Below are 60,948 nucleotides of genomic sequence, written 5' to 3'. Positions count from 1 at the left end.
AGTCAGTAGGTTAAACCACAATTTGCTGTAAAGCTCAGATCAAACTTAATGTACTCACTGTGTCTGAAGCCAGTGCTGCTCCGTGGCCCAGAGCGATGTTACTGAGCAGTTTGACAGCCAGTTGCGAACAGCTCTCACCCATCATGACCTTCGAGTTTTTTCTTTATTAAAGGTGCAATAATTTGGACCAAACAGCCATTGTTGCCAAGTACACTAAAATTGTTAATGCGAGAAGTAAAACTGTAAAGAACTAATTTAAAATAATCAGGACATTTAATTTGTTGTCAGATGTGTTTGTGTATTTGCATGTACAAAATATGTAAAATAAAAAAAATGGTAAAACATAAAATGTAATGCAGGGACTTCCATTAACATATATTAGTGATGGGGGCCTGGTTAGCTCAGTGAGTATTGAGGCTGACTACCAACCCTGGAGTTGTGAGTTTGAATCCAGGGCATGCTGAGTGACTCCAGCCAGGTCTCCTAAGCAACCAAATTGGCCCGGTTGCTAGGGAGGGTAGAGTCACATGGGGTAACCTCCTCGCAGTCGCAATTAGTGGTTCTTGCTCTCAGTGGGGCACGTGGTAAGTTGTGCATGGATCGCGGAGAGAAGCATGAGCCTCCACATGCTGTGAGTCTCTGCGGTGTCATGCACAGCAAGCCACGTGGTAAGATGTGCGGATTGATGGTCTCAGAAGTGGAGACAACTGAGACTTGTCCTCCTCCACCCAGATTGAGGTGAGTAACCGCACCACCATGAGGACCTACTAAGTAGTGGGAGTAGTTGGGCATTCCAAATTGGGAGAAAAGGGGATTAAAAAATATATATATTTTAAAAAATAACAACACAAAAAATTTGCTGAATCATTTTGAAGAGATACATTTAAACAAGCAAACAATACAATGTTTTGATAGAGCCACAGTGAATAAATTACACACTTTACCTTTAATTTTATATAGCCAACAAAACAACTGCAAATATATCATAAATATGCAGTATATCCAGCAGCAGTGGGTTGTGTAATGGGAATATTTAAGGGCACACCAATGAGAAACTGTCTCAAAGCTCAAGAAGGCTTAAAGATTCAGTTCTGCTGTGATGACTCACTCTAGTGTCAAACACAAGTGAACAAAAGATATGAAGGGGTGTGTGATGCAATGATGGAAAAAGACAGCTTCAGGACTGCACCAAAGAAATGTAACTCTGTGACTGTCTGTATATATATATATATATATAAATGCTAATTAATTATCTTGCACTTTGCACATCAGATGCAGTGTCAGAGAAGTTACTTTGAAACTAACTTTGAAACGTGGCAAGCTATAAGCTAGACATAAAGTAGTTAAACAATGGTCTTATTTTTTCGAAAAGATCAGAGCAGCATTTATCTGACACAGAAACTTAAAAATGCAACTAGGCTGACAACATCAAACAAACATAAATGTACACTTATGCATAGATGTAAATGTATTTTAAGACGACGTGGCGCTCCTGTGCAAGACACTGAAAAATTGTGAGATGTGGCACAACAATCAAAGAGGTCCAACCAGCATGCTTACATTGATAAATTATTAAAAACTTAAACATTTAATTAAAATTAAATAAAAAACAGTGCAGATGGATGGGTAGGAATGTCTCCTAATTTATATAACTGAATCAAAAATAGTGATAAACATGTATTTCGCTACAAAAAAAAAAAACAAAAAAAAAAAACTATGTAAAATTCAATGGAGAGACTTCAACAGGGAACACTACAGAGTGACCATTCAAATGAATCACTGAATTGTTTAAACAGTTTAATTGAAACCAACAGTCTATAAGAGTGCATTTGACATGGTGTATGCTCAACATAAAACTGCAAAACACATATGTAGCCCAAAAAAAAGATATACAAATAAATATGCCTAATATAAATCAATGTTGAAAAACTCTCCTTAACGTCTGTAACATGTCCTCTTTAGCTGTGAGCGTCATCAGCGAGCCGAACAGTGTCTCTAATGCCAGCTTGCTTGTGTTGTGAGTCATGTATACTGAGCTGTGACACCGCACCGGCTGCAGCCTCTTCTGTGAGGTTCTGTTTGATATACTGATCCACAGCAACTTCATAACTGGGATTGGACCGGTCTGGATCAGAGCTCCCAGGAGCCAGTACAGAGCTGGGCAGACTGAAAACCTGAAACACAAATGGAATATCATACTAACATACTACTCTTACTAAATATACAGTATGTATATGGTGCACAGTATGAAAGATTTCAGTATGCATAAATACCCAGATGTCCTACTTCTCCCAAAGTGTGCAGAATACTGTATCCCACAATGCACCTGACCTGCCATTTCCAGTGTGATGAATAATTAAAAATTAAGTGTATTCCATCAATAAATATATTAAAATTGCACATATATTATATATATATATATATATATATTTGTAACATGTTTATTGTTTACATGCATAATTTGTACTCTTTACAAATATTTCAATTGATATGTATATCTTTAAGATTACTGGCATCAGGCAGTGAGAGCATATTAATGAGGACGAAGATCAAACGAAGATGCATCAGAAAATCTATATTTTTACCCAGTCCTGCCACTCACAAAATTAAATAAGCAACATAATGAGGTGAAATGGATGGATACTGTGCAGTGTATACTGCCAACAATTGTTTTTAAGGAGTGTGTGAAACAGTATGCATTATGCACAAACATTTCAAAGAGTAATAGGATGCATTGTTGTCACATGACCATTGCATGTTTAATTCAGTGCGTGGCGTCCAGTTATCATCTTGGAAACATCAGATAATGTACAGTTACTATTGCAAAAAGTTACACATTCAAGCAAACATTTTACAAAATAATTTGTATTTGTATCCTGTGCACAGTATACAACAAAAATAGTATGAGTACCTTGCCATGCTGAACATCTCTATGTATTCAGGCCAGTTACTTAAAGAAAATGTGTATAGCAACAATGAACAAAACATCCCAGATGTGTATGACTTTCTTTATTCTGCTGAACACAAACAGAGATTTTTAGAAGAATATCTCATCTCTGTAGGTCCATACAATGCAAGTGAATGGTGACCAGAACTTTGAAGCTCAAAAAAAGCACAAAAAGGCAGCATAAAAGTAATCCATACAACTCCAGTGGTTAAATTCAAGTCTTCAGAACTGATATGATAGGTGTGGGTGAGAAACAGATCAATATTTAAGTCCTTTTCTACTATAAATTCTCCTCCCTGCCCAGTAGGTGGCGATATGCACAAATAATGTGAATCACCAATAACAAAAGAACTTGTAGGAGAGAAGAGGCTGTTTGAAAGTGGAGATTTATAGTAAAAAGGACTTAAATATTGATCTGTTTCTCACCCACTCCTATCATATCACTTCTGAAGACCTGGATTAAACCACTGGCGTCGTATCAATTACTTTTATGCTGCCTTTATGTGCTTTTTTGAGCTTTAACATTTTGGACCCTGTTGCTTTGCATTGTATGGACCTACAGAGCTGAAATATTCTTCTAAAAATCTTCATTTGTGTTCAGCAGAAGAAAGAAAGTCATACACATCTGTGATGGCATGAGGGTGAGTAAATGATGAGAGAATTTTCATTTTTGGGTGAAATGTCCCTTTAACTAAACCGAAGCAGAAAACTGGAGAAGGTGCTGGAAAATAGTTTACACCATTTTTAGATGGTGGCTGGTTTTACATGGTTTTTAACTCTTGATTTATTGGTCTGGATGATTGATCAGCTGGACTACCAGCTGGTGGACCTGGTTTCAACCTGGCAGACCATCTAGGCCAAGCTGGTTACAGCTAGAAAACAAACTTACACCAGCACCAAACAATCTAAAATGTTTTTAAAATTAGCTTGACCACTTTAAAGGTGCACTCAGTAATTTTAAATGTCAAATTCCTCATTTAAAAAGTTTTACTTCTAAAGAAATGAATTGTAATTTTGAAACATATATATAAAATCATGAGCAATCACATGAGATGAAGACTCCAGTCACATCAGTAACCTTATAAAAGCTGTTTTATTCTACATGGAGAGGGTCCGCACATGGGGGCTGCCATGTTAGAATCACATGACCAGCCGAATACTACTCGCTTAATCTCAGTATCCTGTTATTAGACACTTTCACCCATGGATCAAATTAATCCCGGCTGTCTGTGAATTTCTACAATGGCATCGACAACTGAAAACGACTGCGTTTGAATAATGCTGCATCCAAGCCGCTATGTGTCAGTGTAAGTCCAAGATGACATTTTCAAAAAAATTACTGAGTGCACCTTTAAGCTGGTATGAACTTGTTTTTCCAGCAGGTTAAAAAGCGTGATTCTCTATAATTGATAAGCGTATGAAAACAACAAATAGCCTCATTAAAACAATATCAGACATTTCTGCAGATAAAAATGTGGTGCTTGCCCGTGCAAAACATACTATAATGCCAGGGCACTAATAAAATGTAATATTTAGGGTTAAGGTTTTTTTCAAATTCCTATCCCATTCACTAGGTATAAGCAATAGCAATAGTGAAAGCAAGCAAGAAATAACATGTTGTATTCACCTCTTGGACTTGTGAGAGCATCAAGCAAGAATTTGCTCCACCAGAACCGGCAAGAAGAACCTGAGAAGAACATTACGACGTCAGTGTGCATGTTAATATAGAGAACACATTATCTTTATATGAATTTCTATTACCTTCTCCTGGGGAAAAATGACTCGATTCTTTCCTGGCATGGCCCGAAATTTGTGTATGAGGTATTCCTTGAAGCATGACCTAGTTAAGGATAAGATATGCTTAATCAGAACATTCTGTAAACAAAGACTGTATAACATAATACAGTATAAGTGACATATTGAGAACAGTGGCGTCTCAGGATCATTATTTAGTGTGGGGCAAAAACAATCACTTAATTATTTGACTGATCTCTGAAACATTGATGAATAATTCAAAATTCTGTCATTTTGACAGATAAAAAAGAAACAAGGAAAACATTTTAACCTAGTGCATTAGTTGTGACTTCACTCTTTGTCCCTCACATTCCCGCTGTGCATGTGCCCTGTTTATTCCCTGGTATTAATATGCGTATTAGATGCGTATTAACTGGCGCCATCATCATTTACACATGGTATTGTGTGTCTCTTTTGTGTTTGGATTTTTAATAAAGGCCATCTGATTTCATGACTGCATACATCAATCATTACTGCAGTGTGTTAATGCATGATAATAAGGTGCAAACTGCATAAATACAAAAAGAAAACAAAAAAGCAGCACATCATTTCAGCCAATTATGCATGCATTTAATAAGTGCAAACATCATGTTTAGAGCAGAATTGGTCGTTATTTTAGTGGAGTAACTGTGTTAACTGAGCTTCACAGATGTGTTTCTCATGTTACACTTTGTTTACATCAGGGACTATGAAGTTGTGAACTTTTGCATGTGTTTATGCGCTTTAACCGGCAAAGTTTAAAAACCTTGTTTTAGCGCAGCGCTTGACTGATGGGTTCAATGGACTCAAACAAGGGGAGTCAAAAAAATCTACCATAAAAGCCTATCTACTGAAAATATGTTATTTCTTAAAATAAATTCAAGATGATTCCATGAAATTTGCACAACAGCGCCACTGTGGGGGGGGGGGGGTGGTAACCTAACCCTTGCCCCTAATGTAGAGACGCGGCTGATTGAGAATGCTGATAAATTTGACATCACCACTGAGGGGGCTCAGCCCCATTTGCCCCAATGTAGAGACACGGCTGATTGAGAATGCTGATGAATTTGACATCACCACTGAGGGGGCTCAGCCCCATTTGCCCCAATGTAGAGATGCAGCTGATTGAGAATGCTGATAAATTTGACATCACCACTGGGGGAGCTCAGCCCCACTTGCCCCAATGTAGAGACACGGCTGATTGAGAATGCTGATGAATTTGACATCACCACTGGGGGGGCTCAGCCCCACTTGCCCCAATGTAGAGACACAGCTGATTGAGAATGCTGATGAATTTGACATCACCACTGGGGGGGCTCAGCCCCACTTGCCCCAATGTAGAGACACAGCTGATTGAGAATGCTGATGAATTTGACATCACCACTGGGGGGGTGAGCCCCACTTGCCCCAATGTAGAGACACAGCTGATTGAGAATGCTGATGAATTTGACATCACCACTGAGGGGGCTCAGCCCCACTTGCCCCAATGTAGAGACGCGGCTGATTGAGAATGCTGATGAATTTGACATCACCACTGGGGGAGCTCAGCCCCACTTGCCCCTAATGTAGAGACACGGCTGATTGAGAATGCTGATGAATTTGACATCACCACTGGGGGGGCTCAGCCCCACTTGCCCCTAATGTAGAGACGCGGCTGATTGAGAATGCTGATGAATTTGACATCACCACTGAGGGGGCTCAGCCCCACTTGCCCCAATGTAGAGACACGGCTGATTGAGAATGCTGATGAATTTGACATCACCACTGGGGGGGCTCAGCCCCACTTGCCCCAATGTAGAGACACGGCTGATTGAGAATGCTGATGAATTTGACATCACCACTGAGGGAGCTCAGCCCCACTTGCCCCTAATGTAGAGACACGGCTGATTGAGAATGCTGATGAATTTGACATCACCACTGGGGGGGCTCAGCCCCACTTGCCCCAATGTAGAGACGCGGCTGATTGAGAATGCTGATGAATTTGACATCACCACTGGGGGAGCTCAGCCCCACTTGCCCCAATGTAGAGACACAGCTGATTGAGAATGCTGATGAATTTGACATCACCACTGGGGGGGCTCAGCCCCACTTGCCCCAATGTAGAGACACGGCTGATTGAGAATGCTGATGAATTTGACATCACCACTGGGGGAGCTCAGCCCCACTTGCCCCTAATGTAGAGACACGGCTGATTGAGAATGCTGATGAATTTGACATCACCTACCGGCAAAATGAATCGATGGCACGGATAATGAGCGAAGCAGTTTCCTCACATTTCCTGTTAAGCCTGAAAATGTTACACATTAAAAAAAAAAATAATAATCATTCTATTAATGCTATTTTAATTTGTTTAGTGAATGGACACGTGTCTTTATATGAACCGATGTCTAATAATAAAAAATAAAAAAATACCATGGTACTCCCATGTTCTTTGGACACATACCACGTACAATCATGTATTTTAAAGAACGTATAATTTTTGTATCATGGTATTCTTTAAGTACGTTGGAGTATTATGTAAATTGCATGGTACAGAAAGTACTGTGACTTGAGATTGTAAAACAATGGTACTTTGATATACAGTACATACCATAGTACTGAATAATTAGCATAAATGATGTCCACTATTCAGGCCAACTTACGCCAGTAAATGTATCTTCTGGTTACACTCCAGCCTATTATAGTCCTTCATCAATTTGACACATGATTTCTTCAAATACACAAACTGCAGAGACAGAACACCTGACGATCCAGATCCAAATCCAACATCAAAACGCTGCTCTTCCGCATATTTAAAAGTGATCAAATCTCTGAATCATTATGAATCCATGTTCTACACCAAAGCGACAACAGAAATGTCCAACATATATTCCAGGGAACAGCTAAAAATGAAACTAATCGCCACAACTTCGTTTTCACGTGTGATTATGCAGTATTCTGACCCCTTTTGATGACGTATGCTATGACCACGCCCACACGCTTGCGTCGTCTGAAATTCAACGTATATTATGGAAAATTTTGAATCTAAAAGAAACTAAATATAGTTTGACAACTGTGTTGGAATGATATTATGATATATTTCAATGTTCATGACATGGAAAAAGGAAAAGCATATTTTATATAATTATTTACACTAAATACAATTAACATAATTAAAAACACCCTTAAAAAGCTGTTCAAAAATATTTATAATATTTTATATATAAATATTAATGGAGAAGTTCCACGTACATAAATTATCTATCTCCAATATATTATAATTATTATTTCATTTCATAAATGAGTTTAAAATATACTGCAGTGTTTGTGTAAATAATGACGCCTTGTAGAGCCTGTAATATTATTATTAAGCATAATATTAAGTGTTGCCTTTTCCTCTGTTTTTTTATCGTTATTATACTCTGGCAACCTTTTTCTGATTTATTGTTTGTACATAATTTTAAATCAGCTTGGTAACATGTTATTCATTGTATGAATATAGAACATTATTCTTGGTGTTATTCATGTTAATATATATATTAAAAGACAAGAAAAGTTTAATGGTGCATTCTTTGAGTTTTTGTTATCTATACTGACACGTAGCGGCTTGGATGCAGCATCATTTAAACACAATAGTTTTATTTATTTATTTTATTTATTTTTTTTTATTTTTATTTTTTTTACCATTACCATTGTAAAAATAGACTGTTTACAGCCAGCCATGATTAATTTAATACATGAGTGAAAGTGTCCAATAACAGGGCGGTTACTGAGATTAAGGCAGTAGTATTTGGCTGGTCATGTGACCCAAACATGGCAGCCCCCCTGAGGGGACCCTCTCCATGTAGAATAAAAAGGCTTTTATAAGGTTACTGATATGACTGGAGTCTTCGTCTCATGTGAGTGGTCATGATTTAATACATATGATACAAAATGACAATTAATTTCTTGAGGATTAAAACTTTTTAATTGAGGAAAAAAATTACTGAGTGCACCTTTAATGTTACTAATGTTAATACTTAATGTTTGCACCGCCTGACATTATTTTAATATCCTATCTAGATCTCGAAAACGGTTTGTTAACTGTTCTGTAAATCAATATTCAATGTTTTTCTGATTGTGTTAAAGCCTTCTATCCATGCTCCGTGGAGTTGTTATGAACGAAACCTGGTAAATGTAGTTCTATTGCACTCTTACTCCGCACACATGATCGGCAATAAAACTACAACTCCCATCATTTCGCTCACCTATTCGGATCGACAACGTTCCGTTAAAGCTCCCTTGTAATGTTTACTTCTTTGGAACAACGGCGTGTGCTGCTTCGTTAACAGTATTGAATCAGATGCGGTATCAGATGTCGGATACATCTTTTTCTCAGCCAACCATACGTTAAAAATACGTTATTGTTTTGGCTGCGAGCGCGATCGGGAGAATTAGCGGTTCATTCTGCGCCAGAGCTCTGTGTTCATGATGGCGATGTTCCGCAGTTTTGTGTCCGCCGCTCAGGTCAGGCAGCATCAGCAGCAAAACGGAGCCGCAGCAGCCGCACCTGGGGAGAGTCTGGAGAGCCAGTTCTCCTGTCCCATCTGTCTGGAGGTGTACCACAAACCTGTCAGCATCGCAAGCTGTGCTCATACGTGAGTTCGATGCATTTAAATGGCTTTTTAATGTACATTTATTACAGTGTGTGCATAAATTCAGAAGCAAAACGTGCATTTTGGAGTGGTAATATTGGCATTAGCATGCATACATGTATATTTCCTAAGTGTGATCATTGCAAAGATATTTTAAGCATTAATAGAAGGTTGCATCGACCTCTTCGTCTCATAGGGCCATTATAACAAGTAGATCAACACCTCAACAAAATTGGATTCTTCCTATATTAGTCTACTTATCATTTACTGTGTTGTTACTTCATTGTTATTGAAGAATAATTAAGGGATGTCACTCTTTAAAGATGATACACAGCTGTGATGAGTGTTGTTGTTGACATCCCTTTGTGCTTGCACGACTCCAAACCACATCTTTTGTCAGCCTTAGAACATGGTATCCGTATATCTGTTTATGCATTTTATGAGCTTATCATTTTATTTTATTTTATTTTATTATTTACATTATGTAGAAAGAACAGTCTTCGGGTTGTATGAGCTCAATGTTGGGTGTAATGCATTACAAAGTAATTAATTACTGTAATTAAATTACTTTTTCATTGTTAAAAAAGTAAAGTAAGGGATTACTCTTAATTTTTCAAATCAATTAATTACAGTTACTTCTGATGTAATTGTGTTAAATACTGTATAGACTATAGAATAATTCTATATAAAACAATAGTGAATTTAAAATCGAAATTTAAGGTCTAATATTAAAATATATGTTTTCTAATTTAACGCCGCCCCTTTAAATTCTTTGGCCAGTTCATGAATAATTTATGTGATTTTATATGATTATTTTGAAAGAATTAAAAGAACAATTTCATGTCTATCCTTGTATTTTTGTTCATCCGGTTGAGGTTGATAAGGGTTTAAGAAAGTAATTAGTAATAAGTAATGCAATTACTTTTCAGACAGAGTAATTAGTACAGTATAATTACAATTTAGAAGATGTAATTAGTAGTTAGTAATTAATTACATTTTAGAGTAACTTATAGAATTTTTTTATAGTGGTGTCGATTCGCAAATGAATCGTTCGTTTGAATCGGTTCGTTGATTTAAATCTTTATTATAAATGAACCCATTCAAAAGAATGATTGATTTATTAACACATAATAATTGCTATAGAAAGCCATATAGCCTGTGTTTCAAAACTTTACATATTTTGAAATAGTGTCAATGGTTTAATGAATTTTTGCAGTTCTTTACATTTTTAAAGTTATTTAGAACACGAACATGTGCACATTGTTGCTCTACAGTGTGGCCATGTACAGACATTTTTCTAGATTTAAAGGATAGCATGTAATTTACTTGTTTGCTTTCGATTTGTGCGAGTGAATAAGCCCTATTGAGTGTTATTGTTGGAAAATGTCACGGTACGTACAACAAAAAATTTAAAAAAGAAAGAAAAAACGTGAAAATAATTTTGCAAACATCTATGTATAGTAATGTGTTTCTATGAGACCAGCTTGCTTAATAATGAGATTAAGGGGTTTCAAATCAAAGAGCAGTAAATATCTACTAAAGGTGGACCGATATATCGGTTTTATCGATTAATCAAATGTAGATAGTTTTGATTATTATTAAGATGTTTTTTTTTTTCTCTGTGGCTGGCTTTGGAGTTGTCATATCGGCAAAATCCACTATTGGTTTGACCTCTAATGTCTACATCATTTCCTAATGCACTGCATGCTCCTTCTGCTGGCAGAATACAGATTAGATGGTGTTATAAATAGGTGAATAAAGCTGTCCTAATCCTTATTCTGCTATGCCAAATTCACCACGTGATTGTAGCCAATTGATTAAGTGAACTGTAAATAAGACTAAATCTGAATTGAGCCTACGAGTTAGACCTGTTGGTTGATCTTGGGTATGTTAAATGGGTGTGTGCTGTTTATAAGCTGAATATGACTAATGCACATTTAAAAATTGACTAGAAATATTTAGTTACTGTGGTTGCAAAAGAAGCATTCCCTCATTTGTGTGGGACACTTTGTGCAAAACTGTACTGTCAGTAACACTGGAATCCCAACCGAAGCGTTCACGTTTTTTAATGACCAGAAATGACCTTGAAGAATCATTATGTATGTGACAAAAATATTTAAACACAATAAGGCACTAAACAACACCATTTAATTACATATTCTAGCCTCTCGGCCAAACCCCCATTTTTGTGTGATGAAACAAATTGCTGAATTGTTTCATGAAATGCTCCGTTGAAATGAACCTTTCGAAAGTATTGAATCACTAAAATGAGTCTGACTTCTCAAAGGGTCTTTACACAAGAGACTTAAAGCCTTTGCACACCAAGCGCAAATTTTCGCCACAATCAACATTTTTTATTGAAACAATGGATTCCTACCGAGCCATTCACACCTGGAGCAAACATTCATGACATATTCAAAACAAATCCAGCGGTGACAAAGCGAAGTTTCTTTTTTTCTTCGCCCGACGAAGAACTACCCTGACCGATAATATATAAGCTTTAGATCACGTGACGGAAGACGTTCCAGTTACCAGAACCAGAGCAACTGGTGTCGCTAAAGCACAGAATGCTGTTTTGATCACCGTCAGTAAAAGCTGAAGTAACTCGAGGAAAAAAAATCCTGAACCAGCAGTGAGGATATGTAGTTAATTTGCATCAAATGCCTTAAAAACTGAAAAAAAAAAAATTCTCATATGGGTTCTCTTAACATTTAGATGATATTGCTGTATCACTGTCTTGCATCCCCTTTAAAAATTAGCTGATCGTATGTGGATTATCTTCATAATTTATTCCATATTGCTGCATTTAATAAACAACTTTAAGGAGATCTTAAGTTTTTTTTCATCGCCAAATATGAATAATATGAATACTATTGCTGTGACTGCAGTATATATGTTTTTACGAGGTGCTGTCTCCACAAAATTGCTGTGCTATTGTTAATAGTCATTAACAGCTGTGCTGTCGTTGGCAGCATTAAAGTATCTAATAATGGGTCAGTCTGAAGATGGGTTTTGTTGGGGGAGAGCTGTTTTATTGATTGCATTAGATGGACTCTTTGAGCGTTTAAATTTAATCATGTTTAATTTGTAACATACAGAGTTTTTAGCAAATGTATAACAGTCAGTATTGTTCCAAATGATAACATGTTTTATTCGTTAATGTTATTTTTAGGGCCAAAGCAGTGAAAGTGTTGAGGCCCTATTGTTCTTCTAAGGATTCTTCTTCTTCTTTTCAAGGTTTTGTGTGCTTTTGGGACTCTTAACATGCTTAAAAACTCGTGAAATTTTGCAAACATCAGAGTTGTCGGTCATTAGGCCTGGGCTAAAGGTCACACATGGTGTGTAAGGTGGGCTCTGTAGCGCCACCTTTTGACTAAAGTGGTGGGGCCAGTTTCACCTACAGTCACCAGACTTGGTACATACTGTATATTGTTCTCATCAAGCTGGACAACTTTCAAAATTACAGTCTTTAGCTCCGCTCAACAGGAAGTCGGACATTTTGGATTGAATTTGGATTTTTTGAAAATTGCAGGCCCTGAACATTTAAATACTCCTCCTAGGGGATTAAAGTGACTGTCACAAAATTTAGGCAACATTATGCCAAGACATTGAAGATGCTAAATTGCGAACAGATTTTTGATCTATTGAGCGGTGTTGCCATAGCAAGGCAATAAATTAATGTCATTATAAATCTCATTGCATTGCATGATTTAGATCACATATCAGCTGTATGTTTGGTCTTGGGGGCCGATCACATGGATGTGGCTATATTGGGTCATGGTCATAGCACCACCAACTGGCAGCAGGAAGTGTGGCTCGTACAACAGACTTTAAAATAGTCCTCTTATATTTACCTGGATTGCTTCAAAATTGTTTAGAATAATGCCAGGACACAGCTGATGTAAAATTGTGAAGGGATTCTTGATATCTTAAAAAGTGTTGCCATGGCAATGGATCAAATTACATCATGTTTTAGTGTATTCGGGTGTATTTGACATACTCAGCCATATGTTTAATCACGCTTATTACATGAATGTGGATATGGTGGGTCGCAGTCATAGGGCCTCCAGTAGGGTTGTGCCGATAGACGATGATCTCGGGGATCGACGATGGCCAGAGTGATCGCCAATAGCTGATGCCTTTGACGATGTCAAGACGATATTTGGCTCGTTTTCCCATTAATGTATTAAATTATTATTATTAGGCTATTATTATTATCAAATTAATATTACAAATAATTTGCCCATAGACACTCAGAAAAGCCATCTATGCGCATGTCTGACGCGCTGTTTGTACGGAGGCGTGCAGTCTCGTAAAAGGTTCTCACTCTTTCTTTGTTTCTGTCTTGTGAAATTTTGTGTTTTTTGTAAGAATAGTATCATCTATGAGTGCTGCAAATGACCTCAGACATCTCGGCTCAGGAGGTGCTTTGAGTTCAGTTCACTTTATTTCCACAGAGCAATTCATTGTGACCACAACTCTGCAGCCTATACACCTGTGATTAAAACATAAAATAATACAAAAACATGTTCATCTCGAACCATGATTTATATTTCAGTGATTACTGTCATCATTATAATTATTTTTATGTCTTCATTTGTGTAAGTAATTTTCCACCTGCATGTTTAGACAGATACTTGCCTGATGGTAAATGGAAAGGTGGTTACTTATATATATCAGGGCTCCAGACTAAAAAATGACTAAGGAGCCATTGGCTCATAAACTGAAACATTAAGGAGCCAAATGGCTGTTTTTATTCACCAAATCACAGAATTGCTCGATTTAGATTGCTGTTCAGAAACAAAATAGAAAGTAGAAGACAGCTGATAACACATTAATCAGAGGTTTAATAAACAGTATACAGTACATAGTTGAGAAGATAAGTTTGCATTCCCTTTTGTCTCATAAATGTTCACACCACTTTTATAATTTATATAAATATAAGAGATAAAAGATTTGTTTATTTAATACTGCTCTTCACAATCTACATTAAAGATAATTACATAAAGTATAGTATGCATATAGTAGTTTGTTGTCTTCTTGAGCATCAATGAATGTTTGCACCTTGTATAATAGTTGTGAACAAGTCCCTCAATTGTCCTAAGTGTCAAAAGCTTGATCTTATATATATACACAGTTGAAATCAGAAGTTTACATACACTTAGGTTGAAGTCATTAAAACTCATTTTTTAACCACTCCACAGATTTCATATTAGCAGACTATAGTTTTGGCAAGTCATTTAGGACATCTGCTATGTGCATGGCACGAGTAATTTTTCCAACAATTGCTTACAGACAGATTGTTTCACTTTTAATTGACTATATCACAATTCCAGTGGGTCTGAAGTTTACACACACTAAGTTAACTGTGCCTTTAAGCAGCTTGGAAAATTCCAGAAAATGATGTCAAGCCTTTAGACAGTTAGCCAATTAGCTTATGATACGAGGTGTACTGAATTGGAGGTGTACCTGTGGATGTATTTTAAGGCCTACCTTCAAACACAGTGCCTCTTTGCTTGACATCATGGGAAAATCAATAGAAATCCGACAAGACCTCAGAAAAAAAGTTGTGGACCTCCACAAGTCTGGTTCATCCTTGGGAACAATTTCCAAATGCCTGAAGGTACCACGTTCATCTGTACAAACAATAGTACACAAGAATATACACCATGGGACCACACAGCCATCATACCGCTCAAGAAGGAGATGCATTTTGTCTCCTAGAGATTAACATAGTTTGGTGCGAAAAGTGCAAATCAATCATAGAACAACAGCAAAAGACCTTGTGAAGAAGCTGGAGGAAACAGGTAGACAAGTATCTATATCCACAGTAAAACGAGTCCTATATCGACATAACCTGAAAGGCTGCTCAGCAAGGAAGAAGCCACTGCTTCAAAACCGGCATTAAAAAAAAAGCCAGACTACAGTTTGCAAGTGCACATGACAAAGATCTTACTTTTTGGAGAAATGTCCTCTGGTCTGATGAAACAAATATGTTATTGTTTGGCCATAATGACCATTGTTATGTTTGGAGGAAAAAGGGTGAGGCTTGCAAGCTGAAGAACACCATCCCAACCGTGAAGCATGGGGGTGGCAGCATCATGTTGTGGGGGTGCTTTGCTGCAGGAGGGACTGGTGCACTTCACAAAATAGATGGCATCATAAGGAAGGAAAATGATGTGTATATATTGAAGCAACATCTTCAGACATCAGCCAAGAAGTTAAAGCTCCGTCGCAAATGGGTCTTCCAATTGGACAACGACTCCAAGCTTAATGTGATGAAAGAAATAAAAGCTGAAATAAATCATTCTCTCTACTATTATTCTGACATTTCACATTCTTAAAATAAAGTAGTGATCCTAACTGACCTAAGACAGGGAATGTTTTCTACGATTAAATGTCAGGAATTGTGAAAAATGAGTTTAAAATGTATTTGGCTAAGGTGTATGTAATCTTCTGACTTCAACTGTATATATCTATGTATATATATATATATATATATATATATATATATGTGTGTGTGTGTGTGTGTGTGTGTATAATTTTAATTGTTTTAAAATATTGCCTTAGTCTTTTACTGTTACCAGATGGCCCAGACACAGAGACTACAAGAGTGCAAATTGAATGAAATCCCAGATGCATTTTATTGTGCTACTCCAATCCCAATCAATAATTACCAGGAGAAAAAAAAAGTGGTACACAGTACGGGACTTTTAATTGTAAAGAAGCCCGAAGTATGCATGGGACTCTTATTTTGAAATGTCTGCGCTCCCAGTTGTGAGCTCACTGACAGCTGATTCGCTGAGAGTGAATCTGATTCAAACTGCAAACCTAAGTTCTTTTTGGGTGAATCATGAAAAAGATCCGGTTCAAAACAATAATTTGGTCACAACTCTCTCATGCTGGGTTTGTTGTTGCGTGCGGTGCAGCAAGCTCGTCATCACAACAGACCGGGTGAAAAGCAGCGCGAGACACACTGATGGTTTTCGCTCTATTGATGTATTCAATAACTCACAAGATGATATATGATGAAACTGCATATGAACGCACACAACCCGATTGTCGCCAGTGGCGACTAGATTTTAAATTATAGTCGCAATTCATTATTTTTGTCGCAGTCTGGAGCCCTGTATATATATATATATATATATATTATTTTTTGATCACTTCGTTATTTTAATTGCTTTTTCGTTTGGTTTGGAGTACAATTTGAATTTAGAAATGTATTTGATTTAAGTTTTTTGTTTTTTAAATAATTTAATTTTCAATGCAAAATCACTAAAGCAAGAATATTCACCGATCCCTCAGCCAGATTGATGGCTGGATTGTTGGTTAGTCCACCCAATCAAAACTGCAGGAATATCGAGTATTGACGCTGACTACCACCCCTGGAGTCATGAGTTTGAATCCAGGGTGTGCTGAGTGACTCCAGCTAGGTCACCTAAGCAACCAAATTGGCCCGGTTTCTAGGGAGGCTAGAGTCACATGGGGTAACCTCCTCGTGGTCACGATTAGAGGTTCTCGCTCTCAATGGGGCGCATGGTAAGTTGTGCGTGGATCGCAGAGAGTAGCATGAGCCTCCACATGCTGAGTCTCCGCGGTGTCATGCACGAGTCACGTGATAAGATGCACGGAGTGAGAGTCTCAGAGGCAGAGGTAACTGAGACTTGTCCTCCGCCACCCGGATTGAGGTGAGTAACTAAGTAGTGGGAATTGGGCATTCCAAATTGAAAGAAAAATGGGGATTAAAAAATAAATAAATTTTGTGTGTGACCCTTTAATTATATTTAAGCTGCACTCTACACCCATTGCCTGGCTGTACAATTATCCATAACATATTTTAGCCATTAGAACAGCTGAAATTACTCAAAATGTTCAATATATTCTTCAAATCAATCATTGCAGTCACATGACACGTCTTATACTGGTGTGGGTGGGGAAACAATCCCATCAAACTACATGTATTTCTGCTGCAGATGTGCATGTTTAGAGGTGAGATTCATGGTTGATCCTTTGAGACAGATGGCTGGTGACAAAATATCAGTTGTAGAATTTTTGCTTTTATTTTGAAGTATAAAAAAAAAAAAAAAAAAAAAAAAAAAAGCCTAAAAAACAAACTGTCTTTTAAAAATAGCCAAATCTATTTGATATTTCTTTTCATTTTCCACATAGAAATAAATGAGTAACTATAGTAACAAGAATTTGTTTTCCCCCACTGTAGATCACAAAATGTAAAATGTAAAAATGTAAAATGTAAAAATGTAATCTTAGAGGGAAAATGCAAACTCAAAATGACACTCTTCATTGATTATTTGAACATGGCGACTTCCTGGTTTCCATGGGACTCAGTATCCCATGGAATATTATCAATCAAAAGCGCTAGAGAGAAAGGTGAACACATTTGAATAAATGCAAAAATGTTTGATGGCGATTGTCAGTAATTCGGCAGTATGGGGTTGATTTCAGGATACATGAAATTTCGGAAGCAACATGTCGATTCCCTGTGTGATCATGCTGGGTAAAACTTGTTAAACAATGCTGATATACTTTTATCAAATTAGCCCAAATATTTAAATTTGATCTTTTACTTTTTGCCAGGAGTTTCATTCAAAACTCTTTTGAAAGCCAATACACAAGATGTGGGGGAGAAGTAGAATTTATTGAATGAGGGTTGTTCAAATTCTGAGGAAATCTGTAGGGCTTTCTTCATAATTCAGCTGGCACATATTCCATATGGGTCTAGTCATGTCTGATGGGTAATGTGCAGAATTTTACTTCTCATTAACAAGCACAGTACAGAGAAAGGCAACAAAAATATATTTTCCTGACAACTACTTTCTGACCTTTCATCATCCTTGCTTCAATGAGTTTTGGTTGCTTCCTTCTGGTCCTTCAGAGATAAACTTCCTCTGTATAAGACTAACAGATACAAGCTCTCTTTTATTCCAACAGTTATTACAATTATAAAAAGCTCATTGTAAGATCCATTTTTAAGAAGATGGTTCATTACATGTATCACGGCAGTTCCAAGGTGAAATTTCCAATGTGTAGCGCTAAAAGCAAGTTAAAATTTCTCCCAAACAAATGAGGTTTTGAAGGTTAATGCTCTATCAAGTTTTAAATCAGCAAACCGACCTCCCAATCCTAAACCTTAAACCTAAACCTAACCAAAAGTGTCATAAAAGAATATGTGAATAGAGAAAAATGCATTTTCTGTATCAACCACATAATTCTGCAGTGCTTCTATGACACTTTCGGTTCACGTGTCGACTTTGCATGCTCTTCAGGACTCATACCCCTGCCCTTTGTATCACATATACAACCAGGGCTTGACAGTAAAACCCACCCACCCACCAAATGCGGGTACAATGATGCAAGCCATCACAGACCCACTCGCACAAGTGAACCGCTATGCGCTATCCTATCTCTGGAGCATGCACATCAAAGAGGGTTCCCTCAATATCCACACAATATCCCTCATTATGCACGCTTCAGGGATAGAATAGCGCAGAGAGGATCATATGCAGGATTTAACCAGGCTTCCCTCGATATTGCGGTGCACGCCACAAAATTCATGAAACCAATTAGAAATTTAACACAGATTGTTTTGGACTACAGCGCTGTAAAGGAAGTCAAACAACTAGACAACCTTCAAATTATAAACAGCACTGATGAAAAAAATGGGGAGACAACACTGTTCCATGCATCAACATAAATTACAAGACTTTTTAAACTACACATCATCACCTTTACTAAATTGTATCACTTTTTTTTTTTTTTTTTTTTTACTGTAGTAACACTAATTGGTATTATGACCAAAATGTAATAGATTCATATGAGGGCAAATCTTTTACTTCATTTTTGTGACAACTGTGAAAGTTGCAGTTAAAGGTTCTATATGTGTTTAGGTTTTTTTTTTTTTTTTTTTCACGACAAATACTACAGTTTAAGACTGTCTAAATTTACCTATCCATGGTCAGTTGGGATCACTATTTTAAGAATGTGAAATATCAGAATAATAGTAGAGAGAATTATTTATTTCAGCTTTTATTTCTTTCATCACATTCCCAGTGGATCAGAAGTTTACATACACTTTGTTAGTATTTGGTAGCATTGCCTTTAAATAGTTTATATTGTGTCAAACATTTTGGGTAGCCGTCCACAAGCTTCTCACAATAAGTAATTTTGGCCCATTCCTCCAGACAGAACTGGTGTAACTGAGTCAGGTTTGTAGGCCTCCTTGCTCGTACATGCTTTTTCAGTTCTGCCCACAAATTATCTATCAGATTGAGGTCAGGGCTTTGTGATGGCCACTCCAATACCTTGACTTTATTGTCCTTAAGCCATTTTGCCACAACTTTGGAGGTATGCTTGGGGTCATTGTCCATTTGGAAGACCCATTGTGACCAAGCTTTAACTTCCTGGCTGATGTCTTGAGGTGTTGCTTCAATATATACACATCATTTTCCTTCCTCATGATGCCACCTATTTTGTGAAGTGCACCAGTCCCTCCTGCAGCAAAGCACCCCCACAACATGATGCTGCCACCCCCATGCTTCACGGTTGGGATGGTGTTCTTCAGCTTGCAAGCCTCACCCTTTTTCCTCCAAACATAATGATGGTCATTATGGCCAACCAGTTCAATTTTTGTTTCATCAGACCAGAGGACATTTCTCCAAAAAGTAAGATCTTTGTCCCCATGTGCACTTGCAAACTGTAGTCTGGCTTTTTTATGACTGTTTTGGAGCAGTAGCTTCTTCCTTGCTGAGCAGCCTTTCAGGTAATGTCAATATTGGACTCGTTTACTGTAGATATAGATACTTGTCTACCTGTTTCCTCCAGCTTCTTCACAAGGTCTTTTGCTGTTGTTCTGGGATTGATTTGCACTTTTTGCACCAAACTACGTTCATCTCTAGGAGACAGAATGCGTCGCCTTCCTGAGCGGTATGATGGCTGCGTGGTCCCATGGTGTTTATACTTGCATACTACTGTTTGTACAGATGAACGTGGTACCTTCAGACATTTGGAAGTTGCTCGCAAGGATGAACCAGACTTGTGGAGGTCCACAATTTTTTTTCTGAGGTCTTGGCTGATTTCTTTTGATTTTCCCATGATGTCAAGCAAAGAGGTATTGAGTTTGAAGGTAGGCCTTAAAATACATCCACAGGTACACCTCCAATTAGCCAATTAGCCTATCAGACGCTAATTGCCTAATTGCCTAAAGGCTTGACATCATTTTCTGGAATTTTCCAAGCTGCTTAAAGGCACAGTTAACTTAGTTTATGTAAACTTCTGACCCACTGGAATTGTGATACAGTCAATTAAAAGTGAAACAGTCAGTCTGTAAACAATTGTTGGAAAAATTACTCGTGTCATGCACATAGTAGATGTTCTAAAGGACTTGCCAAAACTATAGTCTGCTAATATGAAATCTGCAGAGTTGTTAGAAAATTAATGACTTCAACTTAAGTGTATGTAGACTTCTGACTTCAACTGTATAGACTGTATATATGCCTATATACTGTATATAAACTGACTTTTGCCTAACATAATCAAATATGTTTCCAAAAGTGCTAATAAAGTACTTATGAATACACAACAAAGGACAAAAGAATATCTTCCTATTCTAAGCTTTTCTTGTATCTGTTCATCATCCATATTATCAATATTGTTGTGTGTGGGGAAAGAGTTTATCTGTGACAGTGTCACTTATTGGTCCAGTTTCAGACGAAAAGCACAAATTTGCCTGTTTTCACGAGACTGCGAGCGGCAGATGCAAAGCGAGTTGAACTGGTCTTGTGTTTGACACCGCTGATTTAGAGTGCAGCTCGGCTCAAAATGTAGGTGGGGATGTATTACAATGATATGTGATGGTGGCTCAAGCTAAACGGCCTCACAGCCGCTGAATACGCATGGAAAAACACTCTTTATTAATGCACTAATATTCAAGAGAGCGATCGCTTCATTAGGCTACTTTTGGAAATGTAGATTTTAATAGGCAACTAGGTAATGCAAATACCAACAGTGTCTCTGTTACTTGATTTTAAAGTAGCAGTTTTTGTTCTGATTTTCATCCGAGATTTTGGGCTTTTTAAATCTTTCGGCCAAAAACCGAAAATAGAATTTTCGCCCGTCAAAATTTTGGTGCATCACTAGTTCTTACCTGTGGTAATGGCCTTATCATTGCAAACGGCACTGTTAAACAATGAAAGAACAATGGTTATGTGAGGAAGAAAGCAAAAAGTATATGTTTATGAACTGATAATCTGCCGTTTTACTTGTAATTTGTGTGAAAGTGAATAAAAGTCGTTGTTTTAGCGCCTCTAGTGTTTATTTCACCAAGAAACTGCCGCAATACGTACATCTTCAGGTTAAAATAATTTAGTTATGTGATTCTATGACAGCAGGTTGCTTAATATTAAGGGTAAGAGATTTCAAATCAAATGGTAGTACATGTCTACTTCATTTTCTAAAGAACTGCCTGCTCTACCTGCCCTGGCAGAATACAGATTAGATGCCGTTATGAATAGGTGAATAAAGATGTCCTAATTCTTATTCTGATACCAAATCCAGCATATGTTCCTACTAGGTGATTGTAGCACATTGATTAAACTGTAGTGGGCCGCCCTCATAAATAATGTGGGCTTGAATTTCTGATGTTGTCTTTGGCTTTGTACAGAACTGCCCACACTCGAATATAGACCACGTCATGGATTGAGCAATGCTGCGGTTCATCTCAAGAGTAGGAGGGTTATCCCTAAGGATTTATCCTTGTTTTTAGAGCCTTTCTTGTTTTCTTTCATTTAGTTTTTTTTTTTTTTTTACTATTTATGAAATGTATTTATTAATTCAGAATTCACATTTCATATTCACATTTCACATTTCTGCATTTGGTAGACGCTTTTATCCAAAGTGACTTACAGTGTACTTATTACAGGGACAATACACCCGGAGCAACCTGGAGTTAAGTGCCTTGCTCAAGGACACAGTGGTGATGGCTGTGGGGATCGAACCAACAACCTTCTGATTACCAGTTATGTGCTTTAGCCCACTACGCCACCACCACTCATTTGGTGGTTTATATTTTGGAATATTAAGGTACCAATGTTTGGTTTTGTTCTGCAAGAATCATACTGTGTTAGAGGAATAGTTGACCTAAAAATGAAAATTTACTCACCATCATGTTCTTCCAAACCTGTTTGAATTTGTTCTTCTGTGGACGTTTTTTTTCAGTGTCTCACGCCATGAGCGCTGTTTTTAAAATTTACACTAGGTGAAAAAGAAGCAGTTTACACTGAGTGCAAAGAGTGGTAGATACTGTTTGCACTCGGTGTAAATAGCAACAAATAGCATCTTGTTTTCTCTGCGTGCAAGTAGGATAAATATAGAAGTAAAACGCAATTTGTACTAGGGTTAAATTGCCTGTGCATTTAATGAAAATAGACTTTTCTGACTAGGTTGGCTGTCTGCGCAGTGTAAATTGATGCTGCTTTAGACTACTGGATCCTCTGATTTCTACATTGGTTGTGTTGTCTTTTTTTGCATTGTTAAATCAACAGAAGAGAAGATGGATTAAATTTAACGCTGATTCTGGCTCCTGCTGTATAGTATCAGATGGCTGGTGGAATATGGATCTGAATGTTCCGTTTCAGTGACACGCTCAAGCACACTAAGCTAACTCCAGAGCTGAGAAACCTGTTGAATTATTCACCACAGACAAATGAGATGGCAAAGCATGAATCCTGTTGTGTTGAGAGAGAAGATGATGGTGAGAGCCATTGAAGGTGGAGAAAAGACAATGACAGGGAGATGAGAGGAACCCACAGCTGACGAATGTTAGAGAAAGATGAATGAAAAAATGTAGATTGTATGCAAGCTTTGCCACTGGAGACTAGTGAAGATTTCTATTTTGAGCATGGAAAATTCATAAATGGGTGAATGACAAATAAGGTTGTCTCAGGTGATAAAAATCCATATTTTATACATTTTTAAAATACATTCGCATTCACATAAATAATGATAAAATATTATTCCAAGCAACTATTCTTATATAGTTCTTATATATATATGTAACTTGCACAAATGTACTATTCTTACATAGTTCTTATATATATGAATATGTATATATAAAATTTAAACACTGACATTTTTAAATGTAAAATGTGTGAATAAGGAAAAACATTTGCCAAAATTGCAATGAAATTCACAATCTCTATCTGAAAATCACCATATGAATTTTTTATTTTTTTTTTGTCCATGTTGCACAGCCCTAATATTTAGACAGTATTTTTTCATGCACTTTAAAAGTTAAATTTCAGTCTAACTTAATCAATAATTTTCCTTTTTAAAAACGTCATGTAAACGCTTTAGTCCGATTGAAATTGCACCAGTCCGGTTTTTGCGAAGTCTGACTAAAAGACCTAGATAATGTACTGTAATTGTAGCTCAGCTTCATTCAGAATGTTTACATGTTATTTAACCAAAATTAGCCTTGGCGGGGTTTGTGCTCGTAACGACAGAGATGACACGCGACTTGTATTTAACACTTGGCTGACATTCTTCCTGCAAATATTACATTAGATATTGTGTCATATTTACTTGGATCACAAATGAAGACTGTAGCTCGACTATGACTGTGCATGTAAATGTACGGAATGTTAAATTAATTGCTACTCTGATATGGCACAGCAAAGGCAGTTCATAGTGTTCAGTATTGTGTATTGAGGTCCTCGTGGTGGCGCGGTTACTCACCTCAATCCGGGTGGTGGAGGACAAGTCTCAGTTGCCTCCGCTTCTGAGACCGTCAATCCGCGCATCTTATCACGTGGCTCGTTGTGCATGACGTGGCTCGTTGTGTATGGGGAGGCTCATGCTATTCTCCGCGATCCGTGCACAACTTACCATGCGTCCCATTGAGAGTGAGAAGCACTAATTTCGACCACGAGGAGGTTACCCCATGTGACTCTACCCTCCCTAGCAACAGGGCCAATTTGGTTGCTTAGGAGACATGGCTGGAGCAGTATTGTGTTGATTAATAAAGCTGTATGCCCACCAGATACTGAGGAAAATAAATGTGCAGACAGGATAATGACTGTAGTACAGCAGACCAAATGACATCATCTCTTAATCTTTCTGCTGCTAAAGAGGACAATGAGATATCTGCTGTCTAATGGAAAATGTAATACTCAGACTACTAAAAATCTGGATTCATATTAGCAGAGAGAACAACAGAGCATGAAAACATTGCACCCGATAAATGCTGAGAGCAGTGCATAATTATGATTTTTCTTTTTGGACAGTATCTTTCATTTAGTTTTACCTAATTTTGTTTTTTGGAGTTTGAGGGAGGAGACTGAAGTTTCTCCTTATAATTGTACTCATTCAATTTTTTGTGAAATGTGTTCTTGTTTTAGACACCCAAAGGTACAACAGAGTCTCTAATCCAATGCTTTATGACATGGTCACACTATGAACTATCATTGTGAATGAATGAATGAATGAATGAATGTTACATTTATATAGCGCTTTTCTGACACTACACTCAAAGCACTTTACATAGTGAACAGGAGACTCTCCTCAACCACCACCAGTGTGCAGCATCCACCTGGATGGTGCGACGGCAGCCATAGTGCACCAATATGCTCACCACACACCAGCTATTGGTGGAGAGGAGAGAGTAGAGTTATGGAGCCAATTAATAAATGGGGATTATTAGGAGGCCATGATTGAGAAGGGCCAATGGGGGGAATTTGGCCAGGACACCGGGGCTACACCCCTACTCTTTACAAGAAATTGGAAAAGAGATGTGTAAAGAGTCTTCCGAATTCAATTTTTTTATTCCACTAAAAAAATAACAGCTTAGATGTTTGAAAAGATATGAGGGTGTGTAAATAATGACAGAATGTTGGGGTGAATTATTCCTTTGAGCACTGTTATAAACACTATAAAATCTGGGACTGTACAGAGAGGCAGCTGATGGGATTTAGCCCTGCCTTAGCCCCTGCTTTCATTTGCTCTCATTACATCTGTTGTGCCAAACACCAGCACAGTATATTGGGTGAGAGTACTGGAAACAAGGTCAACTCACTCTCTAAAGGAAATATTCTCCTTCACAGGAAATGGGTTTTGATGGGTTTATTTTCCCCACCAAACATCATCATGTCCATTAGATATTAATTGTTGTCAGAGTCATTGCCTAGTAGTGGTAAGTAGAGGTAGATTGATATAAATCGGTTTTACTGATTAATCAGTGCCGATAGTTGATTTTTGGAACTATGCACAATTAATCAAAAAACTAATCGCGATTACAGCTGCCAGGATTATGTAATTGTGAAAACTGACGATTACAGCATTCGATTTAAGTCTGCTCCTGTTGCATCAATGGTTTCTATTTACAACGTGTTTTTTGCAGCGGTTGAGTAACCAATCACTAACATGTCCGTTGAGCAATGAAACGGCATTGGCCAATCAGAGCCGCTTAGATTAGTCCTCCATCCTATCAGTAATGACAACTGATCCTAATGCGCAAGTTTTAAACCATCTGAATGCCCAGATGCTTACTTAATGTTCCACCTCTGTTCGTGGTGGCACACGAAAATAAATACTGAAGAAACATCACCTGACACTCGAAAAGAAGCTGTAGAACAAGAGCGAAAAGCACTTTGGAATTATTTTGGACTCATTGCATATTGCACCGCTCGCTTTGAACGTAGATGTTAAAAACACTGCAAATGAGCAACACGACAAAACTAAAATAATAAATGTAATAACAGTTTTTTTTTTTTGTCATGTTAATAAGTAGGCCAAAGTGAATTTGATTTGTTAACTTAACTGTTGAACTGTTCTAAGTTTGTTTTGGAGGTGTAGCCAACATAAAGAATATGGCATGAATAGCATATTTCAGGAATCACCATCATTGTTCTCGCGTCTGCTCTAATAAGACCCATTTGCCACGCAGCTGGAATTGGTAGATTTAACATTTTCACGAATTGCACAAACTCCGATCGCAAGTGACTGTTTTTAATTTCCAAAGTGCAACCACTGAGGCCAAAAATGATCTAACGATGGTCTTACATGAACAAGATCACCATTGAAGATCTAACGGGATGTATGGTCCCCTGTCTCGCCACCAAAGGGCTTACTGAACGCAGTAACTTGGTCATTTAAATCGGCTGTTAATAAGTTTGAATATTGAATATGCCATATTATTTACTGTTCGTGGACTAATAATTTAAGCAGTAATTTAGCAATAATTGAATTTATTCTATACCATAGATATTTAAAATAATTTTTATTTGCCTTACCTTAACAAACATTATTACAATATAAAATACAACACAATATAATGCTCAAAAGATGCTTAAAAGAAACTGTGGAGTGCAGCTCATATCCACCATTGAAATCTGCTACTCTGAAGAACCACACGGTTGCTTACTCTGTGACGTCACGGTAATTTAATATTTTAATTGACATTAATAATCGCGATTACAATATCAAGGGCAATAATCGACAATTATGAGTTTTGCTATAATCGTGCAGCCCTAATGCCGATAGTTGCCGATAGACAGTATATATATTTTTATTCCTCCGTGTTCCTCTGTGCCCAGTGCTGGAGGAGACTACAGTTAGAACGGCTTGGTTCTATTAGTCCCAGTCATTTCAAAATAAGAGTCCCCGGTGTGATTCGGGCATGTTTATAGTTAAAAGTCCCGCGTTGTGCACCAAATTATTATTGGGATTTTGGTTGAACTATAAACTGCATCTGGGATTTCGCACCCTCTTTGTCTTGTAGCCTCTATGTCTGTGCCTGTCATAGTAAGGAAAGAATAATAAAAATTTTTTTACATTCTATAAATCGATTTTAAAAACTATTGGTCGATTAATCGGTCTTTCCCACCACCTTAGTTATCGATATGGGCAAAATCCACTATCGGTCGACCTCTAGTGGTTAGTGCATGTTTTGGGAATTGTAAGGAATTTAACGATTCTGGTTCCGATATGACTTGGAGCCACATCCACACTAATCTGTTTTCGTTTGAAAACTGTTTTCAGTTTCATAATGTCATCATTTCAAAAGTATGCAGTAGTGGAAACTATTGCATACTATAATTATAGTGAAAGTACACAGTAATTTCGAAACACTCCTTTTTCAGTGGAGGAAAACACTGTTCTAGTGTGGATGAGAGGCTTAAGCATAGCGAAATTAATGCACTTTTAAACCAAAACATATAAGTTGTAGGGTTGTGTCGATAAAATCAAATATCGATATATTGCGATACTTTTCCTCATGGTATTGTATCAATACTTTAGATCCATGTATCGATATTTATATTCAACTATCTGTGTATTCATGTCACGTAAAGCTGTCTGAATTAACGCGTTAATGCATGCAATTAATTTAAAAAGCTTAATGCGTTAATTTTTCTTAATCGCGATTAATGCGATAATGCGACACATGTTGGGCAGGGCGGAACCTTTGTCATTTGTCCGCCTGGAGTCATTACACTGACACACACACCACAAACACTCACACACACCAGAGCCCTTATACCAAGGTGAGTCTACAAGCTTAGCATAAAATAGCATAACGTGGCTGTTACGCTCTTTCCTTTCCTTTGATAGAGGCGCGGACATCGTTATCTCAAATTAAATAATCTCTGCGCACACACACACAACAGCGCTTCTGTGATTAAATGATAGAGAAAGGATCTCTTAATGCTCTTTGATGTACAAAACAAGCCCAGATGGGACTTGTGGTAGAAATCAAGCATTTAAATTACCACAGAAGCATGTCAAGTCTTAACTATCACGAAAACGCAGAATGAGATGTTTTTGTCTGCCGGCACTCTTCACGTGGAGTTCAAAGTGCTGCTGGCGTTGACGCTCTAATGCGAATCACGATTGTTGTAAGAAAGCGGATAGCCACAGTCTACTGCCAGATTAATATTGTTGAGTATGACAGTTTAAGAGATTTAATGCCCATTGAAATGAATATGTAAACTGTGGGTAGACTAGTTCTTTTAATTAGTCAAACTCCCAGTTTGGGAAATGTTTAATGTTACTTGAATTGCAATTTTAGTGCATCGCTATCTTTATACTGTGAAAGGCTTTGTTTGGAAAATGTTAATATATCATTATATTGTTACATTTTGTTTTCTTCCCTAAGATGGAAATAAATACATTTCGACAGGAAAAGAAGTATATATAGTGTCAAATTTCAGAATTTTCAAAATCTGTGATTAATCACGATTAACTACAAAAAAAAGTTGCGACTAATCGTGATTAAAAATTTTAATTGACTGACAGCACTAGTAAACACACAACCAAGCTGGCACACTGTTACTTCCAAATCAATTTAATGAGCTCACCAAGAGACAAAAACGTGATGTTTCGAGCTACATGCTCTTCATCAGACATCAGTATATAACTGAAATATACCCAAATTAATTGGAATTGAAATTGGAATTGATTTGTAATCGAATCAAATTATGATATTGTGATGTATTGCAATACGTATCGTATCGTGAGGTGCCAGGCGATTCCCAGCCCTAATTAGTGTACATGGCCTTAACAGCTCTGGTTCCTTTAAGGATTAGTTCACCCAAAAATTAAAATTCTGTCATTGTTTACTCACCTCTGTGTTGTTATAACCCCATATGACTTTATTTTGTCTTTATTTTTCTTAACACAAAGGGAGAAATTGTGAAAAATTGTTCTCAATGATGTCATACAATGGCAGACCACCTCTTCAAGCTTCAAAAGAATGAAAAAGTATAATTCAGAAGCCAAATAAATGATTCCAAGAGACTCATGATTGTTTTAAAAGCATACGATATGGTTTGGTGATAAACCGTAATCTAATGTATTATTTAGTGAAAAGTTTCACTGACTGTTGATCTCTGGTGTGCGGTCACGATAGGGCATAAAAACTCTTTTTTCTTTTATTTATCTAAAAACAAGACCTCCACAGCGATAGCGACAACAGAATACAACACAGCTGCACACAAAACAGAGAACAAAACTAACTAAACATGTCTGAAGAGTTTGTAGTAGAAGAATTGATGCATTTCTATGCCCTGACTTATTTTATTTACGTTTTTGGACCGGTGCAATTTCACAGCGGACGGAGTTCCCTGAGCGATGGTGAAAATTGAAAACAAGCGATTGATAGAATGTACCATCACTCATCACTGCTGGTTAGGACAAAAACTCTGATTAACATAGAAAATATACCTTTTATCGGGTGTTGTTTGTCGTCAGATTAGGACATGATGTAACTGTGGCTGCCTGTATTCTTCTCTATGTTTCTGTTTGATTTTCGAGTACTCTGTTCAAAAAATAAGGCTGGGCATAGAAATGCATCAGTTCTTCGACTACAAACTTTTCAGACATTTTTAGTAAGTTCTGTTCTCTGTTTCGTGTTCAGCTGTGTTGTGTTCTCGTGTCATTATTAATGTGGAGGACCTGTTTTTAGATAAACAAGAAGGGTTTTCGCGAGGACGCTACATGAACTGTTGCTCTCGTGCCCTATCATAAACGCGCACAGGAGATCAATGGTCAGTGAACATTTTCACTAAATAATAGATTAGATTTTGGTTTCTCATAATTTATTAGACTTCTGAATTATACTTTTGCATTCTTTTGAAGCTTGAAGGGGTAGTCACCATAAACTGCCATTGTATGACATCACTTAGCACAAAGGTTTTCAACTCGACAGGAGCCTGACAGGACCCGACAAACCGCAGGGTTTCGGGCCGGGTCAGTATTTCAGGTTTTTTTTTTTTTTGCCGTCTCGAAAAGGATTGCCACATTTATAAGACAACATGTCAAGTTAAAAACAACTTTTTATAAGCGCATCTCGAGACACCTGCCTTCTGCTTCAGTTGTTGTGCTGTGTCAAGCTTTTTTTAGCACAGGTGCCACAAAGATTTGACGTTCTTTGAAGAAGTTCCGGTTGCAAAAAGGACTTCATGTGATTGTTACCCATGATCCCAGATTGTTTTTCACCCTGCAAAGTTTCAGCACTTGATATTTCATTACATGAGCCAATGTTTTTTTCCCTTCTGCTTTGGCGTGCAAACAATAATTTCACATGTTAAATGCTAAACCATTTACAAATCAAAGCATCCTGAAGAGGCTAATAAACCTCAGGAGTATAGGCTGACTCCACGTGACAGTATTAGTGTTGACTACCTCACAGAAATGTGAACCTGCCCTGGCAGAGCACATATCAGGTTTGGCACTTTGTGTATTTTCCGTTACGTTGCATGCAGTAACAGTTAGATTATTTTTGTTTGACTTTAATGTGAGTGATTTTATCATTTGAAGATTGACTATGTATTGTGCGATTTAGGCTTATAGCTCACTGTGCACTTTATTCCCTACTATTTTCAGTAGTGTTTGACGCATAACTATTGCAATAAAGGTTCTTTATTCCTGAGTCCAAACTCCTGATGAATAACCTTTCGTGAACCCTTGCGGTTATCTATTCCTTTAATCACTGACCTAAACTTCCTGCTGTTCTGTCCCAGCACCCCATGAGTCAGTCAGTACAGCAGTTCTGTGCTTGTGTTTGGTTCTGGCCCTGGATTCAACAGCACCATAAATCTTGGCATAGCATTGGCGGAAAACCCAGAATGATTCATTGCTTTTGCAGTCCAATAAACGCCTGCCTCATCCGTCAAGAGAGTGACAAGGCTACCACTAGAAGTTCACCAGCCATTTTTGCTGATGTTGCCATATATAAGGGCCATGTGCTAAGTCACAATAGCAGGAAAGATATGCTAGTGTTGTGACATGCTATTCTCCATCTAAAACTATTTTGAACTGCATTTTGCTAATTCTTACAAAATTAATGTGCATGCAACTTTTATGTTCTCATAAATTGAGAGACTACATGGATAATTTGTACTTTTAAAAATTAATTAAAAATAATGATGTTAATTTAAAAAACGCTCGTGCTTTTGACAGTACCTCACTCGAGTAAGTAGATGACAAGAAGCAGTTATGACAAGTTATGCCAACAACTGCACAAGTTGAGCCTGAGCTAACTTTCACTCCAGCTTACACTTAAAATTGTTGTTTTTCTCCATCAGGATCAGTCGTTTCAATAGTTTTTACATTGCTTCTTATGGAGAAAGAGAAGCAATCCATATCCATTTCCATGCAAATGGAAAACAGTCCATCGGCAGTCAGAATAATCATGGTGCTGCCAAGTGGTTGGTCAAGAAAACTGTGGATATATTAAACAGTTTTTTTTGTTTGTTTTTATAATAAAAAACAAAACAAAAAACAATCAAAATACCTTTTTTTGTCAGTAAAACTCTACTGGAATTGTTCACCTTTCAATATTCTCATCAAAGTATGTCAGATGCAAACAGGCGAGGGACAAATGACTTTGTGAATAACAGTCATTTGAATTTTGAGAAAACTGGGTTTTCCGTGTGTACCTGCTGATAACTTGTGAGTTCTAGACTGATCTGTGAGTTGGTTTGACCCATTCATTAAAAAGAACCATCTTATAAGAGTTTGCAGTCTCACTACATTGGTCACGCTGTATTTTGTCACATATAATCAGCAAAGAAAATGTGTTAGAAAGACGTGCTGTCTATTTATTTTCATATTTGTATTATTTATTGGTGTCTTATTATTTACAGGTCTGTCAATTGATTAATTTTTTAATCAAATTAATTACATGATTAGCCAATTAATTAATCAAATTAATCACATATATAAATATTTTCTGAGAAAGTAGCAATAACAGTAATTCAATATATAATGATTAAATAATTATAAACATGATATACTGTATATTATTAAAAAAACAATAATTCAGATGATTACAATGCATTACATTACTGTGGCAGAGTAAAGAATTGATGACAGTACAAAAAGTGGCTTTGGAAGGCAATATACAGTGGTAAGAAAAAGTATGTGAACCTTTTGGAATTACCTGCATTTACTGCATGTATGAATTTGTCTTGAAATCTGGTTTGATCTTCATCTAAAATACATTAATGAACAAACACAATCTTTTTTAACTAATAACACACAAATTATTGTATTGTTCTTGTAAATATTGAATACATCATTCAAACATTCACAGTACAGGTTGAAAAAAATATGTGAACCCCTAGGCTAATGACGACAACAAAAGCTAATTAGAGTCAGGAGTTGGCAAATCTGGTATCCAATTAATGAAACGAGATTGGAGGTGTGGGTTAGAGGTACTTTGACTTATAAAAAGCCCTCAAACATTTTGAGTTTGCTATTCACAAGAATCATCTGCTGACGTGGACCATGCCTTGCAAAAAAGAGATCTCAGAAGACGTACGGTTGCTTTGCATAAAGCTGGAAAGTGTTACAAAGTTATGTCGAAGAGCTTTCGTATTCATCTGTACCCAGCTAGACAAACTGTCTATAAATGGAGACGATTGAGTACTATGGCTACTCTCCCTAGAAGTGGCCATCCAGCCAAGATGACTCAAATGGCACACCGCAGAATGCTCAGTGAGGTGACAAAGAACCCTAGAGTGACTGCTAAAGACTTGAAGGAATCATCGGAACTGGTTAACATCTTTGTTCATGTGTCTACTATATGGAAAACATTAAACAGGCATGGTGTCCATGGTAGGACACCATGAAGGAAGCCGTTGCTTTCCAACAAAAACATTGCTGCGCACCTGAAGTTTGCCAAAGTCCACCTTGACACTCCACAACACTACTGGGAACATGCAGCACTACGTATGGCATAAAAAAGGGCACCACATACCAACATGGAAACATCATGATTTAGGGCTGCTTGCTGCTTCGGGGCCTGGACCGCTTGCCATCATCGAGGAAAAATTAATTCCCAAGTATAACAAGATATCCTACAGGATAATGTCAGGGTGGCTGTGCGTCAGCTAAAGCTCAGTAGAAGTTGGGTGATGCAGCAGGACAATGACGCAAAACATTGAAGTAAATCAACTACAGAATAGGGATGTAACGGTATGAAATTTTCACAGTATGAAAACCATCACAAAAAATACCCCGGTATCATGGTATTATGGTGCTTATCTTATAAACCTTTAATTTTAGGTTTGGTACATGTCTGAAAAAAACAGAATTTTCTTTTTTTTTTTTTTCCTTTAACTTTATTTTTTATTTCTTTAGAACACTTTCTTAATCACATGACATAAACATAAGATAATCATAAAACAAGTTAAAATAAAAAAATAAAACAAAAATGTTTGCAATAAGTCAAATGGTTTTTAATATAATTGAAAAATGTAAAATATATGTCAAATCAGATTCATACTCCGTATCAAGTCAGGGTTGTGATGCAAAAAAGTAAGCATATTTATGTTATCTGTGCTGAGACGGGAGCGTTGTTTTAAGCATAAACCTTATAACCAACATTATATTATATTGTGTAAATGAAATCAAGTTAATATATCTTGAGAAAAATATTTTTTGCAGTGTAATGAATGGATGTAATTTTAAAAAGTTTATGAAATCAAATCGAGCCAGACAAGATACATTTGTGACCTGCTCCAACAAAATGAGACATAAAATATTTAAAATGCCAAATCTGTGTTTCAACCGCGGGGAGTCGGCTTGTCATCTAACACGCGACATTTACCTTATCTAATGCCCATGATTCATTATTTGACTAGAACAATAAATTCAAGAGGAGTATATTGCTAAAATGTTAAATTTAATATTACATTTGTGCATTAATTTGTATATGTGAATTATATATTTTTTTCTTAATCTGTTATTGATGGCTGAGACTTTTCTTGTTCATTCAAAATGCGTTTTGGGGTCAAAATGACCCAAAATGATGGATCAGGTCACATTTGTAGGTAATATATTAATGTTTTACCACAGTAAATTTGACTTTCTGTGGGTTTTATTATTTTGCAAATACGTCATTGCCTTAGTCTTTCAAGATGTTATAGATAAGCTCTTAGAAAGCAGAAGCACTAATGCAACGTAAGCTTATAAACCAATTCCAAATAATGGGTAACTAGTCTTGTAAACGTGTATTGCATCTGCTTATGTATTCTATGAAAGTGGATCTGTATTTTTTAATTGATTACCAGACAGTTCACAGTTTTTCGCTTACATTTATGTCCACAAATTCTGTGGGATGGTGCTCTCGGAGATGGTGCTTCATGTTTGAAGTGTTTCCCGACTGAGCCGACACTTTTCTCCGACACATTTTGCAAATAGGGTGTCTGTCAACACTGATGTTGCCTCTTGTGTCTTTTAAATAACTGAAATACTCCCACACAGCGGACTTTAACCGCTTGGGAGGGGGGAAAAGAGGCTCCTCCGAGTCCGACATTTCGTTCTACACAGCGCTCATGTGCTGCTGTCCGCTGGTCTGACAGAGTGACTTTTTGATGCGACTTTGTCATCTTTCATTTAAACATATATTTATTTTTTATTTTTTTATTAAATGAACCATTAGTAAATGGAAATATAATTAATTTACTTGGAATTTTTTACATTTATTATATATATATATATATATATATATATATATATATATATATATATATATATATATATATATATATATATATATTTATTTATTTATTTATTTTTCACACAATACCATCATTAAGGAAAAGTCAACGGTATGGAAACCGTCTGTTTTTAATACCACGGTATTCCATCATACCGTTACATCCCTACTACACAATGGCTACATAAAAAGAAAATCCACCTTTTTGGAGTGGCCCAATCAGAGCCCAGACCTTAACCCAATAGAGATGCTGTGGAATGACCGAAAGAGAGCCATTCACACTAGATATCCTAAGAATATGGCTGATCTGAAGCAGTTCTGTGAGAAAGAATGGTCAACAATGTATTTGACTATTCATTTGTTGAGGGTTTTGCTGCTAAAGGAGGATCGACCAATTATTAAATCCAAGGGTTCACTTACTTGTTCGTAACTTTGATAAAGATGAGATCATGTTTTATGAACCAGCTAATTCCAAAGGGTTCAAATACTTTTTCTTGCCACTATTTATTTCCATATTATTGTGCACAAGCCTATCAACAGTCCACAGCAATCCATTTTGCAATTCATCAAGCAATCCAAGATTATCTTACATTAAGGTCTTATACGCATGTTTTTTGAGCATCATGAACACAGTGTTTTTAGGTCACTCTGTAAAGTTAAATGTAGTTTGAAACCTTTAGAAACATGTCTCGAGATCACTGAATTCTGAATTACGCTCCGTCCAGCTGTGTTTAAATGCAAGAACACATTCTCATCTTGTGCCTGAGTGCAGTTTGTTGTCTGCACAGCTGTGCATTGCCTATATAGCTGGAGTTTTGCTAACTGCCCCCTGCGGAAAACAGGTGGTACTTCAAGCTTGAATTGCTCTGATGGTAGGAATATGCCTAATTATGGTCTGGGGACATGATTAATTGCGTTATTTTTTCAATGAACACATTAAATGGACAGCCCTAATTATTTTGCATCTTTCTTTCTGCAATTCATCCTGCAATCTCACAACACTAAAATATGATTTCTTTTCGCTGGCCCTGTAGATTTAGCAGCAGTATATCACCGCTATTGAATAGTCGCGCAGGAGGCATTGGATCAAACCAGCAATCTTCAATTTTCACCACGTGCTGCTCTCTCTGATGTGTTTGGTCATCTGTGTTTTCACAGTTTCTGTGGGGACTGTCTACAGCCGTGTCTCCAGGTGACATCACCTCTCTGTCCACTCTGCCGCATGCCTTTCGATCCAAAGAAAGTAGACAAATCCTCTTGCGTGGAGAAGCAGCTTTCTTCATATAAGGCACCGTGCAGAGGGTGTACCAAAAAAGTGAGTAACAAAAAAACACACTATGCTCAAAGGAAGTGAGCTGCCTACATAGACAGCATTTTAAGGTATCATTGGCACTCCCTATACAAAGGCTGTGCCAAAAGCTAGACAGCTTGATTATGCTGCCTCTTTAGACAACTCGTTTTAGGCAAATTCAAAGGCAGCATTACATCTATCAATTACAGAGGAGGCAATACCAGAATGCATTGATACAAACTTGTTGAAAAAATAAATCCAAGATGAAATTCTATACTAAAAAATGATCGATAAAACATTGCTTTACCCAATACTCTGGTGATTTGATGCAGCAGTTTAAGCAAAATAGTCAGCAAAAAATGACTTGGTGCTGGTGGCTTCAAAAAAATTGCTAGAAAACACCAGAAATGTTAGGCCTTTAATTAAGGTGTTAAATGTACTAATCAAACTAAGCCCCCCACCCCCACCCCTCTCTCTCTCTCTCTCTCTCAAACTCCCAGGTCACCCTGGTCAAAATGAGGTCACATATCGCATCTTGCACAAAGGTTCAGGAACAGATGGCCAACTGCCCAAAGTTCATGCCTGTGGTCCCCACCTCACAACCCATTCCCAGGTAAGCAGAGCTCCAGAGGTCTTGTGATGTCCTCTTTGTTATTAACCAACAGAGGTGTTTCTGTAACCCTCCAGGCCTAATCTAGAATCAGTCAATATCTGTTCTGGAGTGTTTGAGTCAATGTTACTTTACAAGTTACTTCTAGAAAGTAATCTAAATTCATAACTGATCATTTGTCTAACAAGGCCTGATGCAATAAAGTGAAATGCAATAATAGTACTCTCTTCCATGTTCATTTTTAACCAGCCTCAATGAGAGCCAAGACATTTCATCAGTATCATAGTTTCTATTTATCTTGCATTTTAGTTTTAGACAGCTTTGTTTGTTGTACGTAACAGTAGCGATGTAGATTTGTCGCATGATGTACCATAATGGATGTTTCCTTCCAACCACACTATCTCCATCTTTAATTTGCCCAGATTAAGGCCCAGATATACTACATACGAAATTGAAGAACGAATGGGTATGATGTCATTTAGAACAAAATCTGGCCAAAAAGGTGTTTTTGCGTTCGTTTCGGTGGTTCGTAACAGCTCGCCTGGGCGAACTGTTAGGAAAACTTCTAACCGGCTGCTAAACACCTTCTTCTTGTCATTGGTCCACATCATCGGTAGGTGTGACCTGAAGCTCCACCTACTACTTTGTTTACGTTTTACTCTCAAGTGCCCATTCATACATGTGCCATCTGCAGCGAAAACATTCACACATTTGCCCAAAGTAAAATATGCCACTATCACCATTCTTTTGTCTTTATTCTGAATATTAACACTCTTTTATAGACCTTTCTTTGCAGTAGTATCAGTATCATCATAAATTACAATGACATTGTAATTGGTGCATATTATGGCCGAGTATACCGTGTTAGCGCATTTTAACATTATGAATTCAGAATGTAAACAAGACAAATTAAACATTTTCTACTGCATATATATATATATTACTTTAAATCATCGTCAAGTGGTTAAAACAACTTTTACTGAGACCGGATCTCATGTTTGCTGCAAAATGCAGAGCTTTCAAACGTAGATCACGCCTCTCCTCAGGAGGCAGGCCTCTATTTCCAAGTGCCTGCACACTGGTGTCCTCGCAGGTCCAGGAGTAGAGTGGGGAAGGTCCCGGCAAGTTAGATGCGTTGCCGGACTTCCCAGAACCCGGGAGTTAGATGTGTCACTGGGGATGAAAGCATGCATCACGGTCGACGGGCTAGGATGCCGAGTGCAGTTGCCCTCACATGCCGCTGTCCCTGGGAAGTTGAGCTGCTAAAGATGCTGGCGCCCTGGACCTAGGAGGGGAGCGCGTGTGACTGCCGGACCCTGTCCACGTCCTGGACAGTTCCTTTGGACACTCCCTGACCTGCTATATGCCCCCTGTCTCACTGCAAGAATGCCAGATTCCCCCTTTGTTTTGGACACATTCCCCCTTGGACACGTTATTTACCCTTTTTGAGCATTTTGTTTTGTTTATTATTTCAAACTAACACCTCTCAGAGGCCTGACGCCACTCAAAACTCAAACAATGTCTCAATCTTGGGAACAAAAGCATTTTAAAAAGGCGACAAACACAGCGTCAAACAAATGGAAAGACAACTGAAATAGAAGATCGAGGTGGCCAAACAGCATTATAAGCGGAAATGGAGGAAAAGTTTTCAACAGGAAATACACTGATGGCCTGGAAAGGTTTCAACACAATGATGAGAAGAAACCAGAAGCCACTTCAAATCCAGTACTCTGATTCTGCCTTTTTTGCCACCTAGCTGAACACATTATACGCCCGTTTTACCAGACTCAAAGGACCACTGGACTTCTCTGAACCCTTCTGTTCTTTTTTCCCATAACAGCTGTAAAAGGAACTGTCGCAACCGTTCTGTCAGACGTCCGTCTAGAGCATGTTTACTTAGAAAAACAATTCAAAAACAGCGCAGATACAGACACAAAAACACATTTGTTATAAACGGCCCCAAACGGTGTCATTACTGCATCTACCAGCAAGGGGCTACCTGCCGAAACAAATCAGACAAACCTTGATCTCCCCGAGACACATCAATGGAAACTTGTGACGTGCCATAGTTAGTACACATCGTAACGTGTCTACACCAACACAGGTTACAACCATTAAGTCCCACAACTACAAGGATATCACCCATGCTTCTCTGAAGCACTAAATACTCTGGGACAACAGTCAGAATTAAATCATATGGATCCAGGACACGTCCCAGACTTCAGAGACGCTCTGTTCTCTTCAGATCCGCACACTAGCAGTGTAGGTATACTTAGATTTAGAGATGTCAAACTGATGTCTGACAGTTAAAGACAGACATTGGAAGTTTTCGATAAAAGAGCAAATGGATGTCTGGCGGTTGAGTTATGTGTCTGCTTCTGTGTCAGGCCTCACTCCTACTTTGAAGCACAGGAAGAAAGAGAGGAGGATACAAATGAATTAGCTCCTCAAAGCTGAGGATGTTGATGTGTTCCCAGTGTGTCACTGACTGCAGCAGTCTAGCTTCATGGCTATTTATCGCAGTCTTCGTGGTAAAGATTGAAAAAACACATAACTAATGCAAACCAGTATGCCACCCTGAAAATGTTTCTCATGACACCTTGTGTAATAGATAGCAACAAAAAGATTTTTAAGATCATGAGAAACATTTCAGTCAAGTGTTTCAAAACTTGAAGATGCTAAAATATAACACAGTTTCGATTTATTTTGGATTTTGTTTAGTCACAACATAATTCCCATAGTTCCATTTATGTTATTCCATAGTTTTGATGACTTTACTAGTATTCTAAATGTGAAGAAAAAAAAATTATAATAAAGAATGAGTAAGTGTTTCAAAACTTTTGACTGGTAGTGTGTGTGTGTGTGTGTGTGTTATATATATATATATATATATATATATATATATATATATATATATATATATACCGATGAGCCAAAACATTACGACAGGTGAAGTGATGGCACCAGGATGCACTATGGGAAGACGACAAGCCAGTGGAGGCAGTGTGATGCTCTGGGCAATGTTCTGCTGGGAAACCATGGGTCCAGCCATTCATGTGGACGTCAATTTGACATGTGCCACCTACCTAAACATCGTTGCAGACCAGGTACACCCCTTCATGGCAACGGTATTCCCTGATGGCAGTGGGCTCTTTAAGCAGGATAATGCGCCCTGCCACACTGTCACACATTGTTCGTGAATGGTTTGAGGAACATGATGAAGAGTTCAAGGTGTTGTCCTGGCCTCCAAATTCCCCAGATGTCAATCCGATTGAGCATCTGTGGGATGTGCTGGACCATCAAGTCCAATCCACGGCGGATCCACCTCGCAACTTACAGGACTTGAAGGATCTGCTGCTAATATCTTGCTGCCTGATACCACAGGAAACCTTCAGGGGTTTTGTAGAGTCTATGCCTCGCCAGTCGGCGCTGTTTTGGCGACACGCAGAGGACCAACAGAATATTAGGCATGTGGTCATAATGTTTTGGCTCATCTGTGTACATACACTGTCTATTAGTGATGTGCACAAGTAACTGACTAAAATCAAGTAAACGAGAAATTGTTCTGCACCAGCTTGTAGACTATTAAAAACACGACTCAAATAATGCAAATTAATTTCCCTCTGGATCTCTAACCAAATCTCACAGTTACAATTGAGTACACTGAGTGGCGCAGTGGATGTGTTGTCAGGGTGTTGGATGAGAGAAGGAGACATGATGGTGTCTTTGTGTGCTTTCAAGAAAAGCCAAGAGTGGCAATACTTGTAATGTTTGGATTCTTATTGAATTCTACTCTGTTGGTATTCGGATCTTGTTTGAGTCATGCATACCAATGGAAAAGGATCTGTTTTTATGGTGGAAAGGAAATGCGAAGCGGTACGAGAAACTCAGAAGATTAACAGACCGATATGTGCATTAAATATCTGAACACAGGCTGAGTACATTTTATAAAAAGCCAACTTTCACCACTTGTTTTTCTGAATTATAACATGTAAAAGGCTAAAAATGAGAGCCTTTTTATGTAGACTAATATTTGAATCGATTAAGCTTATTGATTATCGATTAATAGATTTCAGAACAAATGCATTCAGTAATCATGCCAGCAGATGTTGAAAAGACTATCTATACAGTCATCCACCGCCAGAGGCCGCATTGCCATTTGCATGCTACATGTCACAACTTGTCCGCAACACAGAACAAAAACCACACAGAGATGGACATCCTTTACTTCCTCTCTTCTAAAGATCGAGCGGGCTCAATGTAATCAGTGTTTTAGCATTTCTCTATAAATTAACATTGTTTTCTGCATACACTGTGATAGTGTGTTAAAGTACAACATGACAACAAGCACTGTTGATCAGCCAGTCTCCTTGTTTCATCCCAACCTGCAATTACATCAGTGAACACCAGGAGAGCACGAAGGTACATTCACCTGACAACTCATCACCAAAGAAGCGGTATGTACTGTTTTTACGCAGCGTGTTATGATTTGACTTAATTTAAAATAAAAAAATAAGTCCAAAGGTCCGAAATATCCCACGATCCACAACGTTAAGTTTTAATGAACTCAAGTATGTATATCTTATAAAGTTATTATTAACAGTAATTCATTAAGAGTAATTAACAATTCACAAATTCATACTAAATATAGCCTAAATCTATTAAAATACACTGAAATAAGAATATTTTAAGAGGAAAATGCCAATACTTGCATTTCTTAAGTGTATTAATTTCAATTATTTTAACAGTAGGCTACATGCACATATTTGTCAGGATCCTGTCACCTTTGTCAGTTAGGTTTATTGGTAGGTGATGGGATCCTGACATCCATGTTCGGTGTTTATGTTGAGCACATGGTTCAGGGTTTATTTCCTGTCCATGTGCTCTGCCTGTCTTTGTGTGTCTATGTGAGTGCACGGCTTGGGGTGGTATTTCCTTGCCGTGCGCTGTTCTGTCCATTTTGCGTTTCACGTTCGGAGCATGGTGTCCGGATCCTGACTTCTGTCTAGTTCGGTTTCGGTTCTGGTGTTGGGATCCGGACACTTATGTTCCATGTCTTGTCTTTGTGAGCTCATGGCTTCAGATTCGGTTCATTCGCCATGCCCTCTTCTGTTTAGTCAGTTGTGTTTTGTGTGAGTACATGGCTTCTCTCAGGATTGTTTGCCATGTGCTCTCCTGTCTCATGTCTAGGCCCCCTTCCCCTTGTTACCTTGTTATCATTTCATTAGCCTCACCTACCTTCACTCGTTACCCTCCTTAGTTCCTTCCCTATATATAGCTCCTCTCGCGTTCAGTCCTGTGCCAGATTGTTTTGTGGATTTGTGTGTCTTCCCAGTCGGTTGGTGCTAGTCTGTCACTTCGGTCGGTTACATTGGTGTTTTGATTTTTGGAGTTTTTAGTTTATCATTCTGTTTTCCACTTTTTCCCCTCGCAGGTGTCTTGGATTGTATTTTTGGCCTTTTTTCAATAAAGCCCTTTAAACTCTGCTTTTGGGTGCTGCCTCAACAAACTGTGACACATATTATTTGGAGACCTCCACGTGCGTTTTACCGCATTAACATTAACGATTTATTGATCGTTTATTTCCACGACAGTCGATTATAAAGAAATTTCTGAAAACTGACATCCCTTGTAGACTTAACAGTTAAATTTATGTGCATTACCCTGATGCTGTCAGTATTGGTTACTACATTTCCTTTTTGGTTCATGGCCTTGAAATCTTTATTGGAGGATGTTTTTTTTAAATGCCTATGGAGAAAATGAATGGGACAACACTTGCGGAACTAAGACTGCTGAAAAAGTAGGTGTCAGGCGTGTCACAAAAAGCTGATGTTAACAGAACGTTCTCATATCATTTTATATAAATTTGAAAGTTGTTCTCATAAAGATTTACGCCCTCCGGTTGCATGTATGCATTTTTCATTAGAGCACTGATTATCAGTTTATCACACAACTCAGCTCATTTGCCCAAAAGCTGTGGTTCATTTATGTTAAAAATAGATCTGATATAAATCCCTTAGACCATACGGTTATAGCAGGCTAAAATTCTGCCTTTTTCCCATCAACAGCAATATTCCAAACCGTTCCACATTTGTGTGCCCGTACTGTGGCGCTCGCAACTTGGACCAACAGGAACTAGTGAAGCACTGCATGGAGAACCATCGCAATGACCCCAACAAAGTGGTATGTATTACCTAATGGCTTCAGCTATACTCTCCAATTGTATCGACGCAAACCGATGCCATTAAAGGTGACAGATTACTTAACTTTTAGGTGATCAGTCCCTTTAAATCCTGTTTTGCTGTCATTTTAAATAAAGTCAAGATTTGTGCATGGTGTTTTCCTGTGTCTCTTGTTTGTAGGTTTGTCCAGTATGTTCAGCTATGCCCTGGGGCGATCCTAGTTACAAGAGCTCCAACTTTCTGCAGCATCTTCTCCACCGGCACAAGTTTTCCTATGACACATTTGTGGTGAGGAAAGCTCATAGTTTACATTGCTACTAGGGATGCACCGATATTAAATTTTTGCCCGATACCGATTTTAACAAAAACTATTGGCCAATACCAATATTTTGCCACTTACCTTATTTTGTCATCAGATCACTGTTTTGCTCAGAAATTATGTTTTAAAAATGAACAGAGGTACAAAAGTTTTTTATTGTTCAACAAATTATTAATTTCCATTTAACATTTAACACATGACAGGTCAAAAAATGTTAAAGAGAGCCACAATGAAAGATAAATAGAAGATAATAAGATACACAAAATACTGAAAAATAACTAAATATAAAAGCAAGCATGATGATTGATGTGAAAAGATTACTTTGTTCTTCTAAAACATTTTTGCACTTATGTTTTTGCAGTTCAAAACAACTGAACTCACATTTGACATGTTTGTACTGTATGTAATAGAGCATCACAAATTCATAGTGTGCATACTGTATGTTGGGCAATTCCATGGAAATGTCAACCACATCATGAAAAAAAAAAAGAAAACGGCCTTTTAAGTTCTATTATGTATAATAAATAATGGATAATGCCCTACACACCGCTAGAGGGTGCCGCTTGCTTACACAATGCTGACTGAAGATTTTTAAAAGAATATCTCAGCTGTTTTGGTCCATACAATTCATGTGAATGGGTGCCAACATTTTGGTGCTCCAAAAATCACATAAGTTAGCATAAAAGTAATCCATATGACTCCTGTGGTTAAATCAATGTCTTCAGAATTAATATGATAGGTGTGGGTGAAACAGATCATAATTTTAGTCAATTTTTACAATATATTCTCCTCCCTGCTCAGTCAGTCTTCACTTTAACTTTCCCATTCTTCTTCTTGTGTTTTTGGTGATTCACATTCTTCATGCATACGCCCCCTACTGGGTAGGGAGAAGAATTTCTAGCAAAAATGGACTTAAAATATTGATCTTCTCACCCACACCTATCATATCACTTTTAGAGACATGGATTTAACCACAGGAGTCGTATGGATTACTTTTATGCTGATTTATGTGATTTTTGGTGCGTCAAAATTTGGCACCCATTCACATTCACCCATTCGCGAACTGTTCCACCCTGTTCCAAACCCCTTTGGCTTAGTTTGGAACTATTTTAGTTAGCGCAGAAGAATAGACATTACCTGGCCATATTGTGTCTATACTTGACATTAACTTATTGTTCATAGAGCTGTTGTGTAAAAACAATATCACACTCAGAATTGTGCTGAATCACAGCTGTGCTGGTATTTACAGGTGCATCTCAATAAATTAGAATGTCGTGGAAAAGTTCATTTATTTCAGTAATTCAACTCAAATTGTGAAACTCGTGTATTAAATAAATTCAATGCACACAGACTGAAGTAGTTTAAGTCTTTGGTTCTTTTAATTGTGATGACTTTGGCTCACATTTAACAAAAACCCACCAATTCACTATCTCAAAAAATTAGAATACATCATAAGACCAATAAAAAAAAACATTTTTAGTGAATTGTTGGCCTTCTGGAAAGTATGTTCATTTACTGTATATGTACTCAATACTTGGTAGGGGCTCCTTTTGCTTTAATTACTGCCTCAATTCGGCATGGCATGGAGGTGATCAGTTTGTGGCACTGCTGAGGTGGTATGGAAGCCCAGGTTTCTTTGACAGTGGCCTTCAGCTCATCTGCATTTTTTGGTCTCTTGTTTCTCATTTTCCTCTTGACAATACCCCATAGATTCTCTATGGGGTTCAGGTCTGGTGAGCTTGCTGGCCAGTCAAGCACACCAACACCATGGTCATTTAACCAACTTTTGGTGCTTTTGGCAGTGTGGGCAGGTGCCAAATCCTGCTGGAAAATGAAATCAGCATCTTTAAAAAGCTGGTCAGCAGAAGGAAGCATGAAGTGCTCCAAAATTTCTTGGTAAACGGGTGCAGTGACTTTGGTTTTCAAAAAACACAATGGACCAACACCAGCAGATGACATTGCACCCCAAATCATCACAGACTGTGGAAACTTAACACTGGACTTCAAGCAACTTGGGCTATGAGCTTCTCCACCCTTCCTCCAGACTCTAGGACCTTGGTTTCCAAATGAAATACAAAACTTGCTCTCATCTGAAAAGAGGACTTTGGACCACTGGCAACAGTCCAGTTCTTCTTCCCTTAGCCCAGGTAAGACGCCTCTGACGTTGTCTGTGGTTCAGGAGTGGCTTGACACAGCTGTGTGTGGTGGCTCTTGATGCCTTGACCCCAGCCTCAGTCCATTCCTTGTGAAGTTCACCCAAATTCTTGAATCAATTTTGCTTGACAATCCTCATAAGGCTGCGGTTCTCTTGGTTGGTTGTGCATCTTTTTCTTCCACACTTTTTCCTTCCACTCAACTTTCTGTTAACATGCTTGGATACAGCACTCTGTGAACAGCCAGCTTCTTTGGCAATGAATGTTTGTGGCTCACCCTCCTTGTGAAGGGTGTCAGTGATCGTCTTCTGGACAACTGTCAGATCAGCAGTCTTCCCCATGATTGTGTAGCCTAGTGAACCAAACTGAGAGACCATTTTGAAGGCTCAGGAAACCTTTGCAGGTGTTTTGAGTTGAGTAGCTGATTGGCATGTCACCATATTCTAATTTTTTGAGATAGTGAATTGGTGGGTTTTTGTTAAATGTGAGCCAAAATCATCACAATTAAAAGAACCAAAGACTTAAACTACTTCAGTCTGTGTGCATTGAATTTATTTAATACACGAGTTTCACAATTTGAGTTGAATTACTGAAATAAATGAACTTTTCCACGACATTCTAATTTATTGAGATGCACCTGTACTCTTGCTCATGTGATATTGGTATTCTCATTATTCCCAGTGGTGAATCTCAGTAAAAACTATACAGTATAATGATATACTGTACAATTAATTTTTTTATTTTTATTTAAATCAGCATAAATTAAAGGCAGTACATCAAGTACCACCATGAAGTATAGATACTGTACAGTTTACATTAATAATTGTATTTTATTTTGCAATGTGGTAATGAAAATTGTTTTTATATTGTAGTGTAATAATGTCACAAAGCACAAACATCTTAAAGTAATGTTCCGGGTTTAAAGGTGCACTCAGTAACTTTTGTCTGTGTCATCTTGGACTTACACTGACACCTAGTGGCTTGGATGCAGCATCATTTAAAATCAATAGTTTTCAGTTTCAGATGCCGTTGTAGAAATGTAGTATTCACAGTCAGCCATGATTACTTTAATCAATGAGTGAAAGTGTCAAATAACAGGACGGTTACTGAGATTAAGCGAGCATATTCGGCTGGTCATGTGACTCTAATATGGCGGCCCCCATGTGCGGACCCTCTCCATGTAGAATAAAACAGCTTTTATAAGGTTACTGATATGACTGGAGTCTTCATTTTAATGTGAGTGCTCATGATTTTCTACATATATTGCAAAATTACAATTAGAGTCTTTAGAATTTAAACTTTTTTTAATGAGGGAAAAATTACTAAGTGCACCTTTACTACAATCCTAAAAATAGGCTTAATTTTCTTTAAACAAAATATAATTTTTTGTTTTTTCTTTCGATTTGGGAGAAAAACATGACATATTCTGAACAGGTTCGGTGAAGTTCATCCTTTGTGTGTGTGTGTGTGTGTGTATGTGTGTATGCAGGACTACAGTATTGACGAGGAGGCAGCACTGCAGGCAGCTCTGACCCTATCACTCTCTGAGAACTGAGAGTCTGACATCACATCCTGTTCTATATACACCGCCATGTGACGGATTTTTCCACCTGTCTTGTTTTAGGCTAAATATTCTCATTGTTTCTCCATGCCTACTATCACTCTACCTCTCTTCTGCTCTGTAATTCTGAGCTATACCCATGATCGATCCTGAAGTGACTCTTTACCTTGTTTGTCAGTTCACCATAACACTTGAGCAAGCTTGTCACTTCCTGTACTGTATGTGGACTGGACATGACATTACAACATGAATGCAAAAAGAGGCGCAAAAAGGAATAGATCACATAGAGTTTGCTTCAGTTCTTCCCTATTTTTCTCTCTTCAAATGTGTACAGACAGCACAGAAATACTGGAAATGAAGTGTAATTCAGTACAGCGATACTTTATATGTGTGTGTGTGTATATATATATATATATATATATATATCGGATGCACCGATATGACCATTTTTGGCGATACAGATACCGATTATAACAAAAAAACATAGGCTGAAACCGCTAACGATATTGGACTGGATCTGTTAAACACATGACCGGCCACATTTTTTAAGAGACCCACAATGAAAAAATATCAAAACATGATAACATGATTGATATGAAAAATTTTATTTTGTACTTTTAAAACACTTTTTTACACTTCTGTTTTTTCAGTTCAAAACAACAGAACTCACTTTTTACATGTATGTACTGTATATGATAGAACATTACAAATTCATAATATGCATACGTTGGGCAACTCCATGGAAATGTCAACCACATCATGGAAAAATAAAAAGTTTCAACCAAAGGAACAAAACCCCCTTTTGAATTCTGTATTATAGTGGTATAATGGACAATGGATAACGCCATTCAGACCGCTAGGGGGCGCCGCTTGCTCACACAACGATGATTGAAGCGCTGAATGCAGAAATGCAACCTTTTAAGTTTTAGAAATCATGCAAGGCCATATTGCAATTTCATTCTTAAATCAGTCAATCATGCAGCATTAATGGATATCATACCGATGTCTCAGAAGGGAAAGTGTGCTGGTTACAAAGCGTTTTAGATGGTTTCCCTCATCATGTAGCCATCATGTGCATTTAAATTCACAGAGTTTTTACAAAGTGTGTTACTAATTAATTATAAATCAATCATCGTTTTTCATATTGGTGTTTTCCTGCTTATTACCGATATGCTGATGGTTTTAATTTGGTCAGTAATTGGCTGATAAAAATCGGCAGCCAATACACCAGTGCGTTCCTAATATATAGTGCATTCAGAAAGTATTCTGCGCATTCACATTTTGTTATGTTGCAGCCTTATGCTAAAATGCTAAAATCAATCTACACTCCATACCCCATAATGACAAAGCAAAAATCAGATTTTTGATAACTGCAATTGTATTAAAAAGAAAAAATTGAAATATCACACTGACATAAGTATTCAGACACTTGAAATTTAGCTCAGGTGCATCCCATTTCTCTGGATCATCTTTGAGATGTTTCTACACTTTGATTGGAGTCCATCTGTGGCAAATTCAATTGATTGGACATGATTTGAAAAGGCACACATCTGTCTAAATAAGGTCTCACAGCTGAAAATGCACATCAGAGCAAAAACCAAGCCATGAGTTCAAAGGAACTGCCTGCAGAGCTCAGAGACAGGGTTGTGTCGAGGCACAGATCTGGGGAAGGCTACAAAAATGTTTTGGCTGCATTGAAGGTTCCCAAGTGTACAGTGGCCTCAATAATTCTTAAATGGAAGAAGTTTGGAACAACCAGGACTCATCCTAGAGCTGGCAGCACTTGGCTTGATGCCAGCCTCAATCTGATAAGCTAAACATTTGTGGAAATATGCGCGGCTGCGCGCTCTAACGTAACATAGGTTAACAACACGGAGACCAATATAAAAGCTGGTAATATTTCCAGTACGATTGTACAGTATGATTGTAGGTAGACTTCGTCCATCATGCATGTTAACACCGGCTTAATCAAACAATAACTATGTTCTGTGTAAGTTGTCATGAAGCACTAAGCTACATTTTCTGAGATGTCAACAGAAATGTATGTGTTTATAATAAAGTGTTAGAACATATGTGACAGTTATGGGCGCTTCATATCAAATCAAAGCTGAGCTATTTGCTTCTTGCATTTTCAACTACAATGACATTTTTCTCATCTGGACTCTATCTGCAGGTGTTTGATTTTGTTTGATTGTACAAATTGATTGATATAATAAAAATAATTTCTAGATAAACATGACTATTTCTAGATATTGATTTCTAGACATCTTTCTAGATGGACTTGATTTAGATAAAAAATAATACCTAAATTGGCTTTGAGGTATTTTGTAGTTTTCTTATTTTATACTATTATTTCTGAACATCAGTGTTATTTTAAATCAATTAGATTTTAATTTATTTTACTTTTATGCTGTTGACAACTTTCTGTGTGTTGCACTTTTTTTGTGCATTTCTGTTACACACCTTTGTTTTCTATAATGAACAAAACTTAGATTTTCTAACCAAGGTCACCTTGCATTCTAATAAGGAACATGTTATTTGAATCATGTTGGAATTACTTTTTTTGAAAATTACCTTTAAATGTAGGAAAATTGAATCGAGAATCGTAAATCGTCCTTAAGTTTGAAAAAAAATCTAGATTAGATTTTTTTGCCATATCGCCGAGACCTAGTGGGGGTGTTTTTCAGCATCAGGGACTGGGGGACTGGTCAGGGTTGAAGGAAAGCTGAACGCAGCAAAATACAGAGATATCCTTAATGAAAACCTGGTCCAGAGCGCTCAGGACCTCAGACTGGGCAGAAGGTGCACTTTCTAACAGGACAATGACCCTAAGCACACAGCCACGACAATGCAAGAGTGGCTTAGGGACAACTCTGTGAATGTCCTTGAGTGGCCCAGCCAGAGCCCGGACTTGAACCCAATCGAACATCTCTGGAGAGACCTGAAAATGGCTGTCCACCAACGGTCCCCATCCAACCTGACAGAGCTTGAGAGGATCTGCAGAATGGCAGAAAATCCCCAAATCCAGATGTGCAAAGCTTGTCGCATCATACCCAAAAAGACTTGAGATTGTAATCACTGCCAAAGGTGCTTCAACTAAGTACTGAGTTAAGGGTCTGAATACTTATGTCAATGTGATATTACATTCTTTTTTATATAAATTTGAAAAGTTATCAAAAATCTGTTTTTTAATTTGTCATTATGGGGTATGGAGTGTAGACTGATTAAAAATTAAAGCATTTTAGCACAAGGCTGCAACATAACAAAATGTGAAAAAAAATGAAGGGGTCTGAATACTTTCTGAATGCACTGTGTGTGTGTGTGTGTGTGTGTGTGTGTGTTTATATATATGTGTGTGTATATATATATATATATATATATATATATATATATATATATATATATATAGTACCGCTGTACTGAATTTTAGTCTGTTTATCACACAAAGCTATCTTAGTGCTTTAGAAGGAATATAGCACACAAATTGAATGGATCTTGTTTTTCTTCTTCTTCTGTAACATGACAGCATTCATTATATTGAAAAGATCAGTTAGTGAATTTACCTTTTGTGTTCCATGGAAAAAAGTTATTGATATTGGTTTGGAACATCCAAACCTTTAAAAACTGGAACAGAGCTGAAAATGAGCTGTTTAGGGTTGGCTGTCCTTGTGGTGAACTCTCATCTCTAGGCAATACCAATACCGAACAAAGAGAGAATGAGAGACTTCTTTGGCATTCTCATTGTTTCATCATTTATGGAACGCTGAAACCCATCAAGCCCCTTTTTTCAAGAGTTATTATGAATACTTGCACCATCATAGTTTTCTACATGTCTAAATTCTAGTATTGTTGTTCTTTTATAGTTCAATAACTGAATAATGACAAACAGGACTGCATACTCTGCTCTTGCTACAGTAATATTTTCTATGAAGCGTCAGATAAGATAAAGTTATATTTTTGAAAAAAGTTTCAGTTTTAAATGGTGCACTAATAATAAAACGGCAGGCTTCTAGAGATGTGCTAAATGTATGTATTCATTGGTACTGTTCGTCTGTATCAGTCACTAGTGCTGCCTTCAAGTCTTCCAGGGAAGTTCGTATTTGTGAGTTCGGAAATCGTAATCCCGACGTGATGTGCGTTGAATTGATTTTGTTTGGAATGAAGTAAACATGTTGGGCAATTTCGTATTTATTTCACTTTTTCACTTCACGACAAAGACAGGAAGCTTTTAAAGCGCTAGTGCAACAAAATTAAGTACAAAGGATCCACATTAGTTGGTGTCCAAAAGGGTCCAAAATTAACCAAGTGAGAGTAGAATATATCCCATTTAGAAACGTAAAGTCTTTGGCTAGTAAATAAAATGGTGTTACTGGCCAACTGGCTGGTAACTCTTTTTAGGAATTGGTATAAATAAAAATAATACATGGTTGAAATATATTAACAAATCTCACTGACGTAAACAAATCAGATCAAAGAAATACAAATGGTTGACTACGGAAAAGCTCAGCTCTGTCATTACGTCATGTAACAACTATTACCTCAATAGAAAACGCTCTTGATGTTAAGGACCCAAAACAAAAATATCAAAAATAATGCAAATTCGGCTGTTAAGAAAAATGTATGGCTGGTTACGTTTCTATATTCATTCGCCATTGGCAAGTGTGGCCAAAAGTTAATTTTGGACTCCTGGTGATTGCTTTTCCTCATTATTGGTACACAGTATGCGTATAAACTTAATTTTGCGTACAATCAACATTCACAATTACACCTTCTGATCAATACTTAATACAGTAGCTTCCACCATTATTTTTTAATTGACACGCCCTCAAACCATGAAAGTCAGGGCTCAAAGAGTTTCCCAGTTGTAATTATAACTTTGTGGTTGCATTCATATCCGCTCATCTTGTAAACACGATAATTCCGACATGACTTGAAGGCAGCACAGTTATGGGAAAACTTAAGACCATCCCAACAGGAAGTGGAACAGTGTGCAGTTGCTAAACCTGACCACTAGTTGACAGTACTACTTTGGCCAGCAGGTCATTCAGAGTGCAAATTCAACTTCAACTTTTAATTTACTACTACTGTTGGGTAGTTTCTGTACTTTGTAAGTGTTAAACCCAAGTCTATATACAGTGTTAGGAGCACAGAAGCATAGAGGAGGATCGGCGTCATAGGGTTAGGTATTTTGTTTAGGAATCTAATGTTCCACTTTATGAAGATACCTACAAATTCTTTCCTCATCCAGTTTTCTCAACCACAGTGTGTAAGATGTGCCTGGAGCAGACAGTAAAGGCCAAAACACACACTACGCAAGTACGTGAATGCAGATGCGAGCGCTTGGCCACCGCATTGCCAATGCGTGGCCCATTTGAACATGCTTAACATGCATTCTTGCGTTACCACCGTGGGAACAAACCTCAGTACACAAGAGGGCGATAGAGTTACCTTCAAAAGTCTGTGAAGTTAAACTGGGTGTGTTGTTAATCAGGTATGTTGCTATAAATATATTGACTTGAACAATATTGTCTTCAATCTGTTGCTCTGCCAAGACAGTAGTTGGATCGTAGAAGCAGGCAGTTCACACTTATCTTGCCATAGCGCCCCTTGTGGTATTGTTGAGAATGCAACGCGTACCTGCGCATTGTTATGAATTGCAGCCTGACACATTTTGGGACGTTTTGACACCACGCAGGAAATCGAGCTTGCATGGCTAGAAGCGTCTGCATTCACGTACTTTCTCGCTTGATGCATGTTTTTTTTTTAGATGCCATGTCAATTTAAAAATAACTTTTAAAATGCATCCTGTGACACCTACATTCTTTTCCATTTGTTGCACTCCGTCAAGCTTTTTTAGACATAAGGACTCGTTCGGTGTAAACAGGATTGCAGTGATGCATAAAATCGAGCTTACAAAGCTAGAAGCATTTGCGTTTACGTACTTGCATAGGCTATGTTTTGGACCTAGAAGGACATGCTCCAAGCATCTAAGTTTTCTTGTTCTTTCTATGGAGTGCTCATCACCGAGCACTAAGGCAGATAAGTTTGATGCTGGTGCATCTTTTTCCATTTTATATAGCTATGATAACTTTGTCAGATATAGAGGTTTTGATATTTTAAGAGTCAATCTTAACAGAAGAGTGGAAGACCATTAGGGATGGTTGGAATAAGGTGTTTTTAAAGTTACAAACTTGTTTTTATTATTATTTAGAATATGATGTTTCAACTTGTAATGCATTTATACTGTGTTGATAAACTGTGTTTGTTTAATCTGTCTCAATAGAACCATTGTGGTTATTTCCATTATGTGGATTATTTTATCAAGGTTAAGCGTGTCACAATCATAGTCTCATCTGAAACTCTACAGCCAGTAATTAAATTGGTTAGATTTGAGTGATGGTCCATAGTTGGCATGACTAAGTTTGTTGGATGGGAGAGTTCTGTGACAAATGTGAAAAGTCATTCACTTTCATAAATATCCTGCTGTCGTTTGTAATCATTTAGGTGGTTTAGTGTGTAATCACTCAGAGTGATCATTCCGGTATGGTTTTCTTAAAAGCCATAGTAGAGTTCTTGGTGATTGAAGTGCAATGGTATCAACTAACAAGCGATAAAAGCCAATTCTTCCATGTTAACCATGAGTTGGTGGCCTAACCATCCACGACGAGTGTTTGTTAGTCAAAAAGGCTAGGTTCGAAAATAGCATACTACGATACTACTCTTACTATTCCTGCCATTTATAGACATGGCAGAAACAATACGAGTAGTATGCTATTCTGAATTTAGCATAGGTTTGTACTTCTGTCCCATTGCGCTGGTTAGCTCCGCCCACAATTAAATCTTATTGGTCCAAAATCTCACTTAATGTAACTGTGTATTACTGTTGCGTTCATGACATGTTGGCTTTACTCAAATTACGAGTTTCCAACTAGTAAAAAACGTTTGCGTCTTTTTCAAATTAGTATATTTCCGCAATTCAGACAATGTGAATGCAGCTTAATCAAAACAATAGCTACATCAAATACGTTCTGATGTGCTGTGACTGTCGCATCGCACAGCATTTTCGCTTTCATTTGCATTCGCACCTGGTTCAGACATGGCGTAAGATGCCATGTTTTTTGGTGTACATTTGTGCTTGACATTGTGTCATTTAAAATTGTGTAAGGCCTTCTGAGTATTGTAGGAATGTCCTTGTTGGTATTTATTAAGAGAGACTTATACATTCAGAGTATCAGAGATTACTGCTTCTGTTTGGGGTTTATTGTACATAAAATAGCATTTTTTGTGGCATATGTGTTGAAATTTGAAGTAAGGTGGGAACACCTTTTTTTCTTTTCTAAGGCATGTTTTAAACATTGCACTTTAACTCAAATGTCTTTTGATGATCAAGTAGGAATTTTGTTCCAGTTATTAAGTGTGACTGTGTTTTACAAGAGGCAGAATAATTTGTCATGTCATTGTCATGTGAAAAAGCTAGTTTAAGATCTGTGTTCAGCTAAACAATGGATTATTTCCGATTGCATTCAGAAATGTCACAGAAATGCTGTTGCTTTTCTGTGACGATGAGTAATATTGTATTGTTATTTGCAAAAGCATGAGGACACTCAAAAATTATATAATGCCTAACTGAACACAAAGCAACAGTAAGTTGCCAGTAGTTGCCAAACAAAATGCCTCCGGAAAAGGTTTATTGTAGTTTGATGGCGGTGTATTTTTTGATTGGCTTCTCTTAAGGATTTACGAAATGGTAAACTAACTACTGTATGAGGATTATTAGCCTGTTCTGCTGAAATGAAAGAGTATAAAGTAGAAAAGGACGATGACAGCCGAGTTCCCCTTTACCCTGATGTTTTTACTCTTTAATGATTATGTAGTTTTTTTGAAGTGTCTAAAGATCTTGCTCAACAAAATTCATGTGCACAGGTGTAGCATAGTATGTACGTTTTTTAAAAGTGAAACTTTTGATATTGTACTACTCAGTTCTCCGATTCTGATTACCTTTGAGAATGACCTTAAAATGTATATTTTTCACTCTTTTTGTATTGTAACATCAATACATACTGTCACAGACATAAAGATCTTCTGCAATTCTTGTGTTGGTTGACAGCTATCCACCCTTGCAACATAAACAAAACGATAGATGGAACAATGTGGTTTGTCTGTATGCCAGACATATCTTAAAACAATCCTCTTGAATGACCAAGGACTCAATGGAGTACTGTGGATTAGAGCTTGCTGTAGAAACACCTCGAGTACTTTCGAATAATGGAACAGTGATGAAGAAGTTCTTCAGTATTTGAGAAGGAAACGCATTGGACTCATGAGCGCACTATGGATTCAATACTCAACAGTGATGTCACTGGACTGTCCAGGATACTTTGAGAACTGCAAAACTGTCTTGCAACAGAATCCTGGATTATGCGCTGCCTCAGGCAGGGGGCGCCATGGCTCTCTGACCAGATTATATATTGAAGTCTTTGGACAGATACTGGGGTGGGGGTGGGGGTGGGGTTGGGGGGGCGTGGGGGTCACTGAGGCTAATGCTGGATCTTTGGTTGTTAAACTCAGCAGCACTTCTCAGGAGCCTCCATCAATGATCCAGTGGCTGTACGGCCAGCATTTGTGTGTTCGCTCAATGTAATTATGCATTCTTGACTACGAATAATGAGATAACAGTAATAACAATGCTGATCGTTCAGATGTTACTGATGGTGTGCATTTTAAGCCGAAATACTGACTGAAGTTTAATAAGATACTTACACAGTGTATTTGTAGCAGTTTTCCCCTTAATAAAAATACAGATGCACACATCTTCGATTCTTTTATGAATATTGTTTATAGGTTTTTCCTGTGTCCTTAACATATTCCATTCTTTTAGTCTTTTGTAGTATTGATTTAACAAAAGTTTGCTCCTTTAAGGAATAGTGAATGCACTTGGCTGAATAGAGAGCTATAGGATGCTCCCTTGCTCCCTAATTAGTGAAAGACTTAACCTCCAGTGTGCTGTCTGTCTGCACTGGTCTCAGAACAGTTTGAAATACACCTTATTTTCATCCTAACTCCATATAAAGCCTCTGAAAGCAATATTTTCCAGCTTCTGGATGCATCCAATGATTCTCAATGTGATAATGAACAGTTAATATAGGATATTTTAAGAAAAATTAGCCTATAGTCCACGTACGTGGTCATTGTGTTTAACAGCGTGGCGTTTTGCGATAAATCAATGAAATTATAAAATGGCATATCGGATGAAACTAGACTATCTTTTGACTTAAACAGGTTTTAATGTAAAAACTTAATGAGGTTTGTTCCCAGATGGAGTTTTGTTGCTGTTTCGCCCAAAGACAAACTCAGCTGCAATCGGCGCCATGCTGTTTTGTCACATGACTCGGTGCATCGAAAGTTTAACGCTTTAATGACAGCCTAGAGTCTCCTGAACGGAGACCAGTCAGTTGAAATAAAATGCAATTATATATAGCCTATAGCGAAGCCAAAATGTCCACGCATGTGGACGCAGGTCGCATGAGGTTAAGTGTTCAAGCCTTTAGATCAAAAGATTTTTAAGATCATGAGAAACATAAATTCAGTCAGGTGTGTCCAGAGTTTTGACCAGGTGTGTACTTTTTACGATAAAAACTGGTAGGCTTAGAGATGATATTGTGAGATGAATAAGAACATGTCATTCAGACTGGAGCATTTGTGAGATTTATGGTCCAGCCGAAGTGTCGAGAAAGTGCTTGATGAGCGAGGCCTGCAAGAGAGAAATGCAATGCTTTGGAGTGGTGCCACAACTTGACATTTGAGGTCAAAGGGTATGAAGTGAAAGCAAAGCAAGTGATCAACTTGTGGAGAAAAAAAAGAGTCCAGATTGAGGGTGGAAAATAGGGTGGGGTTGCTGGCTGACAGGAACAGGCCTCTAAATGTTACCGTGCTGCACCTGTTCAGGGGGACTTATTTCCCACAACAAGTAGGCAGATATAACCAACTCCTTGCCAGAGTAGAATATCATAGTGGTGGTGCTGGGGTAACAAGTGCAACATATTACTATCATGCACTGTGTGTCAGCGGCTTGTAGGAGCTTGATATTTATATAAACCCAACACTCAGTGTGGAAAATATTCTGTAAATCTCAGAGGCTGCAAGGCTGCTCTGAGATCCACTGTACAAATATCTTCCTCCGACTGGAAAGCATATGTTTGATAGGCTAAACTTAGGCGAGGTTTGTCTTAACAGTGGGTAAAATTAGCAGTGAAGCTGTCGTGAGCTTATTATAAAAAGATTTCCCTACATTTACGCCAAATGAGTTTATTTAGAATCGTGACATCATGAAATACCACCAGTACCAATATCTGACCATGAAGTGACTGGAGGAATTGTTTAAAAAAACTATATATATATATACTTTCAGGTTTTTCTCAGCCTTTGGTAATAGGAAACTAATAGAATTAAAATCTCCTACTAACCTCATATCGAGTCACACAGAGGTTCCCTGACTTTTGGTCAAGAGTAAAAAGGCCCACATATGGCTGATATGCCTCCAACATTTCTGCATCAGCATCATTATCCAATTTTGCCTTAAACTACATACAGAAATAAAAGTATCAATAAGATAAACATCATTTACAAATCCATGTCATTTACAACTGTCACTTCAGTACTTTCACTCACCTGGAACACAAATTTTGGGAGAGGACCTTTGTCATTCTCAGATATACATGGGTAAGTAGGAATAGTCCACACTCTCTTTGTTCTCTTCCGTCCTGCTAAAGACATTGAAAACTTCAGAACCAGAAGACTGGGGGAGATTCCCAGGTGTGTATGACTTTCTTTCTTCTACTGAACACAAATTAAGATTTTTAAAAGACTATCTCAGCTCTGTAGGTCCTTTCAATGCAAGTGAATGGTGACCAGAACTTTGAAGGACCAAAAAGCACATAAAAGTAATCCATACGACTCCAGTGGTTAAATCCAAGTCTTCAGAAGTGATATGATACATGTGAATGAGAAACAGATCAATATTTAATTCCTTCTTTTACTATAAATCATCACTTTCACTTTTTACGTTCTTCTCCTTTTGTTTTTGGCGATTTGCATTCTTCGCCACCTGCTGGGCATAGGAGAATTTATAGTGAAAAGGACTTAAATATTGATCTTTTTCTCACCCACACCTATCATATCTCTTCAGAAGACATGGATTTAACCCCTGGAGTCATATGGATTACTTTTATGTTGCCTTTGTGTGATTTTTGAGCTTCAAAATTTTGGACCCTATTCACTTGGATTGTATGGACCTACAGAGCTGAAATATTCTTCTAAAAGTCTTCATTTGTGTTCTGCAGAAGAAAGAAATTCATAAACATCTGGCGTGAGGGTGAGCATTTTAAGAGAAAACTAACAAATTTGTTTAAAACTAGCTTGTTTAATTGAGGGACCACCAAGGATACTTTTTTAATTAAACATTCCCCCCTTCTTAAAGACAATTATATACTCAAATATGACTCATATACTGACTCTGGGTGCATAAGTACTGCAGGTCAAAATGTTGCAACAGAAAAAACAATTCACTTCTATCAGCGATAACACAAAGTACATCTTAAATGCCCAGCAGAGGTCAAGCGTGTTCACTAAAGGTACTTATGTGTACCTGTGAAGTGACGATGAATATTTAAAGGTGCACTCAGTAACTTTTGTCTTTGTGTCATCTTGGACTTACAGTGACACCTAGTGGCTTGGATGCAGCATCATTTAAAATCAATAGTTTTCAGTTTCAGATGCCATTGTAGAAATGTAGTATTCACAGTCAGCCATGATTACTTTAATCAACGAGTGAAAGTGTCAAATAACAGGACGGTTACTAAGATTAAGCGAGTAGTATTCAGCTGGTCATGTGATTCTAACATGGCTGCCCCCATGTGCGGACCCTCTCCATGTAGAATAAAACAGCTTTTATAATGTTACTGATATGACTGGAGTCTTCATTTTAATGTGAGTGATCATGATTTCCTACATATATTGCACAATTACAATTCATGTTTTTAATGAGGGAAAAATTACTGAGTGCACCTTTAAGATATAGCTCACCCAAAATGTAGAAGTCTGTCATCATTAACTTACTCCCATGTCATTCAAAATCTTTAAGACTTTCTATTTTTTTTCTTCCTTAGAACACAAAAGAAATCACGTATTATCAGAAAGTCATAAGGAAAAGACCATTACACAGTTTAAAAACCCCACAAGAGATACCCCATAAATGTTCAGTACTTTATATAAAAAAGTATTACAGCATTGTAGAGACTCTAATCTTAAAAATAAACATTTTAACATTTTAGTGTATATGAAAAGAGCACCTCAGACCTCTCAATAGATGGCTCAAAACATAAGTCTACTAGTGTGTCGCGGGCTGATGACGTCATCACACAGCGAAAAGCAAATAGAAAACTTCTACAGCTATCCATAAAAATAAAATTGTTCAAAAGATTAAAAAAAAAAAAAAACTATTTGAGTGAAATACAACATAAAAAAATTTGAATTGTCTGATTATAAATTATTGTTACTTTGATTACTTGCGTTATTTACAGGAGATTCTTCGAATGACATCAGAAAACATCTGTCACACTTTAAGACACGGACTTGTTGCTTTATCCAGTAAAAAGGAGAATGGGTTTAAAGAAATAGTTCCCCCAAAAATGGAAATTCTCTCTTGATTTACTCATGCCATCCAAGATGTTTATGACATTCGGTCTTCTGCTGAACACAAACGAAGATTTTTAGAAGAATATCTCAGCTCTGTAGGTCCATACAATGCAATTAAATGGTGGCCAGAACTCTGAATGTCCAAAAAGCATATAAGGGCAGCATAAAAGTAATCCATACAACTCCAGTGGTTAAATTTATGTGTTCAGAAGTGAAACCTTTTTTTTACTACTAAACAGTTTTGCCATGTGCCTTGCATTGAGTCCACCACACTTTCCCAACAAGGTCAGGTGTTTAGACCAAACAAAAAAACTTGCTTTAGCCTATTCTGAAAAGGTGTATTAAAAAGTTAGTTTATTTAAAGCAACAGGGGAATTGGACTGAATGGACTGAATACTCAACAATTCTGTGAATGCACCCACTCGGTAGCAACTGAAGTCTTTTACAGCAAGAAACTGGATTTTGCTTCAGGCGGGGAGTGCCATGGCTCTCTGGCCAGTCTACAGATTGGAGTCTTCGGGCAAATACTGTTAATTTAAAAAAGACAGACCAAGTCTCCCTGTGTGGCTGTCACTGAGTCTAAAGGGGCGGTCACACTACATTTCGCGCTCCATTCACTCCCATTCAAACGCATCCCAATGTAGCAGACCAGAAACGCAAGCCCACGTGAAGAAATTTCATATTACGCTGCATACCAAAGTTCAAGCTTGGTGAACTCTGAACCGTGAATTCGTACGACGAGACGACCGGTGACCAATAGAAGAGCAAAACTTCACACCCTGACCTCTTGGCTCAATTCAAAGAATACATATATCAACGTTGCAAGTTTTATTGTTGCAGGAAAGTGAGTAGACAATATATATTTACAGTTTTTGTATAATATTATTGTTTTTTTGTGATGTATTATTTACTTACACCTGTAGTCCTTCCACGTGACATCATATCCTGCACTGTTGTGTTGTATGAAAAAAATGTGCATGCTCAAATCCTAGTGTGACCACCCCATAATGCTGGGTCTTTGGTTGCAGATCTAAAAAGCACTTCTTAGGAGCCTTCATTACTGATCCAATGGCTGTACACACAGCGTTTGTATGTTCACTCAATTTGATTATGCATTCGTGACTAAGTAATTATAATGCTGATCATTCAGATGTTAATGATCATGGTGTGCATTTTTAAGCCATAATACTGACCGATAAGACATGGTTTTATAAATATATTTGTATTTGTTGCAGTTCTTCCCTTAAAAAAAACAGAGATGGACACATCTTTGATGATGTCTTCCTTTAGTCT

The 60,948-nt window shown here is 37.5% G+C and overlaps 3 protein-coding genes across 9 annotated transcripts; 1 reads left to right on the top strand and 2 right to left on the bottom strand.

Annotated features, from left to right (window-relative positions):
* Positions 1-1,784: 1,784 nt before the first annotated feature.
* Positions 1,785-7,662, bottom strand: LOC127454329 (cytoplasmic tRNA 2-thiolation protein 2-like). 4 transcript variants are annotated; one of them, XM_051721454.1, is made up of 5 exons: positions 7,311-7,662; positions 4,709-4,787; positions 4,575-4,634; positions 2,274-2,331; positions 1,785-2,174 (listed from the first exon to the last, which is right to left on the bottom strand). In XM_051721454.1, exons 1-5 carry the CDS (start codon positions 7,311-7,313, stop codon positions 1,916-1,918), a joined length of 459 nt encoding a protein of 152 aa, XP_051577414.1. In that variant the 5' UTR covers positions 7,314-7,662; the 3' UTR covers positions 1,785-1,915. The 4 variants fall into 4 exon arrangements, with proteins under 4 accessions (XP_051577414.1, XP_051577440.1, XP_051577431.1 ...); XM_051721480.1 differs by having other exon boundaries at positions 7,363-7,662; XM_051721471.1 differs by lacking the exon at positions 2,274-2,331.
* A 1,290-nt stretch (positions 7,663-8,952) lies between these two features.
* On the top strand, positions 8,953-53,265 carry LOC127454255 (E3 ubiquitin-protein ligase RNF166-like). 2 transcript variants are annotated; one of them, XM_051721329.1, is made up of 7 exons: positions 8,953-9,336; positions 36,005-36,161; positions 36,638-36,750; positions 41,148-41,204; positions 42,816-42,930; positions 43,110-43,217; positions 46,891-53,265. In XM_051721329.1, exons 1-7 carry the CDS (start codon positions 9,167-9,169, stop codon positions 46,954-46,956), a joined length of 786 nt encoding a protein of 261 aa, XP_051577289.1. In that variant the 5' UTR covers positions 8,953-9,166; the 3' UTR covers positions 46,957-53,265. The 2 variants fall into 2 exon arrangements, with proteins under 2 accessions (XP_051577289.1, XP_051577298.1); XM_051721338.1 differs by lacking the exon at positions 41,148-41,204.
* Positions 53,266-55,465: 2,200 nt separating this feature from the next.
* Positions 55,466-59,357, bottom strand: LOC127454371 (cadherin-1-like). 3 transcript variants are annotated; one of them, XM_051721535.1, is made up of 5 exons: positions 59,317-59,351; positions 59,044-59,121; positions 57,631-57,722; positions 57,426-57,542; positions 55,466-56,713 (listed from the first exon to the last, which is right to left on the bottom strand). In XM_051721535.1, the coding sequence occupies exons 2-5, from the start codon at positions 59,066-59,068 to the stop codon at positions 56,669-56,671; spliced, it is 279 nt and encodes a 92-aa protein (XP_051577495.1). In that variant the 5' UTR covers positions 59,069-59,121; positions 59,317-59,351; the 3' UTR covers positions 55,466-56,668. The 3 variants fall into 3 exon arrangements, 2 of the variants coding, with proteins under 2 accessions (XP_051577495.1, XP_051577485.1); XR_007899518.1 differs by lacking the exon at positions 59,044-59,121 and having other exon boundaries at positions 57,631-57,725; positions 59,317-59,357; XM_051721525.1 differs by lacking the exon at positions 59,317-59,351 and having other exon boundaries at positions 57,631-57,725; positions 59,044-59,123.
* Positions 59,358-60,948: the final 1,591 nt, after the last annotated feature.

The sequence above is a fragment of the Myxocyprinus asiaticus genome, chromosome 2 (genome assembly GCF_019703515.2).
Source record: "Myxocyprinus asiaticus isolate MX2 ecotype Aquarium Trade chromosome 2, UBuf_Myxa_2, whole genome shotgun sequence".
NCBI lineage: Eukaryota > Metazoa > Chordata > Actinopteri > Cypriniformes > Catostomidae > Myxocyprinus > Myxocyprinus asiaticus.
The sequence above is the reverse complement of the archived record's forward strand: the minus strand, read 5'-3'. Positions and strand labels throughout refer to the sequence as shown.

Bases quoted from the DNA above. Each gene is read 5' to 3' on its own strand.
- LOC127454329 (XM_051721454.1), bottom strand. The intron at 4,635-4,708 runs GTAATAGAAATT...TGTTCTTCTCAG, and splicing joins TCATTTTTCCCCAGGAGAAG to GTTCTTCTTGCCGGTTCTGG. The intron at 2,175-2,273 runs GTATTTATGCAT...TTTGTGTTTCAG, and splicing joins GGGAGAAGTAGGACATCTGG to GTTTTCAGTCTGCCCAGCTC.
- LOC127454371 (XM_051721525.1), bottom strand. From the start codon at position 59,068: ATGATGACAGACTTCTACATTTTGG. The intron at 57,726-59,043 runs GTGAGCTATATC...CAATGTCTTTAG, and splicing joins GACAGACTTCTACATTTTGG to CAGGACGGAAGAGAACAAAG. The intron at 57,543-57,630 runs GTGAGTGAAAGT...TTCTGTATGTAG, and splicing joins TCCCAAAATTTGTGTTCCAG to TTTAAGGCAAAATTGGATAA.
- LOC127454255 (XM_051721329.1), top strand. From the start codon at position 9,167: ATGATGGCGATGTTCCGCAGTTTTGTGTCCGCCGCTCAGGTCAGGCAG. The intron at 41,205-42,815 runs GTATGTACTGTT...TCCCATCAACAG, and splicing joins AACTCATCACCAAAGAAGCG to CAATATTCCAAACCGTTCCA. The intron at 42,931-43,109 runs GTATGTATTACC...TCTTGTTTGTAG, and splicing joins GCAATGACCCCAACAAAGTG to GTTTGTCCAGTATGTTCAGC.